We start from the raw sequence: 64,264 nt of genomic DNA on the forward strand, positions 1-64,264 counted from the left end.
TTTGTGGTAAATTATATGGCTAAACCAACGAGAAACCTTCTGAGATAATAATACAGGAAAAAGGAGGAAGTGTTATTATTTGTTGGTATGCCTCGAACTGAATTTTTATCTAAATAATTTTCATTCTGATATGTTATCAACACGTACAATAATGAATTATGTTACTTCAGCGAGTGCAAGGAATTTTGCAAAATAAAATATAAAATAGGAAAACTTTATATGAAAATGTTTATACCTAGGTAGCTTTAACCGTATAATAAAAGATATTATATAAATTATACATCATTAGATATTTCGCTTTAAAAAAGCATTATATAAATTATCTAATTTCTCCCGAACGATATTGAAAGTTTTTATTCAACTACAGAAATAGACTCATTATATGAACTTGGCACTTTTCAGGTTCTATTTCAAATATTTCCAATTATATTTTCAAGTTTCCCACGGATACCTACGCCTTTGAGTTTGTTTCAGCTGCCCAGATTCAGGATATACGTAAATAAAAGCTTTGAGTTTATTTTCATCATCATCAAAGAGTTTTTTGTTTAAAATTTTAATATTTGAAAGCAGTTACTGCCGCCATTACTAATTTGAACAATTTTCTTTTAAGATTTGTAAATGTATGATTTTGTATTTAATATAAATTTGCAAAAAGAAAATAGAAAATTCGTCATATTTTATTGGTTATATTGCAGGTCCAAAAAATTGTGCCGAGTTGTGGAAATGACTAAATTATAACTGTTTTTTAATTATACATTTCCTTATAAGAAAATTTGACTTCACTTTAAAATGTTCTGAAGATCTTCCAAAAAAACCGCCTCCTTAAGTAACTGTCTAGATTAACCAATTCTAAATAAGACTGAAACATTAAAAATGTGATAAAGTCAAAAGTCAATACCCCGGCGAACGAGGTAACTGGTTTATATTTTTTGCTTACTATATCCCACGTTCAATGAGGTGGAGTCTTCATGACATTAACAATACCGGTGTCAGTTAACCATGTAATTTTAAACGTTTATTGTCTTATTTTGTTACAGTACCGTAATTAACCTGGAACCATTAAAAACACATGTGAATTAAAAAAGGCCCCATTACATTCACCTTTCACTCGGGCGATGCCATTCTTTATATCGAAACCAGTAGAGATTGACACTTCGGTGGTTAAATAAAACGTAGAGGAAGTGGGGGCCCCAATAAAATTGTTTTTTAAGCGGTTTTATTGGGTTGAAAAGAAATCTACTTTTAAAGCGGCCGTACAGTCATTTTATTATAAGATCTAATTTGTCTGTACTAATGTCTGTAACATTTCAATGCATTTATCCAGTAATGGACAATTTCGATTATTTTGGAGGAATATGTATATCTAATGGGCTCGAAACCGTTGATTGTATCGTTATATGCATCACGTGAGAACGAAAAATAATGGTAATATAGTCTTCGCCGAAAAAAGAAAATGTCGATAACTGTAGCAAGTAGGTAAATATAATTAAATGGGGCTTATTTTAACAAGCATTCTAATGTTTGATAAAGCAAAATATCTAAAACTTTTCACAGATAATAATATTATGTGAAGAAGGTCACTAACGAAACTATTTTGATTGATTAATAAATCACATTTCACTTGCAACAAAATGAGACAACGGTAAATTTATTTTAATATACTTAAATTACTTTTAAGTTCATAGTGATGCCACTGACTTCACAGAGAAATGTAAAACTAATAAAATTAGTTATTAATAATAAAAATACCCGGTACGGCAACTGTAAGAATCGATTTCGTTGATATATTTGACTTTCAGTGAGTCTTTTAGACTAAAATAAGAAACGCCCAGCATTTAAGACACGAAATTTATTGTGAAACATTTTAAAATTTTTATATCGAAGACAAACTTTCGTTATACCAAAGTTATAATTTTGCTATTAAATTGTTGAAGCCTTTGCAAAAACCAGCCTTTCATGAGAATAACGCTTTTAATGTAATGACTAAACATATAGGTATATAAAAAACTGGACTATATGACGGATATATGTTTCTTTTGCTGATTTCCATAGCTGTCTTGAAGAGTTCACATATAAGGACGGTCTGGACTATCATTCACAGCAACGTCCGTAATCTGTAGTGCGGCATTTCGTGATAGATTGTTTATTGTTTGCAAATTTAACATTTTTATGGTTAAACAACTGCGCATCGTTGCTTTTATCGAGCCCGGAACAGCTTTCCAGTACATGCGCCGAAATACTCCCATCCACGATAGTTCGAGCCGTTTTTCACCCGGAGCGGAAAATTATCTGACAATATTGCCCTACCATGGCGTTAAATAACTAGCGCTTCGTATCGTTCTCGTTTATTTTGTTGCTATGGAATTCAAAAACATTTAACTTTGTGAGTTCTTAAAATAAAATGACAAATAGCAAGTCGTTTATTCTAATTTGGTAAATCCGTAATCCGAATTAATAGGTAGAGCTTTCGAAATAAATTTTGTGTGCATATTGATTACACAGCCCCACAAAAAAAAAGGATCGGATCTGGTATTCAGACCCATGTATTGCTATGTATTTTTTTCCGCTGAATCCGAATCTGCCTTCAGATTTGGCCCAACGGGTCTGAATTTTTAGGAAAATCAAAAAACAGGTCAAAATTCACAAAAAACGTCATTTACGATCGACGAAAGTTATGAAAAATAAAATTATTCTACCAACTCACTAGATTTTTCACTTGTTTAATTCCAATTTATCATCATAGAGTCAGACAAGCTGGTCCAATTTCGTTCAATAACAGAAAATAGATCAAAATGCTTAAAAACGCCATTTTCATGGCATAATTCGTGTTGTAGAGTTCTGGATCCATCTTTTTAACCACCCACCCATTTATGAATTCATACATCTTTCTATCCAGTCGTTCATGCATGAATACGCATATTTATTCATCCACTTGTACCACCTATAAAACCCACCCATCTACCCATCTATCCATCTACTTTTTGTACTGAGAGATGAGATAACAGCCTAGAAGATTGAGAATGCAATAAAACTTGTAGAATACTCTACTTTCTAAACAAAAGAAAACGATATCTACAAATCACTCTTATTTTTGTTATAACGTGTTCTCTTTTCTTCAAAGGATCTATGCAAAGGGTTACGCTTTCGTTTAGTCCCTCTATTTTTCGTTTCTCCTTTTAACAACCAACAAAAATCGGCCATCATGTTGTGATTCCATCTTCCTTGAAATCGCTGTTCTGTAAACCTTCATATCCTGATGAAATCGTTCGCCTTGTTCTTGGCTATAATCTCCAAGATTTTCAGGAAACCAATCCAGATGTGAATGAAGGAAGTGCAACTTGTAGTTCATCAAACATCCCAGATCTTGGAAGTTTTTTTATCATTTTTGATACAATTTCTTCATAGTTAGGACTGCTGTTGTTTCCTAACAAATTTGTCGCTATAGCTTTGAATCTAGTCCAAGCATTCTTCTCAACGCTACTCATTGTAGTGATGAATGTTGCGTCCTTGAACAATGTCCGAATCGAAGGTCCATCGAATACACCTTTCAATTTTGCCTCAGAAATATTCGGAAATTTTCGCATTTTCAATCTTCTAAGCTGTTATCTCATTTCTCAGTACAAAAAGTAGATGGATAGATGGGTAGATGGGTGGGTTTTATAGGTAGTACAGGTGGATGAATAAATATGCGTATTCATGCATGAACGACTGGATAGAAAGATGTATGAATTCATAAAAGAGTGGACGGATAAAAGATGGATCCAGAACTCTGCAACACGAATTATGCCATGAAAATGGCGTTTTTAAACATTTTGATCTATTTTCTGTTTTTGAATGAAATTGGACTAGCTTGTCTGACTCTATGATGATAAATTGGAATTAAACGAGTGAAAAATCATACGTCTAGTGAGCTGGTAGAATAATTTGATCTTTTATAACTTTCGTCGATCATAAATGACGTTTTTTGTGAATTTTAGCCTGTTTTTTAATTTTCCCGAGAACTCAGACCCGTTGGACCAAATCTGAAAGCAGATTCGGATTCAGCGGAAAAAATACATGGAAATACATGGATCTGAATTTCAGATCCGATCCTTTTTTTGTGGGGCTGTGTTATTGGGAAAACATATACAACATATACATTAAATATAATAAATAAAATACAAGTGAATTTCAAATGAATATGTTTTATTAAATAAACCATATGAACTGAGCTTATGCCAATTTTGAAAAAATTGCGTTTGCAACTTTTTTGTCTAATTATAAGACATTATTCTATGCACCTTAAATCATTTTTTTAGTATTGAATATTAATGGTACGAGAAAAAGCATAAATTGTTCATATAAAACTCCAAATTGACCTTTTCTCTAATAAAAAAATTGCCGATATAATATTTTTAACATTGAAAACTAAAATAATTGAAATTAATTTGGAATTTGCAATTTTATTTTTTTCCCCTGTTCTTACAATCTATTTAATAAAACATATTTGTCCATCATTTGTTTTTTTTTTACTTATTACGTCAATAGCCTGTACACCTTTATGATATCCTTGATGAAAAATAATCTAATAAACCTTTCGCCAAAAGGATCACCCAAGGATTATTTTGATTTAACTATTTTTGCCTAAAACTATTGAACTTTTTATTAAAAAAGAGAGACACTCCCAGTTTTGATAAGGAAAATGAACCCTTGACTGATCCTTTTGGCACATGAATTTATTTAATTTTCAATTTTTTACATAGACAACAAAATATCCAAGCAAACATAAAAGAAACTAAAACTATGCCACAAATAACTTTAGACAGTAGGATATTTCGTATACCTAAGATCTTTTAAATAATAATGTTGATGTACAAAATGATACGAGGTTCTATTACAAAAAAAAAAGTTGTAATTAGTTAAAACAAATAAATGCACTTAAGAATAGTTGTAATCTCTAACATAAATATAAATCTTTATTCCAATATGCAAATTCAGTTATAGGTACCTCTAAACATTTGAAGAAATACATATACTTCCTGTTCCTGTATCTTAAAAATATTACTTATATAGGTAAATGTCAAGTTGATTCTAACAAATAACAGAAAACGGTTGTAATTCATTTGCATGACTTATTTTTCAGTAATTTAAAATTTGGATGTAATTAGTACTTAGAAAAAAACACATCGCTTGTTTAAAAAATGCCTGCTTTTGTTTTCAAACTGAACGAACCTCTTTTTTTAGTAAATGATATTGAGTTTTTAGCAATTTCGAATTTTTACAAGAAAAATTGATTTTTTACATGTTATGAAACAAATTTTGATTTAAACAAAAACGAAAACAATGATACTAGGAACATAAAAATGTATGTATTGTTCAACGTACCAAACTACCAGTTTTATAGAAAGCTGATATGTACCTAAGTAGGGAGATATGAATCTACTAAATATATTTACGTATAAATAAAAGTAAATTAGGAAACCCCCTGTATATTTTGTAATCTAAACAAGTTTTCCATATTTCTATCTCATTTGGGTACCTAGCTCCTATCTGAAAAATACGTAGGTACGTATGAGAGAACGTTTTGCAGTCTACGAATTTATTGATTTTCGTTAAAACAGTGACTAATACGTTTTCCGAAACTCATGGTCTTGTCTGCCGTTCAATCCTTTCGAGATCATTAAACCTAAACAAACAAAACATCATGTACGTAATATCTGATCAGTATACGATGCCGACGTCTTCTATCTTCGTAGTGTGTCATTGATTTCCCCAAAACTATGCCGTTGGTGAGTGGAACGCTTCCCTGTGCCGCCTCCTTTGCTTGGTTGCGCCTGAAACTGCTGAAACTGAAGGCGCCAGATCATCTCTACTTTCAGTAGACCGCACTATGTGAAAGGTGTAGCGTACTGAAGCGTCGCGGGAATAGGAGCGATGAATTTAACGCTAATAAATGTGATTTCTAGTGCCTCGGAAGCCTAAATAAATACAACTAAATATATTATTGTTAGCTTTTAAATTACGAGTAAATGTAAATATTTTTATGGAACAAATAACTAGACTAAACCCCATTAAAGAGAAAATCATGTCTCCATGAAATCTATTATTACTGTTAATACCGGTGCCTTCCAATAAACCATGAAGAATGGTGCAATAATTAGAACCAACAAAACCACCGAACTACGATACAAAAGATCTCCGTCTATTGCTAGGAAATTCGAGGCTAGTCAAGCGATCGAATCTACAAGTGTTAAAAACCCATCACCTGCTCCACCTGCCAGGGATTTAAGGGCAAATTCGTGGTATGTTATTTTTGTATAATTACGTTCCGTTCCGAAAATAAAAATGTCATGAAAGTATACCTACCTCCTTTGTAGGTATTTTAACGTCATGTAAATTACTTTTTTTTATTAATTATATAATGATTACTAAAGTGTGGTCAGGTAAATTAGTTTTTTTTTATTGATTTACTACAAGTTTGGTCAATAATTTCTAAAAAAGACTGTTACATTGAAAGTAACCGAAGATATTTATGCCTGACCCATTTAAAACATAATCATATTCATTCATGTTTGTTGGGAGAGTTTAATTTCGTTTTGGAAAAAGTAGCCAAATGAATAAATTTCGTCATAAGCATGGTAATTGAATAATTGCATTAAATTGCACACAATACTATTCACTTTCTACAATGCTGTACGATTAAAATAGTAACTAGGTATACTGCAAATTGTTTGATAAACATTAATCATATCTGGTAATTTGATCAATGAATGTTCTTTCAAACGTTGACCTACTCTATTCAGAATTCTACAAACAAAAGACTTGTAACTTATCTTACCCTTATTTACTCGTGTATTAGACTAGAAATATTCAAATATATCTAATTAATGCAGTCCATTCAGAAAAAAAAAATAGACGTGTGAATATAAATATATTATGAATAATTTGCAAAATAAAATGCAACTGATGAAAAATTTCCAGTTTTCCTTAAATTACATAGTTTTAACATTAGGTGTACTATTGTAAAAACCAGTTTTAAATTGTGACAACTATAAAATGGATTCCTTAATGATATTTACGTATACAAACAGGGCAGTCATGTTTGAAAAGCAAAACCATAATTCAGATCAATTTCCTTCGTGAAGAAATTTTGTACAAAATAATCCTAATAGATTCTTCATTACAAATGTCATGTAAACTGTAGAAAATTTAAAATGTAATAAAATGTATAAATTCGCTAAAGTAGCAAGTTATTTTTAGACAATAACTTTTAGGATAATTTCAATGTTTCTTTTTTAAACACCAAAAAAGTGTTCAACCTTTCTCTTTATTAATTCTGTTTAATGGACTGGATAATTACATTAAACATGTATGAGTAGTAAATTTTTCGCACAATCGATAAATGATGGTACTGTTTTTTAAAGTTTTTGTTCGTCACAAGGTTTATGCTTTCATCAATTTCTTATATAATAGTTTTCCATTTTAAAAAACAAAATATCGACAATTTACGCTGACAGTTTTACAGGAAATAGGTGCAATCACGTTTAATTAATTACAAAGTGTATGTAAATGAAAGATGGAATCAGTTAACAATTCTTTAGAAATAGTTATGATAATCTTAATTGATTACAACGAACTTAAGTTAATTTAAATGTTTCAGTTGCCATTGAGTCGGAAATTATTAATCTTATCTATCTTAAATATTTAATTAAAATTTCCTTCTTTTACCCATTTAGATCCTCTTTTTATGCTCTATTAACTTAGGTAAGGCATGTTGATTCAAAATCTCATTATGGATTAATGCTAATATCATGGAATAGAACAGAATAATTATGTTTTGGCCGTTTTCAAAAATGAAGCTCGTAAACGCTAAATATCTAAAGCCACCAGAAAAATATAAAACATATACAGAAAGACCTCCCGTAAATTCAGGGGGTGATAGTACGACAAATTATAAGAATTTTTTGTCTTATGAACTACATGTCTATCTCCTCTTGTTTTCGAGGTACGGAGCGATAAAATAAATTTTTTTAAATAAAATTTCCAAACGGTACGAAATATTTTTATGAAATTTGGTATTCCGGGGTTTTTAAGGATGCCAAATACGCTGGTCTAATCATATTTCATAGAGGGCGCTAGTTATGCTACATTCCTATTACATTTTAGGTTCTAATTTTTTTAAGGTTAGGTTTTTTACCATTCGGGTTCCAATATAATAATAATAATATACGGACGGTTTTTGAGAAAAAAGGCTTTTAATTGAACTCTTACAATATTACGGTGAAGAAAATAAGTGACTTTTCTCAAGGTAGGCTAATGTTAAAACTTATTGATGGATGTCTCATAAACAACGCATACATTCTTAGTAATATTTTAAACTCTAATTTAACTTTATATCAAAATTTTAGTGATTGTTAGTGACTGTAGTTAGTAGTGACTAATTACAGTCACTAAAATTTTGATATACTGAATTTACGGAAGGTCTTTCTGAAACACCCTGTATAAACATTTGTTTTAATACATTCTTCCCAGAATCTGCTATTAATTACTTTTATATTTTTTTATAATTCATATATCGACACTAGATTATGTTTTTCTAAAGATTATGAAAGCGCAATCAATTGTTTTCAATGAAATTCCCATTATTTGGTGTTATTGTAATAATACATTGACATAACATAGATACATAAATTGAAGAAAAGTGTTTATTTGTTTAGCATCAACTACAATATTTTAAAGATGTATGGATGTATGGATTTAAGAAAATATCATTTTTCCTTATATGGAAAAAAAACAAAATATAAATTTCCTCAGAACTCATTCGGACGCCTTTAATATAAGAAGCTATTTATAGGTACTGTTAATTATATTGAATATTGTTGTTGTCAACAACATTTCAACAAATAATAAATATGTATGTATTTTAAAGTTAACCACAGAAATGTAGCTCTAAATCTCAAAAAAGTAATAAACAATAACAATGCAAATAGGATGTATGATAAAAAAGTCAGCAATATTTTTATATAATAAAATAATCGTTTCTGTTTCACAAATTTATAAAAAATGTAGGTATTCTTCGTACAAAATTTAAATTGAGGAGCAATTCATTTATTTTCGCAATGCGCATTGCGAGTATATAAATTTTGGTGTTTTAGGATTTTCTTACAGAACTGACTAAAGAATTAAAATCACAAGTTAATAATGCATGCAGAAATGTCAACGGTCTTGGTTAGTGGTCTTTACACGCAGATTGGACATGTTTTCGCAGTCATCTGTATAGTATATTTTGTGAGTTTCAGTAATTTTATGATGTAATTGTGGATTTCACATTGTTATTACATGTTCTGTAGTGATACAAATTATTTTATAATTACATATTACATATGATGTTTATAGTATCATTGTATTCAGTATTTTTCTTCATGTATAGTTATGTTTCTTACTAAGTATATTTGCTTTTTTTCAGCGTACAGAAAATCTGAATAAAAAAATTTTGCAAATATTTTACTATTTTGACTTGATATTGATATTTAATATTCCAAGAGTGCGTGATTCTTAAAAATATTCATATTTAATTAAATCCAACTCCAAATATATGCCAAGGTTTCCGCGAATTAAAATGTAGAACTATGTAAATATTTACATATTTATTTCGAACAACTGGGCTAATAGAATAATCAGTCATTTTAAATTGTTTCTTTATGTTCTTATTAAATATTCCGTTTGTACATATTTATATTCGGTATTAGAAAATTTAAAAACTTAACTTTCTAAAGAATGCAATAGGTACAAAAAAAATTAACAACTGTAAAAATGTTAAATTTTATGTACGAAGTTGCTACTATAAGAACTAAAATCAAAACCAAATATCCACCACAACGATATTGCTCTGACATCTTGCAAAAATAAAAAATATTACCTATGTAGTACTTTATTGTACTATACTGTTTTTAAAACTATTTCTGCTATACCTGCTTAATAATAATTTGACATTTCCCATAATTTGCAAAGTAAAACGAAGCCACATTTGTTTAAAATTCGTTAAGTTTTGATTGTTCTTTGTTTATACCTTATATAAAATACAATTACATTATGTTGATTTACCTGTAGCTATTAAATGAAAAATTTAAAGAATTTCAATGTGACATTGAACATGTACCCTATATTTAGAAATTTAATTTCATTTGGAATGTGTAAGGTTCTTAGGTATGTGTCTTACACATTCCAAATAAAACTGGAACTGAGAGCCCTACACACATAGCACTATACAAGATATTAAGTTGAGAAACATACATTCTGTAATGCGTCTTTTACACAGACAAAATATATAAATATATTTAAAAAATTGTAGCTACCATGTAGTTTAGCTAATCTAAAATATATTTGATTTGAAAGACTAAACCCTAAAACATTATATTTTATGTATACCCACAATTTCTGAAGTATTACGAAGTAAAGAAAATTATGTACTGGTATGTAATTGAACATACGTCAGCTTAATCGTCTTCATAAAAAGAAAGTATTCTATTCCAAGAAATAGAAATTGCGACCTTATTTCCTCTTTAAATTCTAATAAATTAAAAACAATAATTATGTAGTGATGATATTGATTATAACCACATACATCACATTTCCATTTTAGTTTCTCCTTAAATGCAAAATAAATGCGTGTAATAATTACTAACTATAAACCTAACAGTTTCAGTGATTATTATATTCTCATTAGAATCATATGATATATAGAGTGTCTCACTTTTATGTTAGTAGTGTTTTAAATTGGTCCAGTTAACCACTTTTACTACTACTATTTGTTTACGTATATTCTCAATTTTGTTATCCACTAATTAATTATGAAGCAATGTGTTTTTTTAATATTCTTCCACATTTATTATAGCATTAATAAAAATACTGTATAACAATCGTGAAAACGATTTTTAGAATAAGAATTTTAGAATTTGGATCCTTTGAATCTAATTTGAAGCTTAGAAACGTTACACTATTTGTTAAAAACCGAGTGACGAGAAGAATGAAAATTACTGTACAAAAAGTATATTGTGCGAAACTATTAACTTCAATTAAACAAAAGGGATCAAACTCGTGAACCAAAGTGATGGACAGAAAATACAGGTAGTATATAATATATAACGCACTGAAAGCTAAATTAACTAATGTTTGCTGAAGGTACACTCTATACATGCTTATTTAAAGTTCTGTTCAAATGTAGAAAGGTAAATTCAGCGAATGACTCACGCCAACCGAATCCGGTGTAACCACAAATAGAACTGTGCGGTAAATTTCTAGTCTAACGAACGAAATTGGTCTTTTTAATGACTTAATTACCAACGTGACAGTAGATACATATTCTGAAAATATTTTAAAATGTAAAAAGCGGCTCCTGGAACCTAAAATAAAAACATTTGTTGTATTATATAGATATATGTTTATAGAATGATTATTTTAAAAATATTAATGGCTAGAGAAGGTACGAAAATCTGCGTAAAAATATGTCTGTAATGCAAAGGGAAATTTAAATGATGTTTCCAATCCCAACACCCTGAGAAAACTGCTGTTGATGATGAACGTCAGTTAAGACATATGGATTTTCTATAATTGGGAAAGTGCATGTAATTTCATTTTCCTCCGTATGTTAATAAACTTGCTTCCAAACGACGGTCAAAATTATGTCACCAAAAACACCACACCACACCACACGTTCACTGAATAGAAAACCGGAACCGAGATCTCTGTACAATGTGAGGATTTGTGCCACACCAATTGTTTCCTTAGTACACGCCACACGGTGCTGTTAGATACACCCACTTCTCTGCCAATGTCGCGAGTACTGCGCCACGCATCTTCCTCAACGAGGTTTATATTTTCTTCATTGTTGAAAACACGTTGCACCTTTCCTGTCAGGTGGACATTCCCGGTGTCCTGTAACCTCTGAACTGCCTCTTGCACTGTTAGGTTGTTGTCTCTTACGGTAACGCATTCAAACGACAAGTCTCATTTATTCAATTGTACTGACATTCTTCGTACATTAACACCATATCTGCTAGTTCTTGATCAGAAAACATTTTATACGTCGGCTAAGTAATACTGCAACACACAATGCACGTGCACAAGGTGCACAGAGTCGACTTACATTTATGATTAATTTTCTTAAATACAAATCAAGTACTCCATCAGTTGTTTAATAAAAGTAATAAAGCAGTCTGTATAATAAATCAGAAAAACTTGGTTTTACTTTATTTACATTTAGACATAAAAGGGTCTTACTAAATTCCAGGCTTCATGCACCAAGGGAAACCTGGGTCACTTTTTGCTACCTCGCACTTTTAAGACCAGAAAGGAACTTCTCAGCCCTCCTTATATCTTGAGCCTCGAACCCTCTCACAACGATTTTGCTGTGTCTGCAGTATTTCCCTTATAAGGTGACCTGGCTCAAACATTGTTTTAATAATCAGCAACTCAGTAACAGTATGCACAGGAAATTACTGTTTGTTTAATTTTAATATTAATGAAACGATTTTATTAACTAATTATATCTCGTTCTAGGAATATTACATATTTAATTGTAATGAGATATCAAAAATAGATACTGAAGTAATTATTTTCAAAATTTTTAATTGTTGAAAGATTTCCATTCTTGACATCATTATTTCTTATATATTTATTTGTGTTGTTTTATGTTATTATTTTAATATTAATTTACTTATTTTTATTTGTTTTTTTTTTCAGTAACACTTCTAGACCCCGCTTACTCCGTTCCAGAACAGGCACACCGAATTCCGTTCCAGACTCGCCCAGATCGCTCGATGGTCGCACAGCCCGCCTTTCTCGACCATCCGCGGCTAGCAGCCCCATAAAACCCAGGATAAATCACTTATCGTCCACCGGCTATGATTCTGACGATTCCATCCGGCTGGACAGGGCCAACCACACGGCGATGAAGCAGGACATCATTAGCATCAAGACGATGCTGTTGAAACTTAGAAGAGTTCTAAATGAGGTAAGGAACGTTTATCTTTATTAAGAACGTGCATGTTGAAGGAATTCACACAGGGCAATCAGGGCATTTCATTGAATGAGACTGTGCTTTATTATTCCTAGTGAAACACCCTATATAAACCGATTTTTGAGAATAGTGAATAAAAACTAAACCTAGAAATCATAATTTTCCATAATTACTTTTGCTTTTTTTTTAAACAAAAGATTAGGTGTTAGACTCACAGTTATGAAGAAGAAACCGATTTTGTTGTTTATTTTTATTTTAAAACTGTTTCTCTTGAAGGAATTGTTTGTCTCATCAAAATAAACTAAAATGAAAACATATTCCCTAAAAGAATTCTAAGAGACCTATTATTCTTTAAAGGGTAAAGAAATACGAAACTTTTTTTTTTGTAAAAGCCAGTTTATTTATTTCATATACAGGGTGTCCGCAAATTTCACCGACAACGTTTGACTGCATATTCAGGACGATAAATACAAAATTTTGTTTTTTTGAGTTACAAGCCTTCAAAGTTGTCAAAAATAAAACTAGTTTAATTAATAACTTTATAACCCTTTTGCCGATCGCGGCACATTTATTTGACCTATTATGGCGTATTACTTCTTAAAGCTTTAGTCAAATCGATATACTGGGTGGTAGTTTTCTCCTTTTTAGAGGTCAAAACTTTTACAGTCGTTGTATTTTTTTTTAAACGGGCAGCAACATTGAAAAGGACGTTTTATTTATAAAAAAAAATGTCTCTTGAGAAAATCATCTTCAAAAAGCCATTCTTGAGAAAAATGGCATTATTTGCAGATCGGTATTTTGGGTTTGCTAGTAGTAGTGTCACGGATTTAAAACTTTTAGTTCAGTAAACAAACCAGATGTTGATTACCGTGGCTATCAGGTAATGTCATTATTGTGTCGCGTTTCTTTACGATTCTCATCACTCCACACATGCAAATTATCAAGTGTCCGCAGTGTATCAAGACAATTAAATGTATGTAAAACTAATGTTTACAAAACTAAAAAAGCAACTTCATCGATTTAACTAAACCTTTAAGAAATAATACACCATAATAGTCCAAATAAATGTGCCAAATTTTAACGCGATCGGTAAAAGGGTTATGAAGTTATTAATTAAATTAGTTTTATTTTTGACAACTTTCGAGGCCTATAACTCAAAACCAAAAAGTTTTTAACTAACTTTTTTCCGTAGATCGTTTTTATTTATCGTCGTGAATATGCAGTCAAACGTTATGCAGTTATTAATTAAATTAGTTTTATTTTTGACAACTTTCGAGGCCTATAACTCAAAACCAAAAAGTTTTTAACTAACTTTTTTTTCGTAGATCGTTTTTATTTATCGTCGTGAGTATGCAGTCAAACGTTGTCGGTAAAATTTGCGGACACCCTGTATAAAATAAATAAATGACATACTTCCTAATTAAATGGGAAATTTCTGAACTAAATATAACAACATCGTCATGCATAGGGACTGCCTTTTCTTAGGTCATTTAATTTTCAAGCATTTTTATAGATCTGGTGAAGACAATAAAGATAACATATTCAAAATTTTTGTTGCATATAGTCTGTCCAAGTTTAAAAAAGAAAATATTTTTTAATTGAATCGATTGGTTCCTACGAGACTGGATAAGTTTCTTCAATTTTACGTATGTACCTACATACACTGTAGGAAAGTACCGATGGTCTATCAGAAGTTACGTGAGAGCGATAAAGTAAGCCATAGAAATCCATGTGATAGACAAGGATGGCTATAATGAAGGCGTCTAATAGTCAACGCCCATTTCGCCCTTCCACAAATAAGAAATGGATCTTATTTGTCCTAAGTTCCAAATTTGTATATTCAACTGTTCTTGAGTTAATTGTGCTTCATATCCAATGTATCCAATGCATTGTTGTGCTTTTACGAATCGTTTAGGAAGTAACATTACTCTTATTTTATCTCTTTCGAATATAAACCAAATACCAGTCAATAGAGAAATTAAAGTTAAATGATATAAAATCAAATCATATATCACTAAAGATTTGTATTTAGAATTATTTTATTTATTTTTATTAACAATCTTCCATCCTACCTAACTTTTTAATGTCTTAACGTTATCAAATAAAATTATGTAATACAAAAAATATAGGTAGTACATCTTTTTGCTTTAATTGAAACTACTGTCATAACAATAACATAATTTTATTAATCATATTTAATTGTATCTTCTAACAGCAATGGATGTAACTGTATTAGAAGAATTTGTGTAAACAAAATAAAATTCGGATGACGATCAGTTTTATTTTCTATTACTTCAGCTTCTAGCATTGGCAAATTGTTCTGTTGTTTGGATTTGTTTATGTATATTGATATAAATAAGTTTTAGTCGTTGGTCTCGGTATTTGGTAGGAAACTACATGGAAAATCTATTGAAAATAAGTAGATGCAAATGTCGATGTTGAACCTAGCATGTGTTGGAAACAGCATTTATATATTTTCATACCAAATATACTGACGTGACGCACAGCGCACACAGGAGACGCACAACGTAAATTTTTCAAAATTTTGATTATTAATAATTTAACTACACACAAATAATTATTGATTAAAACATATAACATATAATATTTTATCCCATTTCTATTAAGTTTTTTCTCTCAGATCTAATAATTATTATAAATACATAAGAATTATTTATGTTTTCAGTGTATGTAATGTATATACATAGTTATTTTCTTAAATGTTGCATGCAAATATATTTTTAATTTCCGTATACTTTTACATTTGCTTTGTTTGTTCATTTGTTTTATTTCCTTTTTGCATGTTCTGTTCATTATCATTCAGCAGACAGACGAAGAAATATTGATGAGGGTAAGTTATTATTATTCTTATTATTTATTTAATTTTCCTACTTCCACTTTAGTCTTTAAAATTCCTTGTTATTTAGCTAGTTTTTCACTAATATTTCTTCCATTCCAGTCGGAAACTCACAACCCATTCGAAAGTCAGGCTGCTCTGACGAATGGGCTCTTCAATAGTCTCTGCCCCTCGGACACGGAGGCCACGCAAAACGATGACAACGAGAGCGAGGCAAGGCTGGAACTTGCCGAATTAAGGCGGCAGGTGCTGTTCCTTCAAGGGCAACTAGAAGACAAGGAGAAGACCGTACAGTCTCTCCAAGAACAGATGATTAAATTGGCCAATGATAACTATCATTCAAATTCTGCACCAGCTTCTACTATATCTCATGAAAGCCAAATGTGCAACGCAGCTACACAAACTGAAAGGGTATGTGGATTTTTGTTATTTGAGTATATGAATAGGATATTTCTAAAATTTCATATTTAACTGATTTAAAACTGCATGAAATTCTCATGAGTTTTTTTTTTGTTACTTGGATTTGGGTTGCTTGGTTCTTGCTCTTGTTTTTTGCACTTATTTAGAAATTTTATTTTTAAAGATTCGACCAATTTCGGCGGGTCCCTCCCTGTTAAACGGTTCATCGGTTGATGGGAGTGCTGGGTCTCTAGTCAGGTAAAAAGAAATTTTGCACTTCTCCATTATCACACCACTTTGAACCTACACTAGTGACCACATCATTTTTTATAGTGAAACTTGTTATTTCCGAAAGTGAAGCATAAATTGATAGGTACTTTAAATTCACAGTAAAATATAATTTTGTATGTAGTATTTACAGGGTAAACCAAATAACTCCTGTACTCATTATCTTGCTTATTTGAAGAGATGGAAAAAAATTAAAATTACGTCAATAATAATTTACTTCTTTTAACACAAATTTCATTATTTTCTCAGAAAAAAAAAACATAAATGAGAAAAACGTTATTCGACCTTTTTTCTTATATGGTGATATTTAATTTAAAAATAGATGAATTGCCATATACGTGATTACGCTTAAAAAGTACTAAACTGATGTATTTTTTTTAATTTCCTCATTCACTCCAAATGAACAAGATAACTACAATGGAGAAATTATTTGTACAAGGAAAAATTATCAAAATTCAATTACTTACTAAGCAATGTTTTACTACTAACAATATCCTTCACTTTTATGGCTATGTTAACCCACTAACAATATTAACACTTTAATTCTGTAATGTTTTCTTTATGCTGCTCCTTATAATTGCGTTCATTGGCTGGGATTACAGCTTTAGGATTGGGAAGGTAGTGTTAGCTGATCTACTGTTTGGTGTGATTATTTTATGTGCTATTAACCTCTTATGCTTCGTGAATCTGATTTATTCTTGTTCCTCGTACTGCTTGAATTTGACAGACCCATTTTGAATGTCAAATTATGTCGGTGATATAAAGAACTTTTTGATGTTGCCATTAAATGAGAGCTTTTTTTATAAGGGATAATGTGAGATTTTATGGTTAAAAGTACATATGATGCTTATATAATTAAGTGCCTAGAATTTAGTTCTGCTTTTGTTTGGTGGACCTTCAAGAGATATCAAAATGATTTAACAAGTTGTTTAACGGTGCTATACTATTTAATTTTATAATTGTTATAGTTTTACTTAATTATAGATTATAGCAAGAAGTGCTTTGTTAAATTTTTTAATTAAAGTATGTCACAGGCAATGATTTTATGGTTACATTAACTTAAGGACTGTATTTTACAAAAACTTGTTTATTTACTTGTGACATTTCCAAATGAATAATTTTAATCCTAATATATCTATAGTCATATATAACTAGTATACATGGTCGATAGAAATTTATTATCATTTATCAGAAATAGTTACCTACTCTACAATACAGGGTGTCCCACCACGAACTCCATCGATGGATATCTGGGAAACCGCTCGAAGGATTTTTTTGAAATTGTGATGGTGTGATACAGATCGTGGGGCCTACTAAACTAAAATATTTTCAAGGTCATCCTACTTACTAACTTTTTTATTTTAAATGGAACCCCCTGTATATTATTGCATTTTTGGAAAGAGCATCTATTTTTAAGTTGAAAACATATAACACACTCCATACTTAGGATTGACCTTTACCAAAATATTTTGATTTTTAGGCAAAAATTGACAGATGCACTGTCAGCAAAATTTAGTTTTCCCATAAACATAGGTTTATTTTTTGTGCAAATTGGACATGTTATAGAAGAAGACCTAATTTATCGAATTTGACAAAAATTTTAGTTTTTATACAAGGTGGTCAAAAAAAATTATCGAATATGAAGTTCAGAAAATGTGAAAAACTCGAAATTTTTAAATGGTAACCCCTAATTTTTTTTTAACGTATTCGCATTCTGCACTAAAATTAAATGTAACTTTGTTAAAGTTTCTCTATAGCTAACCCCAGTGGTTTTCATTTTATTTACAAATAAACATTTCCCTTTTCTTATGATGTATCCATTTGTTTTACACATTTCAGGTTTGCCGTGACAGGTAAGTAACAATCAACATGACAAGTGTCACAGGTTTTTAATTGTCAAAATTATTTTAATAAATGTTCAAAATGTCTTCCTTCAACTTCTCAACTTCTAAACATTTTTCACACCTTCAAATTAGTTCCTTGTGGGTCGCTGTTCTAATAGAATCTGGTGATAGATGCTCAAATGCTTACCTTACTCTATGCATACAATTTTCCTTTGTTGTTACTGGAGTATTATACATACTATTTTTTAGTGTCCCACATAAAATAGCATATATCACCGGATTCTATTAGAGCAGCGACCCACAAGGAACTAAATAAATTTGACAAATAAAAACCTGTGACAGTTATCATGTTGATTGTTACTTACCTGTCACGGCCAACCTAAAATGTGCGAAACAAATGGAAAATTCATATTAAGAAAAGGGAAATGTTTATTCGTAATTAAAATGAAAACCACTGGGTTTAGGTATAGGGAAACTTTAACAAAGTTACACTTAATTTTAGTGCAGAATGCGAATGCGTTAAAAAAATTTGGGATTTCCATTTAAAAATTTCGAGTTTTCCACATTTTCTGAACTTGTCTATAAAAAAATTTTGACCACCCTGTATAAACACTTTTCATGTCAAATTCGATAAATTAGGTCTCCCTCTAGAAAATGTCCAATTTGCACAAATAAATAAACCTGTGTTTCTGGGAATACTAAATTTTGCTGACAATCTGCATCTGTCAATTTTTGCTTAAAAATCAAAATATCTCGGAAACGGTCAATCCTAAGTGTGGAGTGTGTTATATGTTTTCAACTTAGAAATAGATGCTCTTTTCAAAAATGCAATAATATACAGAGGGTTCCATTTAAAATAAGAATGTTACTTCCGCTATAACCGGAAGTACGATGACCTTGAAAATATTTTAGCTTGGTAGGCCCCACGGTCTGTATCACACCTTCACAATTTCAAAAAATCCTTTGAGTGGTTTCCCAGATATCCATCGATGGAGTTCGTTGTGGGACACCCTGTATTTCTACCTCAAATAACCATAATAGTGTACACCTACTTATTTCCAAAATTTCCACTCATTCAAGTAGTTAAATAAAAAAAAATATTAGATGTTTAACATAAATTTTATATACCTTGAAAGCCACATCTTTTGAATGTCAAGTATTATGTAGAGTTGTAGAAGATTTTATTAACAAAACATAATTTATAAATTTCCACTAAATTGTAGTAGTAGTAATAATGTAAATTTAGTCAACCTAACGTGACAATAAATATATTAAACTAAAATATTTGAGTGAGTGGATATAGTGTGTACATATTTGATCCCGAAAACCAGTGTAGAATTTTAAAGGGTGGGATGATTTTAATGTCAATTTTTTTCAGAGTAAAGAGTTCATAGACACACGTATGGGACATATTGCTAAGGAGATAATGTTATCTCGTGGCTTACTATGATTTTTTTGATAACGATGTTTTTGGAAAAACATACTAGGGATTTTTTTATTAGAAATTTGACAACACACTACGTTATTCAGCTTCATTTAAAATCCAAATACATACCCAAAATTTAATTAATTTATGTCGTTGCATGTTATTTTTATAGAGCCTCAAAGTCCCAAACACTGAAAATTATTATTTTAATTTGAAAATATAGGGGGCCTTTAGAAATGAGTAAAAACAATAAAATTCAATTTAAAAGGGTTGAAATATTATGTTAAGAAAGAAAAAACAATACAAACTACCATTAACAAGTTAACAGTGCTTGCACAAATTAATACGAGTCAAGGAAAACAAAATTGGAAAGAAACACCAAAATATCTAAATAAGTATTCAAATTCAAAATTATGCTATTAAAAATTCAAATATTTCCTTTTTCAGCTAAACCACCATGTAGTTCTATACATTTTTCAATTCTTTTTTATTTTGTTTAGATACATTTAACAACGTTTCTTCGTTAATCTGATTACAAGCTTCCGTAATTCAAGCACAGTTCTTGAAGATTACATGATCGACTCTTATACACAATGTTTTTCAAATGTCCCCATAGAAAAAAATCTGCTGTTGTAAGGTCAGGTGTTCTTGGTGGCCAGTTAATTAAATTAAAGCATCTACCTATCCATCTGTTAGGAAAGTGTGTTTGAAGCCTTTCTATCACAGGTCTGGTGCAGTGGATAGGGGCACGTTCAAGCAAAGGATCATCATCAAATGAATCATAAAATTCAGTTCGCAAAAATATGTGAAAAATATTTCCATTTAAATTTCCATGGAAAAAGAATGGGCCGTATAATCTTTGACCAGAAATGCCACAAAAAACAATAATTTTCTGTGAGTACTGACACTTGCAGTTAATTACATAATGGGGGTTTTCAGACGACCATTAACGAGTATTTTGTGAACTTACTATCCCGTTAGTAGAAAATGTAGCTTTGTCCGTGTAAATGATGTTTTTTAAAAACTTTGGATCTTGTGCCCAGAGACAGAACTCGAACCTCCTCTCTGCATCACCTGCTTATAACGTGTGCAGGTATTTGTATTTAAATAGCCTAATATTTCTTTTCTTTAAATGATTCCAAACTGTCATTGGGTAAATCTCGAACTGCATCAGATAAACTATTTGTAGGATTATTTCGAAAATATTCAATTATAGTGTCCCCCTTTCATTTGCTCGATGTCCTGAACCACTTTTTACCATAGATGAAATATTACGTAAAGAAAATTTGAACTGGTTAAAAAATACTACAAATTAGAACTTACATTTACCACTGAGATCAAACATACGATTTATTCGTGATACAGTAGAAATTTATATTCGTCGGTTTGGATGTTCAGCATTAAAAATTCTAACTACTCTAATTTCAATCATTTCTGCCTGTTAGTCAAATTATTTGCACTTTTTCGTTAATACAAAATATTTCTCACAAAACAAAGCCGTAATTAAAGCGTTCTAATCATAGATTTAGTAGTATATGGATGGAGTCAAAGCCCACATTTTGCACATTTTAGCTGTTCCAACATGAACAGCGAAAACGGCTGGGATTTGCCCTAAGTCACGTCACCTAGGATAAAATCGCGCTACATTGATTTAAAAAGCAACTCTATTTCTGATTAGGAAATTATTATTTTTTTTATAGTATCACGACAATATTTATGTGTCAAATTCGTAATAACACAATACCACGTAATGTATATAACAAATCGCCCGTGATAAGTCACGTGACCCTAGAGTAGTTTCATCCCACTTTACATTCCATTCATAGTATACTACATTCCATCCATAGTATACTATATTAGATCTATGGTTCTAACAGATGTCATGATTTGACATTTCACAATATTATTTATTTTTTACAGCAACCCTGATGAAACAAGAAAAAATTAATTTCTTTCCGAGTTATAAAACTTATGTCTTTAGAGAAATTACCAAATTTTCAAATGTATTAATAGTACTCATATTGTTTTTTTTTCTTAACATGATATTTCAACCTTTTTAAATTCTATTTTACTGTTTTTACTCATTTCTAAAAGCCTCCTATATTTTCAAACTAACATAAAAATTTTCAGTTTTTGGGACTTTGAGGCTCTATAAAAAAAACATGCAACGACATAAATTAATGAAATTTTGAGTATTTGGATTTTAAATGGTGCTGAATATCACAGTCAAATTTGTCAGATTTCTAATAAAAAAGTCCCTAATACGATTTTTCAAAAACATCATTATTAAAAAAGTCATAGCATGCCATGAGATAACATTATCTCCTTAGTAATATGTCCCATATGTGTGTCTATGCACTCCCTTCTCTGAAAAAAATTGGCATTAAAATCGCCCTTCCCTGTAAAGTTCTACACTGGTGTTCTGGATCAAATCTGACACACTGTATATGTATGTGCTAAATTAAAAAATTCGTAGTAGGTACTTTCAATTTTAAAAAATATTCTTTTTTTATTAAGTGCCATGGAAGTGCCTTTTCGTTTTAATAAATAACAATTATGTGAAGTGTCTGTAAATCCAGTACTTGTAATAGTTTTTCTTTATATTTTTCATGCTGCATTTCAGCAATTTCGGGTAAGATACTAATAGATGTTGTGGCTTTTTGTATGACCTTCCTTTTATCATTGATGAGGCTTGAAACGTGACATTTTAGCATTCTTTGTACTTTATGAACCAAGTTGAAGAAAATTTTTAAGTCCAAGGTGGTTACCCAAGTTATTATTTTTTCTTTACATACAATTTAATCAATGAAAGTTGGACCTGAATATAACTTTTTTAGTATAAATTGTAGGGTAATATTATTCACTCTAACAACTATTTTAAACCTTTTAAATAGGAAGACAGACAAATGCTAAGTAGGTCTTTTTCTAAATTCCTTTGAGCATAATGAATTCAAATAGAAAATTTTTGAGAATGGGCGGTACCTGAGGACAACTATGTTCACAAATAGTAACGATCATAGAAATTCTTAAGTGGTATTTAAAAATAAATTGTTTGTGTGTCAAAAATGACGTTTGCTTATAAAAATTACATAAAATGCATTTGTTGTTTCAGTGCGAGTGAAACTCCAACACCTCGCAAATCCCGCCAGCCAGTTCAATCTGATCCTCCCGCTTCAAAAAGGACGCCCTCGCGACTGTGGCGGCAGCCCGGGGAACCCCCCTCACCACAGCGCTACAGCATTAATTCATCTTCGATACCGAGGCGGGCTAACAGCCGCAATAGAATGCCTGCTTCCACTCCATCGTGATAATTATTTTATTATGGTAGGCTTATTACTTTATGAAAGAAGTACATTCATTGAAAATGAAATAAAAATGAGGAATTTTCAACTTATTCAATAAACATAAGCAAAATTGATGATTTTTTTAATTGTAAGGGAAACAAACTTCAATCAAATGTCCACAATTGAATTGAATGCAATATGAAATCAAAGTGATCGTGTAGTAATCTGAAAAATTCTGACATGAGTTTCTGTTATGTAATTACATATTATTTTTGCACACCACCTTAATATCATATTACAATGTACTGATATTCAGGAAGATGCTGAAACTTCCTGCATCTCAAATACAGTAAAATGATGTAAACTATGCCTGAAACAGACATAAGTATTTCCAGAATAATTTTACTGGCACTCCGAGACAAAAAATATTTTTGTAAATGAATTTTTTATAGAATATAGGTGCATTATGATACGATTTTGCCTTTATTAGTTTTCATAAAATAATATTTTTGTCATGCAAATATAAATCTTATCCTTGAAAAGAAGCGCTTACCGTAAGATTTGATACATCATCAAATTCAACTAATATAACAATTTATCACATATTGTTAAAAGTTTTAATTTGTATTACCTAAAAATGGTAATTTATTAAGATATGAAACAAATAGATGGCCCAAACAAGCAGTATACAGAGCCTTCATAAATGATTACAAGCCACATGATCAGTAATTTTCAGAGATGGGCATTTTTCGGAAAAGTGTGTTACGGACATGTCTGTTGGACATGTCGATGAAATGTCCGGGCGTGTCGGGAAAAGTACTTTTGACCTTGAATCTAATAAGGCACCTATTAGTGACGTCATGTTTTCACAGGTCACTGCTTGAGGGTACATAAAGCAAAGTATTACTTTTATTCTAATGAATAATGTGTCGATATATATTTAACTTACCTTAAAGGTAGGTAACCTTTAGACTTTTTATAAACTGATTTCTAATTTTTTCCGGACAGCCAATACACTTACTTAAATGTTTTTCCATCCTACTGGAATTCTTAAAAATTGTTTTTGAGCAGAAGTTACATTTATTGTGATTTTTACTCAATTCAGAAAAATATTACCAAACTGTTGATTTTGGCGTCATACTTCATTTATAAACTATTTGTGTATTAAATATTAAATTAAGAATCAGCTGATTACTATTTACTAATCGTTAACTTTGCCAAAAATAATAAAATATGGACATACAAAAGAGGTTATATTTTTAAAATGTTAGTTTCAGTTAAACAGTTACTTACCAACAAAATGATAAGAAAATGGCTAAATATCTTTAATTTTCTATGTACCAACCTCGAAAATTTTTTGGGGGAATTATGAATGCAACAAATAATTCCGCGCATGCGCATACAACTTTTAAACCTTGAAGTGTCCTCAGGACATGTCCACTTTTCACATGTCCTATGGACATGTCCAGCTAACATGTCCACGGCACATCTCTAGTAATTTTATTTCCTTCACGCTGGCAATTAAATTTTGGTAAAATTAAAACAATATGATCAAGACCACATTAAAACGCAACATTCTGTTTCACTGGCTGGTGATTGTTGTAATTTTTTACGAGATCCTATTCAACCAATCAGCATTATCTCGAGCGTAGATGTAACGGTTGGACGTTGTTTTTTGTGAAGAAATCATTAATATTGGCAACCAACTCTGCATTGTTGGTTGCCTAAGCTCGGCTGTCAAATGGCTTGTAAACATTTATGAAGACATAATGTAAAAAACATACACGATTTAATAATTCATACAAAATATTATGATTTCATGGAAAGTTTTATGCTTGCATTTTTATTTACAAATTAACGTTCCTCCTCTCCTAGTCTAAAGATTATATTCATATTTTTCTAATGTACTTTCAAGGTTGGACTATTTTTGAGGATGCGTATGCAACTTATAGAAATTAGATAAAAGTTTCTATAAGAAACGGTTCATATTTCTTATAAATTTTTTGCAGGCTAAAGGGTAAAACGTAGAAAACATTAACCATAGGGAGGTATTTATATAATCAAACATCATTTAAAACTATTTAACGGCCCATAAACGAAAGAGCTGAATTTGCTTAAACCATTTTGTTTTTGTGTACTTCTTTTATAAGATTCCAAAATATTTTTGTACATAATTAATTAAGGGTAATACTTTTGACTGTGATTTATTTTACTGTTAATTATACTACCCAGCTTTCACAGGATATTCTCTTAAAAGTCGTTGTGGAAGTTTGGTAATAATAGAAAGATTTAATTAAATCTAATTGATATATACATATATTTTTTAATTTTTGCTTATGTAAAACATAACGTACAATGTAAAATTTCATTTGGTATACTATTTTTGTTTATTTATACTCATTACTTTTATTTATTAAAATTGTGCAATATTTTATTGTTGCCCCTTCCTAAGTATTACTAGAATTAGATTGTATCATTCATGAAACATGAAAATAAACATATACGGTTCATAGAATACTGTTTTTTTTTTAATTAAGTTACAATTTTCCATATTCTGTCTCTGTTACAATAAATCATGTACACAGCTATACACAGGGTGATTCAAAAAACCGCTGACAGACTTCTAGGGTAGGTAATATATGAAAAATTAAGACGAAGTCTTAATAAACATATGGTAGCAAATGCCTCCTTAACGAGATACAGGGCGTCAAAGTTTTTGTAAAATTAAACATTGTCTGCAATAATTCCAAAATGCTTGAAAATTTCTATTTCAAATTTTCTATGCGTGCCTAAGACCAACGTTTGATGTACTGCTCAAAATTTTATGAGCAACAGTGTCGTAGAGATAGGGTGCCTGCCAAGCAGCCATCCTAACCACTCTAGCCTTGGTGGGTAATCTTGAGGTAGTAAATGTTGAACACATTGAAAGTGATAAGGGTGCAATTGTGGTTCGCGAAGTGTTCTCCAAACAAATGAGTGATATATTTAAATTTCTAGAAATTTGTTGGGTACTTAACATTATCATTTTCTATTGCTGTCAGGACCATTTCCTCAGATTCCGAAGTTCTAGCATAAAGCTGTCGTCCAGAATTAATTTTTGTTGCTTCTAATTTACCCGTTTCTCTTAATCTTCTATCGATATTATCAAACATTTGCTGACTCGGTGTTCTTCATGTAGGAAACATTTCTCTGTACCGCCTAACTGCGTCAAATGAATATTCGTAATTCATACAGTTATTGAAAATAGTGAAGTAGCTGAAGTAATTTGTAATATATAATATATAATATTCTAATTTTTTCGCTGACTGCGTGATAATATAGTATATGGGAGCAAACATTTTTTTGACCCTTTAAATTTTACTTTTTTTTTAGTAAAAGAATTTTTGCCATTTTTAGATGCAATTCTTTTATAAAATGAAATTTAAAAAAAATATGCTCAGAATACCAAAAACTACTGTGCAACTATCGAAAAATTACTGCGCAGCCACGCACCGTGCAGCTTACAGGAAACTTTACTGAAACAAACTGAAACTATGAAACATTTGTTGTAGAGCCATTAATAGTTGATGATCGAGCACAAATAATGTTCTTAAAAAACTTTGCCAAATTGAATAACAACAATAAGTTTTGCAAATGAGTGTTCAATAAAATAATATTTTAAAATTAAGGGATTCACTTCTTAATGCCAACTGGAATTTTCTTGGGAATTCGCAAAACAATATAGTATTTGCAGATTTTTTCGCATTACAAAAATTCAGTATACCTAACTACAAATATAGCACCTGTGCTAAGGTACAATGATTTGAAAAAAATGAGGGACTATCAGGCCTCAAAGTTATACCAGATGCGTCCAAATGAAACAGGACTTTTTAAAAATAAGAACAAAAAGTATTTATGGCAAAACTGATTTATTCTATTCAAAACAGTCCTCTTCCGGCTCAATACAGCGATTTACAAGGTCTAAAAGCATGTCGAATGAGTGTTTTAGATCGTCGGCATGGATGTATATCAGGTGAATCAAATTTGCCCATGTTTCCGATACCCCCAGCAATCCAGTCAAAATAAGCATTAATGACGTGATTTCAGCCACAGCAGGTAGAGAAAAGAGAATTTGTAATTGAAAAAATCACGGATCTTTTGAGAATTTCACGCAAAGCTCTGCAGATGGCACGATCGACATGCAATCACTCCGGAGCGAGACCACTACATCGATGTAGGCAAGCACGCAAACAACCGCTCATCGTCTCTGACATCGCTAAGAAGTAATAAAAAAGATATTTCCAAATTGCCCAAATTTGGAAAAAGCAAGTGCCAGTGCTTCCGCGATCTTTTAGGTCACACCAGTCATTCAATTAGATCGTATACTTTCCACCTGAGCATATCTAGAGCCACAATGGCAAAGGATCGTACATTTTATTTTCCCTCATTGGAGACCTCAAAGTCTCACGTTAAGAATCACATGAGGTACCGGGTAACCGCTTCACGAGCGAGTATGCGTCTGACGATCTAGTACCGAAGGTGAAATCTCATTGTGAGGGTCTACGACTCGCTCATGATGCTTAGAAGAGAAGCAAATAGGTCATCGCCACCAAGAGCTGGCGGAACTGAGCAAAATGTGCGTCAGAGCGCCAAACATGGGGCAACAACCGAGGACTGACAACGGACCTATTTGATACCAAGTCGATATGATCTATACAGTTGCTCTTCCTCTGACAGTGCACACAAAGGCAATGAAATAGGGATGAAAGATAAAAAGCTTTGGTCCTAAAGCAATCCAAAACAGTTTCCAACAGATCGCATACTACTTAAGGATTAAATTTCATTTATTCAAATCAAATGCACATGCTTTTGACTATTGGAACTGTTTCTGATGCACCAAACCAAATCGAGAGTATTCTGATACCACATTCGAGGAACATCTCAAAAAGTACACTACAAAACTAGTGAAAGGAAATCCTCCGTAACTGTATCAAAATTTGTTTTAATGGCATTTTAGATATAACGACCTTTGTACACAACGTCACCTTCAATAAGTTTAAATATTTGTACAAAGTTGTTAAAAAATTACAAATAGCCAACTTCAATATTTAAAAAAAAACATAGCATCCTTAATTATTAAAATTGAATATTAATACTAATGATATTGTATTTAAAATAAAATGAATTGATGATAATTGCTGAAAAACAATCGTTTTGAAAATTTGCTTTGCCCCAGTTTAACAAAATTTCAAAAGTTTGACGTATCCGTTTCCGATATAAGGTTCAAAATTCATTGATTCAAATCAAATGCGATTGTTTCTGTTCTGACATACTGGAAACTGATTTTTAATGCACTAGGAACAAAGCTATATACTCGTATACCTATACGACGTATAAATAACATACATACATAAATACCAATACATTGTATTGTATAACTATTGTATATTTGGTTGCCTGTAGAAGCCAAATAATAATATGTTAAACAATTATGGCAACCCTGCTACACTAAAGAATTTCTTTTTAATCCGAATGTTGGCTGTTCTGAAAATACTAAATTTGACATTTCCAGTTTTTAAAAGATTTTAAATAGCTAACGGTTTTCCTAAAAAGTTGTGTTGTGTTATGTGAGTATTAGTATTAATCGTGTATTAATCTACAAAATGGCTCAAAAGCAGAAAAAAGCCGAGGAATTAGCTGAAGCTCACTTGACGAAAATAACGGTACCAAGGGGATTGGAACAAAGAACAAAATCTCTGGTTCAAAACATGATTTCCCACGAATGTTTTGGTAATCCAGAGTTAGTTAAAATTAATGAAACGTAAATAAAAAATATTAAATTAATTTCTTTTAGATACAAATGGTCATTAGACGATTTTGAGTTGGGTAAACGATTAGGCCGAGGTAAATTTGGAAGAGTATATTTGGCTCGTGAAAGGCAGACTGGATTTATTGTTGCATTGAAAACCCTGTTTAAAAAGGAAATCGTGAAGGGACGTGTAGAAAGGCAAACGTTAAGAGAAATTGAAATCCAAAGTCATTTAAAGTAAGTACATATTTAATAATTTAAAGCATAATTTTCATAAATTTATTTTAGACATCCAAATATATTACAACTTCTTGCATGGTTTCATGACTCTCATCGAATATATTTAATATTGGAATATGCTGGTAAAGGTGAATTGTATAAGCATCTGAAGTCTAGTCCTGGAGGTTGTTTTAACGAACATTTGTAAGATTACTGTATTTAGAGGTGTACAAATGTGTCATAAAGAAACTATTTTAGATCGGCCAAATATGTTTATCAAGTAGCAGATGCTTTGAATTATTGCCATCAGAATGAAGTTATCCACAGAGATATCAAGCCGGAAAATTTATTGCTAACTATAACGGGTGACATAAAGTTGGCTGATTTCGGATGGTCTGTGCATGCACCATCGTTGAATCGAAATACAATGTGTGGAACTTTGGATTACTTACCACCTGAAATGGTTGAGGGACGCGACTATAAACATTATGTGGATCATTGGTGCTTAGGTAGTCAAAATGCATTTATGGAGTATGAGTAGACATCCTTTTACATTTAATTGGTTCTGTATGTAGGTTATTTCCATTTTAATGTAAACTAATTTGCAGGTGTATTATGTTTTGAATTTCTAACTGGCAACCCTCCGTTTGAAAGTAAAAGTTCTGAAGAAACTTATAAGAAAATTAGATGTGTGGATGTTGTATTTCCTGAATACATGTCTGTTGGTGCCAAGGATCTCATTTCAAAGGTATTTAATATTTTTATAAGACAATTTATGATCGTTGTTAAGTAGTATAATTAAAAATTATTGTAGAAGATTTTTTCTAATGTAATAGTGACATCAATTGTTATTTTAATTTCAAAATGACATTTTTTTGAGTTTAACAACAGGATTCATGAAAGAGGCGTAAGGCGTTAGTCCGACTAAGGAATTTTGTGCCTGTGTAAACCTATTCACAAAAAAATGTGCTATCCTTGCACTAATAGTTATGCCAAAACTTAGACCTACATAACATGCATAAAAATCATGCAACTTAAGTTGCAGTTTATTAAGTTTATTGCATTTTATTTTTTTATAAGTAATCCCAGTGCTTAATAATAGTTGAATCACAAGACAAGATTTTTATGCATGTTATGTAGGTCTAAATCTTGGCGTAACTATTAGCGCAAGGATAGCGCATTTTTTTGTGAATAGGTTTACACGGTCGCAAAATTTCTTAGTCCGACTAACGCCTTACGCCTCTTTCATGAATCCGGTTGTGTGTTTAAAAGTGACTAATTTTTATAGAAACAATCTTGAAAATAACAATATGATTAATCACAGAATACTATTCAGGGTTCGTAGCAGTCGGGAATACTGGGAAAAGTCAGGGAATTTGTTATTCTTCATAAAAAACAGGGAATAGTCGGGGAATTTTAAAAATATTCATGAAAGTCTGGGAATTTGATGTTTGCAACTGGAGATTTTGTGAAAACCGGCCCTGGGTTCTTGAAAGAGAAAACTATTTTTGATTTTGGAACCTTTATAAGAGGTTGTTAGGGTATAAAAAAGATTATGGAGTCCAGTCGAGAAAAAAATTTCTGCATAAACACCAATTAGTATGTAAAAATGAACTACAACTGACCTGTTTTTTTTTTATGTCAGGGAAAACCTGGAAAAGTCATGGAATTATTTATTACTTTTGAACTATGTATGAACCATGTTATTACTATAAGGGCATTCCACGCTAGATAGACCCCTTTTAACCCTGACCCCTTTCGATTTGGCTGAAACTTTTTTATTGTTTTCTACGCTATTGAAAACCTCTGAGAATTTTTTTAAATGTTTTCACCCAACTCAAAAAAAGATGAATTTTTGAAAAAAATTGCTTCTTTTTTTAAATAACCATAACTTTTTCAAAAATTGAGTCATCAGGACGTTTTTTTTTCAAAATTTTTGTTTTTAAATGTACTTTTTGAAAAAAAAATAGATCAAAATTATATGGACCTATCTTCACTGTTTTTTTTTTTCAATTTTCGAAAAAAAACGAAAATTTCTCGATTATCGTTTTTGAAAATTCTTCGCTGTCTTGATGTACCTACTGTATACTTCTATATTAATTTATTCTGTAACTAAAAAGAGAAACAATTCCCTCTATACAAAGGGTGTTACAATATTCCATGCACTTGGAGCTACCACAATTTCCTGCAATCAAAATGAGCACATTTAACTAAACCTACCTCTATTTACCTAATTTGCTTCGTTTAGCCACTAGGGCTGTTTTTTAAAATTTGTGTAAAAGATGAAAAAAAAAATTTTTTTCCAAAAGTTGAAGTAGCTTTTCGAAAAGGGTCCTTTTCAATTAAAAGTCCGGTATTTCGAAGAAAAATGGTCGTATCGAAATTTAAAAGAAAGGAAATTGAATCTGAATAAACAAGCTATCTGGTCAATGCAATGGCTTTGCTAAAAAAAATTTCCTGTGGACTGAAAAAAAAAGAAAATTTGCAAAATTGTTTTGTTGCGCTATTTCTTAGAATTGCATGATAACCGTAGCTCCTAAAAAATTTCTACAGAAAGTTCTAAAAACTAGAATCATAGAGCTTCAAAACGTTTTTTTTAATTCCGATACGACCATTTTTTATCTAAATCTGTCAAAAATCACGGAAAAATTTCGGAAATAATTTGACCCTTTAATTGTTTGCATTAGTTTATGAAAAATTACTGAAGTATTATCAAGATTAATTTTCAAAACTTACGGAAACATTTTGTATATATTCTTAAATTTTTATTTTGCTTGTAAAATATAATTAATATTTAATGATTTACTTACCTATATTTTTTCAGCTCCTGGTACATAGAAGTGAAGCAAGACTTAGTCTGCCTGGTGTAATGAAACATCCTTGGATTACAGCAAACAAATAGCTTTTCATCGTTTAATAAATTTGATTTTTAGCAGTTTTTAAAATTGAATTTTATTTGTTTTTTTTTTAATTCAACATATTTTACAGTGTTTGCTGTATCTTTTCTTCAGTAACCTCTATAACGAAATGTTGAGACAATAAGGCCCACTTTCTGTGAATTTTTCTAAACAACTTTCAGTTGTAATGTGAACCCGTATTTTGATAATAATGATTAAATTAGACGGGCCTTATTTGTTATAGATACCTTATATTTATTTACTGTGAGAAATTCAACTTCATAACTAAAAATAATGTTCACACTAAATAATTAAATCATTTATATTATTGTTCCTAGTTTCATTTTTAAATCAAACACCAATAAACAATTTTGTAATCATCACATTAAGGATTTTGGGTATATCTGCAAGGTGTTTCCAAAAAAAATAGCACAAATGGTACCAGTGAATTTACAATTAAAAAGAACACGTTTTGCATAAAAATGACCTTAATAAAATCCTCACCCTTTAGGAGGAACTTGAAAATCAAAAAAGGCATAATAGTCAAATTTTAAACAAGTTTTCTACTAATGCATGTGCAACTTCTTAATAACTTCAAAAATTTCTGCCCCTTAAAGGGGGTTGAAATAAGCATCTCCCAAGTTATTTTTGGCTACAACTTTTTGGTTGACAAAAATTATATATTCAAAAATATGTATCAGATAGCGTGGTTTATTTTAAAAATTTCACATCTATTACTTTTTTGCTTTAAAACTAACTGTTTACGAATGATAGAATGATATATGATGATAATTTAATTCACCTTTTTCACCCTACAATTTTTGTATGAAACATTTTTGAAAAAAAAAGTGATCCCAACAAGGTACTCCGTTGTCTCAAGATTCTAGTTTTTTTGTTTTTTATGGGCATTTATGGCGAAAATCGTTAATCGTAGTTAAATCGAAAAAATAAATGAAATTTTTATTTTTTTTTCAATCGAAGTCCTTAGTAAAATATGGGCGTTTCCATTAAAAAAAATCTTCCGGTCTAAAAACACCACTTCCGGTCTAGACCGGAAGTGGTGTTTTGAATTGAACTTTCAATGGCCCTCTCGGTGCCCTACAATTTTTGTCTGAAACTTGTTTCGAAATAATCGAGTCCAACCGAGATATTATTTTGTCTCAATATAAATGCCCCACCCGGTATTTATGTATTAGTGATGTAACGAATGCCAGTTTTTAAGCATTCGCGAATGCGAATGCGAACATCTGTTGTTGACATTCGCGAATACGAATACGAATATTCAGTTTTTAAATCTAGGGCCGTTTATCTATGATTCAAAATATGCCGCGCGCGACGCACATAATAATATTTACCTACGACCACTAAATACTTAAAAACACACCGTCTGCGATCAATGTAAGATTCCTATTACGTACGGTAAAAAAATCGCAGTTTTCCTAGCGACCGCTTAGCAACGGTCAATACAATACTGTTTGTATTGACCGTTGCTAGGCGGTTGCTAGGAAAACTGTACGATTTTTTTACCAAGCTGTGCGATTTTTTTACCGTACGACGTAATAGGAATCTTGCATTGATCGCAGACGGTGTGTTTTTAAGTATTTAAAGTAGTGGTCGTAGGTAAAGTATAGTACGTAATACGTGGTGTAATGCAATTACGCACTCATAGAATTACGCACTCGCCGCTACGCGGCGTCGTGCGTAACTTTTCCATTCGTGCGTAAAATGCTTTTTACAACACTTATTACGTAATATACTATTCCGGTGACAGCGGCGCTAGAGGCTAAAGAAATTAGCGTTGTTAAGTTGGTAGAACGGTATTTTTGTATGGTATGAATGGTATGATTGGAATTTTGTTTTATTTTCGCTACCGGCGCTACCGCTCAGGCTCAGATGAGTTTGTGTTTGTGAATTTTGAGGTTAGAGTGTTAGTTATTTCTTAAGATGAGTAAATCAACTTTTTGATTATAGAAAGATGTAATTGTTTTAAGTGTTTTGTAATTAAAAAGAAAAGAAATAAATACATTTTTGTTTAATTTAAGCTAATATTGTATACATTCTGTATTTTTTCTTTCACGTTCATATTCGCAAAATATTCAAAGGTATTTGCGAATGCGAATATCATAAATCAAACGAATATTCGCGAATGCGAATGCGGATATTCGTTACATCACTAATATGTATATACAGAATGTTTCGTTCACGTTTCAAAAAAACTTGTGTGCACCACTTCACGTGTAGTTGATACTTTCGGAAATACAGGATGTTGAAAGTTAAAATTTTAAATTGTTTTTTTGTGATTATTCTGAAAATATGACCCCCCATGACTTTTTTATTGACATGCTGCCAAACTACGAAGAAAATTTTATTTATTTCTTTACTTTTATAATTCATAAAGCCATGGCCAACTATGAACTACGCCCATTTTTATTGGAGGATTTTTTTTAAATAATTCAAGTGGATTATTACTTATTAGGGTGGTCTGAAACACAAATATATCAATTTTTATAGTAAGGTACCTACATGTGTTCACTTTTAAGATGGATGATTGTGTAGCTCTGTTCGAGTAAGTATTGTATGTAATAAAAATGGTCTCATATAAAGTTGCACCAAGTCAATTTCTTCACTTTTGAACATTATTTTGAATTACTATAAACAGAGTATAACATTTCCTGTGGTCCCTACTTTTTCAAATGAATCTCCCTGTATATTATATTTTCTAATTTTTCATTGAATTCTACTGCTTTAATGTACAAATATTGAGTCGTACTATTTCGGTGTTATTTAATGCTTTTTATTTAATTGACGATTTTAGTATTCTGGAAAAAATCAATCTAAAACTAAATATAATAACATAAGCAGTTAGTTTTCACCATTCGTTTAAACATGAAAAAGCTTCCACGTTAACAACTTTATAATTCTTACATTTCAAATAGACAATATACAAGGTGTCCGCAAATTTCACCGACAACGTTTAACTGACTGCATATTCAGGGCGATAAAAAAATACGATCTACGAAAAAAAAGTTAAATAAAAACTTTTTGGTTTTTTTATTACAGGCCTTCAAAAGTTGTCAAAAATAAAACTAATTTAATTAATAACTTCATAGCTCTTTTACCGATCGCGTTAATATTTGGCTCATTTATTTACACTATTGTGGCATATTATTTCTTAAAGCTTTAGTCAAATCGATATACTGGGTGATAGTTTTCTCCGGTTACCTCTTCGTTTTAGTTGTCAAAACTTTTACAGTGGTTGTATTTTTTTAAAACGGGCAGCAACTTTGAAAAGGTCGTTTTATTAAAAAAAATATATTGTCTTGAGAAAATCGCCTACAGAAAGCTAGAAGGGAGAGGTAACCGGAGAAAACTATCACCTAGTATAACGAATAGCACCTGTAATTTAAAAACCAAAAAGGTTTACATAAATTTTCTACTAATGTACGTGCAACTTCTCAACAACTTTTCCAAAATTTCTTCCCCTTGTAGGAGATCGAAATAAGCATCCTTTAAATTATTTTTTGCTACAACTTGGGTAAACTCCCAAAAAACAATGTTTGTGTGCTATACAGATTTTATCATTTTTTGAGTGATTTATGCCATATTCTGAAGGAACATAACTACGTGTGCTATTGTGTAAAAGTAGGTCATTGATAAGTCACAGTATTCAAATGCGTACAATTCAACTGCATGGTATATTCGTTTTAATTGCATGGTACAATGTCAAGTTTATTTACATACCCGTTATCTCCCAGAACTAACAACTGCAACTTTCCCTTACTAAGAGCAAGTATTAATGTATTCTTAAACTTTCATTTAATAGGCGATCTTTTTGGAAATAAAATATTACGTCCTCATTTGGATTTATTATGACGTTATAATTTCCCTCTGTACGAACTTACTTTCTTCTGAAGGTTACGGAGAAAGAATTTCTTAATTCTTAGTCCCTCGAAGACGGTGAAAGCACCCAAGCAGGTGCAAACGCTCGATTTTTAGTGTTAAGATAACCTAACTTCTTTTATTGTTTATTCGGATAATACCATTTTATTAAATATTTATTAGTTTCACTTAGTGGCAAAACGTGATGTTATTTGGTTTAAAGTATTTTGGGATAAAAAATGAAAGTAAAATTTGAATCCACCAAATTTGTCAGGATAATTCTTTTCTGGTTTTTGTTTACTTTCGATGTGGGCAACTGCTATTCAATTAAAGTAAGTATGAACACACAAATTTTAAAAAATCATCCTTCTCATAATGTTAATGTTACATTTGCAAATGCCCCTGCTTAATAGACTAAAATGGAACACAAAATAATTGATATAAGATACTCATTAATTCCTAAATTTTAACTAAAGTCGGATACATTTAAAATAAATGCTTTAATATACTTATTTTATACATATTTAATTAGATGATCTAAAATTTACCTAAATACAGTTTTAAATTATTCTTTTTTAATAAAAAATATAAAAAATTGTTCGTGCTTGTTAAACATTTATCTGCCTATTTTATTTATTAATTGTATTCAGGGCGCTACATTGTCACGAATTTCATATCTCAGAGTATCTCAGAAATAAGGCCAAATATCTAAAAAAAATAAGAGACGAAAAAGTTTCAAAATTAATGAGGCAAAGGTGATGTGCAGCTGTTTTATTGAAATTAATACATTTTTTAAAAGTTTTGAAAAATAGTAACATTATTTTAACCTGTTCTATCGATTCCTGAAGTCATCCAAATTAAACCTGAATCACCCTGTATAACCATAAGCGTTGGAACTGCGAAATTGTAGTGGATGCTCAAATTAAAAAAAAAACGGGGTGTCTGAAAACTTTGAGTAAAAAGTATAGAAGTAAGCAGATTCTAGTCGCGAAATTAATAGTACAGGTTCTTATGAAACTATTTAAAAAATTCAGTATTAACGAAGTTAAAGAACCTAAAATTATTATTTTTTATTCATATTTTGCTGTTACCTTTTCCATGTAAGAGATATTTTCAAATCTGGAACACTTGTTAACTGGAAAATTATAATAATTTTTTTTTGTGGTTTTTTCGAAATATTAAACTAAATATTAATGATCATTAATTATAGAATATTACAAAAGTACTATGTCGATAACATTAACCGTTTTAATAAAAAAAATTGGATTTATATAATATTTCATGACAATATATTGCCAATTCCAGTAAATTTTACAATACATTGCAACTGATCAGTTTTTATTACGCGCTAAATAATGTAATTAAAGATGATTTGGAAGATTTTAATGCTTTACAATATAATACAACACAACTTTCTTTTATAATCAAATCCAACTTCGTTCAAATTGGAAAATGGGTAAATTTTAACTATTTTTAAAATTCTTATGTTTTTTCTCGGAAATTGTTTAGGTATGTTATCAGCTTGGTACTAGAGGATTTTTTTAAGATTTTTGAATGATTTTTAAGCCAGTTTTCTAATCCATTTAAGACTTTCAATGTTTCAGGCATTGTGCCAAATTTGAAACTAAGTTATGGAAAAAGTTTTCAAAAAAGTGTTCTTTTATGACTAGCGCCACCAAATTCTTACCTCAAAGTTTTAGATGTTTTACATAATTCAGTGCAATTTATTTTTAACAATAAGTAAACACCAAAAGAAATTTTTCAAAAATAAGGGAAAAACATGTTTCCGTGTGTATTTTTATTTTAAATTTAATGCAAATATATCTAATCTATGTTACACAATATATTTTCTATAAAATAAAGATGCCGCCCTTAAATTGAAACATCTGAAAGAAAAATCACAGCAAATCCTTATTGGGTGTTTAGGACACCTCTGGGTTTCGTTCATAAACGATATAGGTACCTACCCATAGAAATTTAGAGCTTTAATATATTTAGATAATACTATTAAATACCTAGGTGTGTACAGATGGAAAAGAAATATAAATACATATTAGCTTTGTAAATATTATCTATTATAGTGAGTAAAAGTGACAGTGTATCTACAATTTATTATTCAAAATCATAATCAAAATTTAATAATAATGTATAGGTACACACAATTCTAAAATAATAGTGATTAAAAAACTATTTAATACGATTTTTACTAATATATGAGATGACTGCTCAGAAAAAATCAACAAACAAAATTTGTAAAATATATTTTTTACACGTTCAGGTAATTTGACACCTTTACTGAATTTGTTGCATTAAATTTAAAAATCATTTTTTATTAAAACAAAATTGAAATTTCAATTTGAACAGTTAGTAAAATTTATTGGAGTAATAGAATTCGAGTTTAAAACAACGCTCTCTTCTGATGATTTCCTCGAAAATTTCCATGTAAAATCTTGTTTGAAAATTGATTTTTATTTTCCACAAAGTCTTCGATATATCCTCCAGCTACAGAGGACGAACGCCACCCACCGTGCCTTTTAAGGCCTAAAATATCTATTACTTGGTTTCCAGAATATTCCAGAATATATTCCAGAATAGTGGCAGAACTCCTTCGGATGCGTGTCCGATATAAGTTGAGGGATCCGCACCTTTACCTTTAATGTTATTTATGTTATATGTATATTTCCTTCTGCACACCCCTGCTATTCCAAATATCATTCCTACTTTTATATTTAAATAGACTTCATTAGAAAAATTGATCTTTTGTGGCTTTGTATAAAGTATTCAGCCCGTAAGCTTCCTGGAGACTTTAGGGTTTCATTTCTTGAAACAAAATAACCTAGCATTACCTTTTCTGTGATACCTTCAAAATTTGTCTTGTTATACCACGCTGCAAACAGCTTGAAGATTTTCTCATATCTCTCGTTAGACTTCTAGGGAATTATGGCTGAGCATCTATTTGTCACGGATTTTCTGAAGTCTGAATCGTCACATTCTTGAATCATATCATAACTTACAAGAAGCTTAAGCAAAGCAAAAATATTATCTTGGACAAATTTCTAATGACAGCAGATGACACTTGACAATAAATATTCGGTGTCATAGTAATCAAAGCGTAAACTTTTTCATGTACGACTTGTTTGTTTTCTATATTTTTGAGATAATACAATTTTTAGTTTTTATTTATTCAATATTTGACCTCGCAAAAATCGCCATAAACACTGCGGTTATTAAATGTTTTACTGGTTTCGAACATTTTGGAGATCTTCGTCTCAATCTCCAAACATATCCTCAATCAGTAAAGAACACTTTTAGTCCTTGATACTTAATATACTTACTATAGCTTGATATTATAAAAGTCACGGATAAGTACACTTCATACAATATTACTTAATTTAAATAGAGTTAGGAGCAAATGATATTTCTTGTAAAGAAATGAGAATTTTCCTAATTGTTTGCTTGTTTTCCTCGAATGACCGTATATTTCCTCATACTCCGTCGTATTGTTGTATATTCCTTGTTATTTTCTGCATATTTTCTTTGCAATTTGTTGAAATGAAACACTTTGTAACATATATTTAGCATTACGTATAACTGTTTCACAAAATACATGATGCTGGTTCTGAGAATTTGTCACTCGTACATATTTTTTTTGCAGAGAAAGTAGTCTCTTACTGTTTTGGGAAAGTAATTACCATTTCAGTCACATGCATATCACTTTTAAATGTTATAGCAGTATTGCATAAATTTCTTTATTTTCAAACAGTAGAAACTAGGTTAGTTCTCTGCTTCTGTAGAAATGGTGGAGAAGATTTAGCGAAGATTTATTATTTAAATTAAAAGACACGCTATTTCAAAACTATTCTTTATTTTGGAAAAAATTTCTGACAGATACATACATGATTTAGGTATATTCATATTAACTATTAATTTAATTGTTTATAATAAAATTAGGTACTAGATCGAAAGGGATAAACGTTTTAGATGAGAAAAACCTAATCAAGTCTGATAAAATATAACAGTTGTATAAAATTTGTTTAAAGTCAGTCACTGGTATTTTATGATGAATGCATTTTGTAGTAATAAATTGCCAATTATATTAAAGTTTTGTGAAATTGTTCACATAAGCATTTTTGCAGAGAAAGTAGATTTTGTGCCCAATTTCAATTTTGATAATAAGTTGTCACCATTATTATAGCAATATTGTATAAATTTCTACCAAACGACATCAATTAAAGAAATTGGGTTAATTTTACTTTCTTTTTTTTTATAATTTTCTGTAAAATTAAATATCTTAAACATAAATTAAAATACGCAATTCAAAAGTAGGATACGCCTACACATATCTATATAAAAAAGTAATTTATGCATTCTGAATATTCTCATGCAAATTATTTAAAATTTCTCATATCGTATACCTAAATACGATTTGCGAATATTACATTTTTTCCTTTTAATTTACTAAACAAAGATTCTATGTATCAACAACAATTATTAAATTTCTACTAAATCGAACTGCAGCTAGAAATTGGGTTAACAGAAAGAAACCTTATCGCATTGCAGATTTACCGTAGTGTTTTGTCTACTCGTTTTAATTGGTTTAATTAATTTTAATGAAATGTAATTTCACAATAACCGTAGCTTATTACATTTAATAGATCACTTTTTCTTAAATTCCCTTAGGAGAAAGCATTTCTCCCTAAAGTGTATCATAGAAATTGCTAAGCATACGTTTTCAATGAAAGAAATTACATAGCTTCAACTGGAGATATTGTAGTCATTTTAGTGTTTATGGTGTAGAGCAAATTACAACAGAATAGAGTATTTAATCGATAATTAAATCATCGATAGGAATTGAAACTTACTTTTTTATTTGTCCATTTCAATATTACTGTTTTGAATTATACAGTGTGTCCCACTTAAGCATTAGCCATGCACCCATGTAAAATTGTTATTTGTTAACCGATTTGTTTCAACTTTTTTTTTGTTTGATAGAACTCAGAAAAAGGAGTAGAATGTATAATTTCGGTATTTTCGCGATCTAAGCCATGGCCAACTGAGACGCGTTTTATAGGAAGAAAAAAGGAGAAGTAGTATTAGCGATTTTTGGCAGCATTAATTTAGATATATCTAGAAATCAAATTTGGAGATGTGTTTAAGAGACATAAGAAAGAATGGAATTTTGTTTCTGTTGAAAAATATTTTGTACACTGATGAAGCTACAAACGGTATTATTTCTTCGCAAAATATTATAATGTGGTGTGAAGAAAATCCGCATTGGGTTATACAATGCGGTATTCCGCTAAGGTGAATATTTGGTATGGCATTTTAAATCTAAAACTCATTGGGCCTTAACTATTTTGAAGGAAATTTAAATGCGGATGGTTTTTGGAGATTCCTACAAAATGAATTTATGGACAAAACCGATCACTTGCCTCTAAATGATCGCCTTCATTTACATGTACAGCTAGATGGAGCACCTGTCTATAATTCGATCATAGTGAGAAACTATCTGAATAAACATTTTCCCAATCAATGGATTAGACGTAACAGTCCTTTAATTCATTGGCCACTGCGGTCTCCAGATCTCAAACCTCTCGATTTTTTTTGTGGGGAGCTGTTAAAAATAAAGTTTATGTTACGAGGCTCCAAACGCGAGAAGAACTTTGTGAACGTATTACAGACGCATGCCGTAACATTACTAGGCAACAGTTATGAAAAGTAACAATTAATAGTCGTCGACGTATTGAAAAGTGTTAAATAATAATAATAATAAGTTTCCTTTATTACTAATTTGAATAATACTGATACTCAATATTCAAACAATGCATGTGTTTCGTAAATAAATCTTCAGTTGATTTAAAAAATTAAGGTTTACTTTTGTGCAACACCCTGTATTCTATCACAACAAAAATTGGTATAATAGGGTTTTAGATAGTCCCGAATAAGAATCCGTTGCAGTTTTTGTTGAAAAAAATCGCTAATATTACTTCTCGTTTTTTCCTCCTATAAAACGCGTCTCAGTTGGCCATGGCTTTGACCACAAAAATACCGAAATTATACATTCTACTCCTTCTTCTGTGATCTATCAAACAAAAAAAAGTTGAAACAAATCGGTCAATAAATAACAATTTTACATGGGTGGCTAATGTTTAAGTGGGACACACTGTATATAACTAAAGACTCGTAAACTCGTGTAAACAGCGTAACAGGAAGCGTAATGTTCACGCAAAGTATTAATGTTCTATAGACTTTTTAGCTTCGGGAAACATGTTGTAAATGTACTGTTCAACAGTATTAGTTAATCACAAATAAGAGTAAACGAAAAATGACTTGTTGGATATGTTTTCCTTTCTGAAGAGAATTCATGGTGAAGAAACGAATGTTCATTTGTCCACTGTGTCATATTTGCTTGCTAGGTAGAAGAAACATATTTGTAGAATCGACATAATCAATCAAACACTTATATCGACATACAGCAACTTTATTTCTGAAAACCAGTCGCTAATGACAAATCTTGCTGTCAATCCATTAAATTGCTACGTCATATGGGATCAGTGGAAACCCTGGATCCTACTTGGATCCTTTTGCTTTCTGCTTTATCAACTTATATGATACAATTCTGGTATATTTTTTAAGAAAATAATTTGAAATCATTTTCTTTTATATATGTATAATTTAGATAATTGTCAGAATTTGCCACCTTGAACATCCTGGTGTTTAAAAAAAAATAGATTTTATATACCTCTAGATTTTTCTCAGTTTTCGAAAAAAAAATAGTCGCTGCGTCAGTTTATATATAATGTTGATAACAATAATCTGTCCTGCTGTAATTCTTACTCAAATTTTGACGTGTTGTGTTGTTTGATTAAAAATTAACTCTTACTGGATATGATTTAGAAAAAAAACTATAGAAGCATTCTATGATTTTTTTGTCAATAAAAATTGTAGGAAATTGGAGTTATGAAGACGTTATATTATACTTATGTTCATTAGTATTCAGAAATGGTGAATCGAGAATAAATGTTTTCAAAGTCTTTATAAAGTTGATGGAATATAATAGGAAATATCAAAATTACAATATTATCAAGTACCTAGTTCAGATTTGCGAAGAATAGGTATGTCGCTGGGTTTCTCATACAAATGCATCTCTAATTGCCTAAAATATTGTAGATTCTTAATGTTTGCTGATGACCTAAAATTATTTTTTTATGCTGAGCATACTGATGACTGCAATCGAGTTCAAAGTGACTTAAATTCATTAGCGAAATGGTGTAAGTCAAACGACATGTCATTAAATTATGGTAAATGTAAAGTTATTACGTTTACCCGTAAAAAGAATGTATTTTTTTCAAATTACCACTTAGATAATATTACGCTTCAAAGAGTAAACGCGGTAACTGACTTAGGAGTATAATTTGACAGCTGTTTGAGGTTCGATGTCCATATTGAAGATATGTTGCGCAAATGTTTCAGATTATGCAGTTTTATTAAGAGGCAAACTCGTGAGTTTACTAATATCTTATCAGTTATTTTATTACATAATTCTCTTCTACGCTCTTTCCTGGAATACTGCTGCATAATTTGAAACCCTCAATATTTTATTTACATTAATAGATTAGAATCTGTTCAGCGTAAACTTTGCAATTATATTCTATTCAAACTTAACATAGACCAAAACAATTATATGTATGAAGATAGACTTAATTTAATTGGCATGAAATCCCTGCAGCATCGAAGACAATGTGTTTATTTAAAATTTGCATATAAACTTTTTAATGGTAAGATAGACTGCAATGAGTTATTGTCTTTATTTAGCTTAGTTCCAAACTATGCTACTAGATCGACAGAACTACTTCAATCAAGTCATCAACGCACAAATATCGGGCTGCACTCTTCCGTGAGTGACATTATAAAAACTGTAAATTCACTGCCATTTAACATCGAAATTTTAAATAATTCTATGCATCAATTAATTAATTTTATTAAGCAGTTGAACTAAACCTACTTTTATCCTTTATGTTTTATAATCGATTATAATATTTTTATTACGTGTTTTACAGTTTTTGTTTTATGTGTTTCAGTTTTTATGCATTTGTTATCTTTACCTACGTACCTTACATTATTGTATTATTCTATTAATGGTATCATTTAGGTTATACCTGTAGATACAAAAAATGTTTAATATATAAATAATATCAGAAAGTGTTTACAAAATTTGCTCTTCTAAATATTTTTGTAACATAAACAAAAATAATTATATGTATGAAGATAGACTTAATCTAATTGGCATGAAATCCCGGCATCGAAGACAATGTGCTTATTTAAAATTTGAATATAAACTTTTTATTGGTAAGATAGACTGCATTGAGTTATTGTCTTTACTTAGCTTAAGATTTCCAAACTATGCAACTAGATCGACGGAACTACTTCAATCAAGTCATCAACGCACAAATATCGGGCTGCACTCTTCCGTGAGTGACATTATAAAAGCTGTAAATTCACTGCCATTTAACATCGACATTTTAAATATTTCTATGCATCAATTAATTAATTTTATTAAGCAGTTGAACTAAACCTACCTTTATCCTTTATGTTTTATAATCGATTATAATATTGTTTATTACGTGTTTTACAATTTTTGTTTTACGTGTTTCAGTTTTTATACATTTGTTATATTTACCTACGTACCTTACATTATTGTATTCTTCTATTAATTGTATCATTTAGATTATACCTGTAGATACAAAAAATGTTTAATAAAGTGTTTACAAAATTTGCTATTCTAAATATTTTTGTAACATAAACAAAAATAATTATATGTATGAAGATAGACTTAATCTAATTGGCATGAAATCCCTGCAGCATCGAAGACAATGTGTTTATTTAAAATTTGCATATAAACTTTTTAATGGTAAGATAGACTGCAATGAGTTATTGTCTTTATTTAGGGCTTAAGAGTTCCAAACTATGCAACTCTGTCTGTTTGGAAATGAAAGAGAGTAATAAAACTCCGAGATAAGAACCGGCCATAGGCGTGGTAATATTTCGTTTCAGGTAATTATCGGGTAACACTAATGCTAACAGGTAATGGGTGTACATTAGTATATTTTACTGGATACATCATAGGGCAGGAGCCAGTGTATTGTGACAGATCAATCCAGTCTTAGAGCTGAATATACGAAGACGTGCTAGTGCAGTAGAGTAAAATTCGACTTGTGTTTAGTGACTATTGTGCCAGTGGATATAATATTGTTTGGGTAAAATGTCGAGCTTATCAGATTACGTACCTGCTAAACGCGTGAAAAGATGTGCGCTGTCTCAGAATGAGAAGATTATTATATTAAATGTATTTAATGCATTGAAACACCAAAATCCTACCAACAGTGTTGACGACATCGTGGAAAAGTGTTCCAAAATGACAGGGATTGGAAAATCGACTATCTACAGACTTTTAAAGGAAACAAAAAATGAACAAGATACTGTAAATCCCCCAAAATCATCTACAGGGAGGTCAAAAGTCGTTATAGATGATTTCTTCAAAAATGTCATTCGCAGAAAAGTACACTCATTTTATTTTAAAAAAGAAATACCAACGCTAAACAAAATTTTAAGTGAACTTTCAGAGGACAACGATTTGCCAAAAATCAGTAGAAGCAAATTATGGGCCGTCTTACGAGAGTTGAATTTTTGCTGGGAAAAGCAGAACAGGAAGTCAGTTCTTATCGATAAAGATGAAATTATTTGTTGGCGAAGATCCTACTTAAGATCAATTAGAAAATTCCGTGACGAAGGGAGGAATATTTATTATCTAGACGAAACTTGGGTCAACGAGGGATATACTGTAACAAAAGTATGGCAAGATAAAAATGTAAAAAGTTTTCGACAAGCATTTTTGGATGGACTTTCAACAGGGTTCAAGGCACCTTCAGGTAAAGGGCGAAGATTAATAGTGACACATATAGGTAGTGCCAGTGGTTTTGTAGATGGCGGTTTACTTTTATTTGAATCTAAAAATACAGGTGACTATCACGAAGACATGAACGCAGATGTTTTCGAAGAGTATTTTACACAGATGTTGGATCTTATTCCTCCGGGGTCTGTAATTGTCATGGATAATGCCAGTTACCATTCACGGCAGACCGAGCGGACGCCTACGACTGCTTGGAGGAAAGCCGATATAATTCAATGGTTATCCGGAAAAAACATTTCTTTTGAAACAAATATGGTGAAAAAGGAACTTTTGACACTTGTCAATCTTAATAAAGATCAGAAAAAATATGTTATCGATGAAATGGCAACAAATCGCCAAATAACGGTACTACGGTTACCACCTTATCACTGTGAACTTAACCCAATCGAATTAGTCTGGGCGCAGGTAAAAGGAGATGTAGCGCGAAATAATACGACGTTTAAATTAAGTGACGTGAAAATTTTGTTAAAAAATTCCTTGGAACGAGTAACTGCAGATAACTGGCAAAGATGTATACATCATGTACAAAAAGAAGAGGAGAAAATGTGGGAACTCGATAATTTAATTGACGTTACTGTGGAACCTATCGTTATCAATCTAGGAGACGAAGATAATTCATCAGAATATTCAGAGGATGAATTTTAATATACCTACTTTTTTATTTTCTTTATTGTACATTTATACAACACTACATTTACTCACCATAATTTGAATTTTCAAAATACATATATTTTTGTGTGGAATAAAAGTCTATTCATTAAATTTAAATAAATATTTTGATAATAATATTGAATAATTTTATTTGAATTACTAAAAACCCTCTTAACCCGGTTATGATGCTTAAAGTAGCCTCATGTTTTGAAATGCTGTTTTTATATTGTTTACTTATAAGAGAAATGGACCGAGAAATTGAAGCGGCATAGACAAAGACGGATTGTCGGGGATTAAATTTTAGCTACCTGCTACAATTTAGTACAGTCCGATCGCACAAAGTTTTTTTAAAAGTACACCTCATCTATACCGATAATACATAATATAAAAATATTGAATGTAAGCACATTTATTTACGATTTGCATACATAATAAGCTTTTATTACTCTCTTTCAGTTCTAAACAGACTATATTAGATCAACGGAACTACTTCAATAAAGTCATCATCGTACAAATGTCGGGCTGCACTCTTCCGTGAGCGAAATTATAAAAGCTGTGAATTCACTGCCATTTAACATCGACATATTCAATATTTCTATGCATCAATTAATTAATTTTATTACATTATTGTATTGTTTCATTAATTGTATCATTTAGGTTATACCTGTATATACAAAAAATGTTTAATAAATAAATAAGTTTATAAAAATAATATTACCATTAATACCGCTGATTGTACTAATTTGCTTAATGTTACTCGTGTTATCTTTTCTGCACCAAGAGAAGAAAAAGTCACCGGTTTATGTCACGTGCAACAATTTTAATCGACTGTGCAATTCATGTAACATATTCTTTTGTCCTTTATATACTTTATTGAATGATGTACGGTTTGATTATTTTGTTTATTACAAAGTGGTTGAAGGGGATAGAGGAAGCAAGAACAGATTAAACTTGTGGTTTAAATGAACTGAACAACTGAGCTGTTAAGCAATAAAATATCGTAGTAGTGGTGCGAAAAGTGGGAAACTGTCCAGAGACTCTTGACAATAAAGCAACTGACATACGTGTCGTATTTAACGTGGGAATTAAACTAAATGCAAATATTTGTGTGCAATATTAACCACAGTTTTGAGTCACATTTCCTTCGAAGTACCGCCACCAGTGCAAATACGGTGCAACAGTTTGGCAACACACACAATGCTTCGCGCATTGTGAGTTATCCAATTGTTGTACACTATTGTTTGCTCGTTCTGTACCCACTTTTACGGCATAGCTAGATTTCAGTACATTTGTACTTAAATAACTTTTTTACATATCGTTAAAATAACAAAAGTCGTTTAACAGGATTTTCAAAATGCGAACCTTATTTAAACAGTTTACTGTTTTTTAGAAAAACGTTACTCTCATTCCCCTGCAGAATAGAACAGTGCTTTCCCAAGGGTCCTCACGTGGAGGGAAGTTTCTTTTTAATCAGATATTTGGCTTGACTAACCTTTTTACTGGAAATACTGATCTATTTGAGAGTGATGATGATAACGACGATAATGACACTGGGAGTGATGGCGAGAAAGCTAAAAACTGCACATGCGGTAAGTTGTAAAATCCATTATTATTAAGTTTTATCTTACACCTAATACTAAAAATAAAATCAACACTTTAAAACCCAGAAAGTGACCTCGAACCTCTTTGATTTATTAATACTTCCAGGTCTAATATAATCAATAGAACAATATAACTTCCCCAAGTTATGACATAAACTTAGCGAATGTAAAATATTCTGTTTCATTCGTTATATTTATATGTTATGATAACCCTGATACAGCTTTTGTACATATGAGTTTTTAAAACAACCTGTTCTGTATACGATTATTTACAGAATGTGGAGTTTCCAATCAAGAAAACCGCATAGTTGGTGGCAAGCCCACTGGAATTAATCGCTATCCTTGGATAGCAAGAATTATATATGATGGGCATTACCATTGCGGAGCATCGTTGTTAACAGAGGATTACGTTATAACGGCTGCACATTGCGTTAGAAGGTAAGTACTACACAAATTTTAAAATATAAGTATAATACAATACATCTAAGTTAATTTTTTTTAATAAAATTTTGCTAATACCCCCAGATTAAACAAAAATTACTAAATTCTTCCTATAGTTTTGATATGACATATTATACAGAGTGTAACAAGACGTTGCATTGAATTTTCAATGCCGAGTCCTTATCATAATGAACAAAGGGGGGAATAATATTTTTTCTAATACAGTAGGCAGCAGTTATCTTCATCATCATGTTTAATTTGAACTAAACCTAACCTCGATATTATAAGGAGTATGAGGAGATTCAACTTAAAAAAAATAGTTATTTACAGGATTTGGATATGCCATTTTCGATAAAAACTCTTTTGCCTCTTTAGATTATTTTTTCTAGAATTGAACACAGTTCGTGGTTAAAAATGCAGAAACAATAACAATTGTTTGAATATTATGAACATTGGAAATAGTCACTCCGAATCTGCAAACGAAGATACTCTTCATCGACAAACATTTTTGAACATTTGACATCCCTTAAACCTACCTAATTCTTACGCCACTAGTTGTCAAATGTTACAAGAACTTCTCTATACCAAATGGGAAGTCTACTTATAACGTATTTTATATTGTCTTATTTTTATACTTTTCCAATAACTGATCAAATGTAGGATTTTAGAGCCTTTCCAAACACAAAAAAAATGTTACTTTTGTCTTCTTTTTTTGTAAATATTTGTTTCAAATTTTAACATTGCTCACATTGGAAACAGAACAGAACAAACAATAAAGATAACTTGTGATAGGGATAAATTTTGACACTTAATTTCCCCTAGAATTTATAATACGTCAATTTTTCTGTACAATACGTTATACAAAGTTGCAAGTCTATAACGTGAAGCACAAATTTTCGAAAAAAAAAATGTTTATCTGGAACGCTTTAACTAAGTGTTATTGACCATAACTTCAAGGTCATTGAGCTATTGTAAGATGATAATTAGGGGATACCCACACTTAACTCCATCCGGATTTTTTTTGTCCTCATATCATAGAGGTAAATTTCATATACTTTTGCTAAACTTTGATAAACCTTATGCCGCTTGCACGAAAAATTGAGATTGTTTGAGGAGTCAATGACATTGAACTTATGGTCAATTTATAACCCTTAATGTATTTAAATTATATACCAGATTTAGTAGGTATTTCTATGTTAAGGCGTTGCAGATTTTTTTTTCGAAATTTGAAAGCCTGTAATTTCCACTATGTAAAACTTTGTATATAGATATGTTCGATTAAATTATAATATTTAGGTATGCACCTGTCACTTCTTAAACGGAACACCCTGTACTTTGTGGCATTTTAACACTCAATGGGACGTAGTTTCCTTTCTTCAATATTAAAGTACTACTTCAGTCAGATCTCATTATTAATCTGCAACATGTAAATGTAGCTGCAAAACCTTATTAGTACAGTACGGATAAGTAAACGTTTTATTTTATCCAATTATATTTCAAATAATGCTTTATTGTCAGGGACAGAAACTTTCCCATGAAAGTAGATGGTATATATTTTGCAGAATTAATTAAAGTACAATAAGTTTTCTTCCGGCAATAATTAAATCATGAAATAGGTATAATTGCTCTCTTCAAAAGAAGCGTTAGTTTTACCTCTTATTACATATGTATAAAATTGTGAGTAGTTAACATTAATTACTTGAGCAAAAATATAGAATTAAACTCTACTAACTAAACGTCTTTGTCACATTTTATACATACGGTGTCCCAGAAAACGATGACCATACATCAGCCATACATTCTTGAGGTAGTAAAAACAAATTAAGTCAACTTACCTTAATATAGAACTCCGAGAGTAAGATACAGTACATCTTGTTCTTTACCAATCTCTTTTGTTTTATTAAAAAATCTCCATACATTTTGAGAGAAATGTGTAGGAACTCTGTCGTACATAAAGAACTTTTCTCCACTGCGGTTTAGTTTAGATAAATAGTTATTAATTATACATGTCTATACCGTCATCGTCATTTTGAATTCATGTTGAAAATGTCTTTCATGAATAGCCTTGGGATTTCCGCAAAAAGGATCGAGTTAGGAATTCAACCTCCAATAAACGCCGTCCAAAATTATTTGTTTCTAGTTTCAGTTACCTAGTTTCTAGAAGGGTTCTCTCAATATCAAAAGCTAAACTTTAACATAGTGTAAGTTTTAAACGAAGCATTTTTGAACTGAGGTATAAGTTGACATAAACGGAATTGTCTTTATATCAGGAATCTGTGATTGCTGAATGACAACTGTTTTCTGGGACGCTCTTTACACTCAGAATATGAACTGAAATCGAAAATGGCACTACATTAAGTAAAACCTACCATTCTGTTGACGTAAAATAGTAATAGGTATTACTAATGATGGCATTGAACTTTTAGGCTGAAAAAATCGAAAATAAGGGTAATATTAGGCGACCATGACGCGTCTACTACAAATGATGTCCCCGCGAAGATGAGGGCAGTACTTCAGATAATCAAGCACAGAAATTTTGATCCTGACACATTCAACCACGACATCGCACTGTTAAGGTTAAGGAAACCTGTTGAGTTTACGAAGCAAATAAGACCAATTTGTTTACCTAAAAGTAAGTGTAACTATTTGTCTTTTACCTAACAGTCACGTCCTCTTATAATGAGAGTGCTGGAGCAAGGGAACATTGTTCGCTATATGAAAACGTTTGGTAGTGTAGCGTAGCTTTCCACATATTTTCCTGCACTTTGCATCATTGATAGTTCACCTTAAGCAGGAATATGAAATGAGAAGTTAACTTTAAAAATCACTTGGTAAAATGCTGGCTATCATGTCAGCTCTCGTTACAAATAGATCCAACTGAACCTATATCGCAAATATTTTGTAATTCTAAGACAAAGTCGTTTATCTACGATCGTTTCAAAAATGATATTTTTTTACATAATTTCCGGTGTAAAAAATTGGCTTTTATAAGAGTCTGTGCAATAAAATGATTTCAGTTTAAAAAACTGTTAGTAAGAATATAGAAATATACTTAATTTACTTTGCAATGAACACAATTTTTAATAAGAATTCTAGTCAACTCAAAACTCCTTAATGTAGTAGACAATATATCCGAAGCGGCAGAACGACATTATTTGAGATTGCTTTCTGATCTGAGTCTCTGCGCAAAAATTTGGTTGCACAAGTTTGCTTTCAAATGATTTTTCTACGTAAGACATTGCCAACGGCTACCATGTCTCTTCATCTTTAAAATGTCTCCTACATCTGCAAGCATGGTTATAGATGATCATCTAACACTAAGACTCGCATACTCCTGTGGATTGAGCAACTCAAGATATCTTGCAATTTCGCTTGATATTTTCTCTGTTGGTGACCTAAGAATGGCGGTATCTCTATAAATTTCAACAATATTTTTCAAATCTGTCGTTTCGCCAACAATAACAATATTTTGAAATTGAAATTTTCACTCTCAACATATTACCAAAACTGATATTATGTAAGAAGAGATTATGAAAAAGAGGTAACTGTTCTCAGTTTTCACTAACTCAGAAAGATGCTCGCCATAAATCTGGTGACTTTATATTTTCGATAAATTCCTTTACATTGTTATTTCAAACAAATAATTCTATTTCAGATATTTCGAAATAGTATATTATGCAACGATCATGTAATGATGGTTATTAATACAGGAGCATTAACCGGGATACGAAACGAGCTGAAGGCGAGTTTCGTATGGTTTATGGGAGTGTATTAATAACCATTACATGAGAGTTGCATACGCTATTTTTTCTACACCCGATAAATAATCAAAAACCATAAATTTTATATTTTTATTGAACACAATAGGTAACAGTAATTATTCGTATTTCTATAAAAAAAATCTACAAAATTGTAATTAATACCTCGGGTATTGGTATTGCCATAGATACAAGAAAACTATAAACATTTTATTTGTATTTATATTCAACATATAATAATTGTAATTAATCCGATTTCTTAAAAATATTAAGATTATTTATTGTGCAGTTTGAAAAGTTTATTCCAGGTCCCACTGATCTGGAAGTGGAAGGAATATTTACATTTATTTCATTATTGCTAGTCTCAATAGAGTTCAATATTGTATTGGAAATGCTGATTTTATTCTGAACCGAATTTTCAATGTAGCCTTCTGCCACTGAATTGGANACGTCAAATGCACAGCATGCTTGATTGAAAAATTATGGGTTTCTATTGATTAAAAATCTGTATCGTAATGAAAAATCTGTATCGTAATGGGTATCATTATGAAACGGGTTATGGGCATATAAGTGCATTGTTATAATACGGGTGTAGAAAAAAGTTAATTATAATTTTATTAATAACAACCACACACAAAAAAAGTTACCTGTACTTTTCATGCGACATATGTTATCCGTAGTATTTTTGTTTCCTGATCACGAATGTCAGTGTCAGAACTGAGCTATCACAACACAGGAATTTCCTAACCTTAAAAAACAAGGCAAAAATAGCAAAAATTCATGAAAAAGTGCTAGGAAAAATACAAAAATTTTTTAAAAATTATCATTCCACTAGAAATCCATTAAATTTAGAGACTTTTTGTCTCTTTTATACTTTTTTCGTAAAACGCAATTTTTTCGAGAAAAATGTCAAAATGTGATCGAATGCATATCGTGATTCGCTATTTTCTTCAAAAACATTGCATTTTACGAAACAAATATCAAGAGACAAAAAAGTTTCTAAATTCAATGGCTTTCTAGCTAACTAATAATTAAAAAAAATCAAATTTGCGAAATTTGCCTTTTGTTACCTAACTCAACGCATTCACTTATGTTTTCAGCACAGCAAATTTTTCATGTATGCAGTTGATGCGAGTACAAAAATATTTTCTGAGTATAGTCAATCGTTTTCTAGTTCAAACCGATCTTGATAGATTCTTCGAGTATTGTTTAATGAACTTAAAACACTTGAAGTTGTACTTTGCGTACGTTCAGAATAAATCAAGTATCGTTTCTGTGGTTTGGTCCACACAATATAACATTTACATTTCTTGAATCGAGTCAATTTAAAAGAAATTTATAAAAATTTTTAGATTTTAAAGTGTAATACCTACTAATTCTATAGCAATTGCTAGAAAACAATTTAATAACATTTCCTTATGAGATAGTTAAGAACAGACTGATGCTACGTTCTTTACTTTTATCTGATATAAATATAATCAATTCTCTGTAAAATTTTCTAGAACTCTGTTAGGGTGGAATTGTCCAAATTGTGTAAAGCATTTAAATTCGCGTAGGTCATACATATTTTCAAACATGGTGATCCTTTATGAAAGTTATTTAAGTTCGCATATGTTTCCTACAAAAAAGTAAAGTTAAAAAAATGATTTTCAGCCCAGGAGCTAGCTGGAAAAACGGGAACCGTCGTAGGTTGGGGTCGAACTTCGGAGGGAGGAATGCTTCCAAACATAGTCCAGGAAGTTGATGTTCCTATTCTTACTTTAGGCCAATGCAGGGCGATGAAATATCGGGCGTCCAGGATAACAACGTACATGCTGTGCGCCGGCAAGGGGTCCCAGGATTCCTGCCAAGGCGATAGTGGCGGTCCCCTTCTGTTTCACAGCGGGGATAAATATGAAATCGTCGGTAAGTAATTGCGGGTTCAGTCAGATTTATATATTTCATGTAATTGTATATGAATACGTTGACGCGTGATACTGATAAAAATAAATTAATCTTCAGAAACTTATTCCTCCATAGTGTGAGGAATTAAACTTGTTTTACATTCACCAGTTCTTAATTTAACATATTAACTAACTGGTTAACCAAAATAAATTGGTCAAATTATATTGGTGTATGTAATACAAACCCTATGGTATGTGAAAAAAATTCAGTAGTAAAAATTCACTTGCCTCAGCGAAAAAGTTGCATCTAAAACAAGATTCCTGATAATCAGACATTGGTCACAAATACAACCAGATCATTTAACTGTACTCATAAACTCACAAACACTATACTAAGATTTCTTGCTGTAGTAACTAAAAAATGTTGCTGCAGTTACTAAAACTTTAAGTTAAATGTAATTACAAGCGAGTGAACTATGCATTGAAGGTAAAATCAGTAAACTATGCGACCAATTTAAACTTTTTTGACAAAAACAGATGATTTAACAAGGTGAGGCTTATTTTCATAAAGAACACACTAAAAGCATGGCGAATTGTCACATCACACATCAGCACAATAACTTATTATGCCGATTTTAAATTGTGCCTACGATATACACCATGGGGCCATCGGGGCACTTTGTGACGCAAAAGAGCGAGTTCACTTATCGCAGCAACAAGTTTAGCTTTAGTAGCTATTTGTACCACCATATATACAAGGTTATCCAAAAGTCCCGGTACGGCAGAAAAACTTTCGCAGAATGCATTATGGGAAAAAATGTTTCATACAAAAGTGTAAGGATTTTTCCTGCTATTTCCAAATCCACAATAAAAAATAGGGGTTCCTATTTGAAAACTTAACTTGACCTTCAAATTACCTTGAAGGTCAAAGTCAAAGTCAAATCCAAGATCACCATCAGATAGCCAGGGAAAAATCCTTACACTTTTGTCTGAAAATTTTTTTCCCAAAATGCATTTTTCGAAAGTTCTGCCGTACCTTGACTTTTGGAAGTCGACCCACATTTGACCTTAAAGATCATTGGCAAAGTCATGGTCAAGACCATCTTTGGGCGTAAAATTTCCTGCTCTTTCCAAATCCGCAATAAAAAAATAGAGGTTACCATTTAAAAAACTTAACTTGACCTTCAAATGACCTTGAAGGTCAAAGTCAAGGTCAAATCCAAGGTCGCCATCAGATAGCCAGGGAAAAATCCTTACACGTTTGTCTGAAACATATTTTCCCAAAATGCTAAAGTTTTTCTGCCGTACCGGGACTTTTGGATAACCCTGTATAGTAGGTAATATATTTTTGTGCAGTATGTTACAATAATATTTTACTTTATTTGAAAGATACTAAGCTAATTCAAATGAATTAGAATAAAAAACATTTCCTAAACATCCTGTCTAATAAACAAATATAACTAATCTCATAGACAATATTCTTAATTAATGATATTGCTTAAAACAACTAGGTATTCTGTATGCTACTTGCACAAACATACTAAATTATATCAGCAATATCTATAAGTAATTAGCTATCTAAAATAAAAATTAAAAATTATATTTGTAAGTTTATTAATTAAAAAATCACATAGCTGACATTTAAATGACTAAATAACGTATACAAAGGCATAGGTATATTTTATAATCTCGTTTCTGGTGTCAAAGAACACGGCATTTTTGGGAACATTTTTTTAATCCATCTGAATTAGCATAATATCTTTAAAATAAATTTAAAATACAAGAGTTTATAACAAAATACATGTTTTTGAAAATTTCAATAAGCTTTTTTACCAACTAATGGGTTGGGGAATAAGTAATGTCCGTTAGTTAATATAATATAAAGATAATTTTTTTTTAGTAAGTTTAATTAGAAGATTTTTCTCATTATTTCACCAATAAATTGGCAATCTATTGTAGTGTGTAAAAAGCAAAATGAAAAATGCTCGGATAAATCAATTTTTTATTGATCAAAGCACGCTGTGATGTAACAATTTTTTCCCTAATGTCAGCGGTCTTTGCGTGAAAGGGTTTTAACAAGAACATTTTGGATAATATTATTTTAAATAAGAATAAATAATTGTACGTATGTCAAGGTACAACACAAATGCTAAAAATCTCTTGTTCATCTATTGCATTATTTGCAGGAATTGTGTCATGGGGCGTAGGATGTGGCAGGCCAGGATATCCAGGAGTATACACGAGGGTCTCCAAATATTTGAACTGGCTAAAATATAACTTAGAAGACACCTGCTTGTGTAGCTAATATAAAAGTATTTTGTTAATTTATTTATTTATTGTTAAATAAAATTATTTGTAAAAAAATTTGTATTTTAATACTAGGAATATATTTATTAAAAAGTAATTAATATGCGCGATCTGAAACTGTCAAGAATTTTAAAGAAACCCCTCTTCTTTATTATGAATTAAGTTAGCGAGAAATATCAGTGTTACAAGAAATAAATTAAATTTGTTCTGTAACAAAAACCAAGTAATGTTATAAAACAGATCTTTTGTGTTATAGTTATAGTAAATACAAAATTATTTATTAGCTAACATATAATGGAATAAACATTATAGGCGTACTTGTCACCATATAGGTTAAAAAATCTTAAATATTATATTCACCAAAATTTCGAATATTAATACTACACGTCAACTTTATTTACAAAACAACAAATTTGTAACTTCAGATTTTTATTTAAAAGAAAATTTGAAAATTATTAAACTAAACTTTTGCATCATTACAATGATTGGGGGGGAATTTATATTTTATCAAACTGATTGTGGAAAAGTGTTATTCTTTACCATCAATAAATTAAATTATATTAAAAGTTCTATCGCAATTTAATTCGGCCATGAAAAAATAACAAAACCATTCAAATGAACACACAACAATTTCCAAATTTTGCATAAGAATTATGATATGAACAAAAAAAAACAAATAGCAAGGTACCGGTTACTTAGAATTTAACGGGTCCTATAAATAACAGATGTAACCTATTTTCATAAGAACATGAAGTGAACCATGAAATAATTTATAAAAAATAGTGTAACAAATAAAATCTTAACGTTTTGTGGTTAGTTCTTAATAGTAATGACCTACATTGACATCCGAATAAATTGTTGCAATATATGATATGTCTTACTGTTACTAATAGCTAGAGAAACATGGACTAAACCACTAAGACGCGTCAATCTCTTTGGGGAAAAGTTGGCAGTAAGCACAACAACAGCGCCCTTTGGTGGATGGTACTACGAGAACTGTTAGTGGCGGTATTTTTAAATTTATATTCACAATTTGCAACCAGCGGCTTTACTAGCAAGATGTACCTATAATATGTAGAGTTCTGGGATTTCGTCGGCTAGTCATAGGCGTATTCGTCGTAAACAAATAAATAAACAGGTAGGTATAAATAAAAATAAATAAATTTAAGTATTTTATCAGCGAAAGGTCGTTTTTTTATCACTTGGCGCATTCGACATTATTAGAATATTAAAACATGTATACATGAGGCATACGCGAAACCAATAACTGCCGTTATTACCGGTTTCGTTTGGTGCGCTGCAGCAGAAGGCCGACGCGACGACTATGATTATCCGACCGAGTCCCGAACTATAATAATAAACTCGCTATCCTGCTTGATTCTAGCTTTCAATCTTATTGACACCCCTTTCCTTAGAACCTTTTATTTTCAGGAAAGTTTTATAAATCTTCAACTGAATTATTCTTACATGTGAAATGAAATAAAATATCTAATCATGAAATTAGTAATTCTATACAATTTTACAGTAAAAAAAGTTTTCTAGTATGAGTTTGGTTTGATATGAGTAAAATTGATTTAAAAATCTTATTACATGCTTATCCCAAATTATTAACTATTAGAATTGATGATTAAAAGATGTTAGAAAGAGTAGCAATTGCTTTGAAATTTTCTGTGAAAATTTGTTAAATTTGCAATCATAGTTTTGTATAAAATAAGTTATGATATTAGTGCTAGTATAATGCAATAAAAAAATATGCTAAAAACCTAGAAAGACCTATGGCGCTATTGATTGTATAATCACAAATTTTTGTTCGCACGTTTTTGGCACTTAAGAAACATTGAAACCTACATAAATGATACTAGAATATATTTGTTCACAGTTCTTCCAGATTGAGACGTGCCTGATTAAAATTTAAAAATAATTTATTTAACTAGAATCCCAACGTAGTAGTAGTACTCGGCTCCAGATTGTATTATTTGATCTCGAACGGTTTTAGAGATATCCGAAGAAAACAACTTTTAGGTGCTCATCTTCAAGCATTTTTCTATGTTCATATACAGGGCGAGTCATTAATAATGGTAAACAGCTTAATGGCAGATTGTTCACGTCAAAATATAGCAATTGAGCCAAACATGCCTTGATCAATTGTTGCTCCTTTTCGTTCTACAGGGTGTTAAAGTTGAAAAAATATTTTCGATTGTTTGCTATATTTTAAGTATACCTATATGGACCGATTGTTTTGAAAATTTGTATAGTTTTACGTTTTTTGAGGTGACAAATACGAATATGCAAACAGTGTTGGGGTCACGTCTAGAGGGCACTATAGTTATACTGTCCTATCAATGTAAAAATATATCTAACTTTTTGTATTTTACAATTTTAAATTTTTTTTCTAGAAATTTTTGAACTACATTCAATTCTAAATAAAAAATGTTGTTACAAATCGATAAACTCAACCGTTTCCGGGATATCTACAGACGTTTTAAGTTTTTGAGATTCAGCGGGAAGTAAATTAGAAATTGAGCAGGTGCAAAGATACTAAGCCTGAATTAGGAATTAAGACAAACATTACAGCAACTGAAAATTTTATTATGCATATCTTAACAAATCATTAATAAAAAAAGATTCTCAAAACAACCACCAGCGATTTCAATTCACTGTTATTTAAATTTTGTGTGACGTTAAATAAAGTTCTATGTGGTTTGATAACATGAATTGATTCATAACTATTTGTCCACAGTTGTTCTTGACTATTAATAATGTCTTTGTAAACTAGAGATTTGAAATTGCCACAAAAGTAAAAATCCAGTGGATTTAAATCAGGGCTATGTGCAGGCCAAGGTACTTCTCTATCGCTAATAAAAGGCTAAGAACGTGTATTGAAGTCGCTGGTGGTTGCTTTGAAAATCTTTTATGATTAATAATTTATTAAGATATGCATAATAAAATTTTGTAATATTTGTCTTAATTCTTAATTCAGGCTTGGTATGTTAAGAACTGCTACTTTTTTAATTTAATTCCCGCCGAATTTCAAAAACATAAAACGTCTGTATCTCGAAAGCAAGTTGAGTTTATCGACTTGTAACAAGTATACCTTTTTTATTTAGTACTGAACATAGTTAAATAATTTCTAGATAAAAAATTTAAATTTGGAAAATATAAAAAGTTAGACATATTTTTACACTGATAGGACAGTATAACTAGCGCCCCCTAGACTTGACCCAAACGCTGGTTGCATATTCGTATTTGCCACCTCAAAAAACGTAAAACTACAAATTTTCAAAATAATCTTCATACATACATAAGATATAGCAAAAAATCGAAAATATTTTTTCAACTTTTCGACACCCTGTAGAACGAAAAGGAGTAACAATTGATTAAGGCATGTTTGCCTCAATCGCTATATTTTGACGTTAACAATCTGCCATTAAGCTGTGTACCATTATTAATGACTCACCCTATATAAACTTTTTCTCTTATCGTAGTGTGTTGGTAAAATATTACAGGCCTATTCCGAAACACCCTGTATAGCTACAGAATTTTATTTCATACATATTCTTTGAGTAGGTACCCATTCAGAAGGCGGTTGAAATTGAAAATAGTTCCTGATGGCACAGCAGCGATAATAATTGTACATTGTGAAGATAACAATACATATGACGCTGGATTGTTAAAAACTTGTCATGTATTTATTTGATTATTTAAGTTAACATCAAACGAAAGAGGCACATTTAGGTGCAAGTTTGGACCGGCTAGTCGAAACGAGTTAAACTCTTCAGAGGTGAGAATTTGCATCAATTATTTATGTTTGTATAATTCTGACTGTTGCGAACAACCTTTTGAGTGTGAGGAATTTTATAAGAAAATCGTGATTTTTCTTAACGACAAAATTGTAAAACATCTCCGGCCGTTGACATCAACCTGTACTAATTAGCATATCATTGTACGACCAAAGCCAATGAATGTTTTCAATACCGGTTTGTTGGACTGTTGATCATTGTTACCATCATTCCTTATAGAAGACAGCTACATCATTTTGCAAAACATCATAAATTGGTTTCAAGAGTCGTCAGGTATGGCGATTTGTTTTTATGGGTTTCATCTCAAATCAGGTTTATCTTTTTATATTTTTTTCATTTTGTTGAAAAATATTTCTTCTACGCAGTTTGCTTCCAGGACAGGTGTAAATACTTGATTTTTTTAAATTAATTAATGCAATTTATGGATTATGATTGTATTGTACAGGGTGGTAACGCGAAAATTCCTTTTTTTTTTTTCCTTTTCTTTTTTGGGTTCGGAAAAAGGTTAAACATTAAAGTTGTATGGATGTTTACAAATTTTGGACGCATATCACAAAAACAATTGAACGTCTGATGTAGACCTTTACACTATTGAAAAGCAAACCAAAAGCAAAATGATTAAAAAATAAAAAACTAAGAACGAAGATGGCGAATTAAAAAATAAAATACTTTATTTGTTAAAAATTATATTCTCATTTAAATTTCACATTTAATATTTTATTACTTTTTTCCTATATCCACAGAAAAATTATTTTTTCACAAAATACCACACTTCATATTTTACTAGGACGATATTACATGTTAAAAATAATAAAACTACGTTACTCGCATATTGTACCTCGCAATGCCTAATACTAATTTATTATTGTCATTACCAATTTATGTCATATGTGAAAATTGCAACAGCCTCCAACATAATATTGACATTTTTTCTTGTAACATAAAATCAATAACGAATCTATTTTAGTTGACTTTTGTTATTCATTTTATGTTGTGTCTTTATGGGCATTTTTCATTTTAGCTTGTGTATACGCATAATGTTTATCGTATTTTTTTCCTAAAGCTGTTTTATACTACTGTTATTTTAATGAATGTAAAATACTCTATTAAATTTTATTATTTTTGAATTTATTTATATTTTTTTTCGAATTATTTTACCAATTGTTACTATAATTTTTCTTTTTATATTCTTTAATAAAGATTTAATAATTTTTTTTTAAGCAGCGCCTCAGTATTTTAAGGAAAAAATATACATTTAAGTATACTTTAATATATGAATAATATTGATTTGGTTAATTTTTGTACGAATGAGTCTGCCGCATACACCTTAAAAGAAAAAAAAACTACGTTTTGCGAAGGAAAATAAGTTTTTTTATAGAAAAGTCAGTTATTTATAGTTACAATGTACCATTCTAATCGATTATATTTAATAAAATACTTTTTCGAATAATAAGTGGAATTTGGAATTAGATAATTTTGAAACAACCAAGGATAGTTATTTCATTAAATTTTACTGTAAAACGTTTAATAAAGAAAGCTCAGTAGTCAAATCACAAATATAAAATCATTTAAAAAAAACCGAGCCATCTTTGAGCTGTTGCTGTTGAAAAGTATCACACCAAGAACTTTCCAAAACGTTTAAAATAAACGATAAAGATACAATTTTATTACATTTGCATACTGGGGAAGCAATGAAAACGAACAAATGGGTTTCGCGTATTAAAAATTATAAGAGAAGATAACAAATTCCAACTTCTTTCTTTTCTTTTTACATTGTATGAACAATGCATACGATACAATTTTTATCACATTTTCTCTGGAAGTATATCCATAAAAATTCTTTAGAGCGGATTACTCGTTGTGACTTTATATACTTATTCTGTAAAAAACGTAGATTTAGGTATACACATTTTCTACTTAAAATCTGGGAATTTTGTAATTAAAAAAGTTAAAAACATGAACGGTCATAAAATAGTTATTTATGTACCAAGGGAGATACAGGGATGACTATGCCCGCAGGACAGGTTCCTGCAAATCGCCTAAGGACATAATCATCCTAGTATCTCCCGTGGTGCATATAACGATTTATTTTTTATTTAGACATCCGATTTTATATTTATTTTAAATTTAATGATTAAATGTAAATGATAATGAAAACAGTTTTTCAATGTACAAACGATGTATTCAAGATGTATCTATGATATTGATATTGAAAAGGCAGAACAGATAATAATTTCAGCGATAGTTGCTGCTAGAGCCAATAAAGCCAATGAAGAATTACTGCCTAAGAAATCTAAATTACTTTATGATAAAGAATATAAACGTTGAGACTTGGACAAGCAGAAATTCAGTGACAGCTGTTAGTGAAACTATATTAATAGGATGATATTTCCAAGAACTGGTGTGTATTACCTTTAATCACTTTAATGAAATATTTGTAATTTTTGATCATTTATGTTTTTTATATATCTTTTAGTCAGAATTATTCAGTCTTAACACATTGTGGACAAAGTATTCAATGTTGAAGACCACATTATTAGTGCGCAGAAAAGTAAATATAGGAGAATATAATCGATTAGAGACTTATTTGAAGCAAATATCGAAAGGATATATTCCAAAAAAATTGACAAGAGACGATATTTTGAAATTTATTAAGGAAGCATTTGGAAGAGGTAATATAGGAAATTATTGACTATATTATTACGTGTGCTTAATAGGTTTTTGTTATTCTAGGTTGTTCTAGTAATGGGTGTTTTTGGAGAATTGAGAAGAGATGAGTCAGTAAGGCTCTCAACAGATGACAAAGGAATCGTCGTTGTAGTAAAAATTAACGATACAAAAACTGAACTGGAGTACCCAAACCTTTTACTATTGTGGGAGAAAATGAAATGCACGCTCTCCAATTGTATCGACAGTATATAATCTTTGCGACGAAAAGAAATTAAAGAACGGCGGTTTTTCTGACATATCGGAATAGTCGATGTAGTGAGCAACCAGTAGACAAAAATACCTTCGGTAGCATACCGTCCTGGATAGCAAAATATATCGGCTATGCAGGTATTAAATTGTACACAGGTCATTGTTTGCGTCGTACATCGGCAACTCTTCTCCTAGATGCAGGTGCAGATATGATAACATTGAAAAGACATGGACAACGGAAGAGTGGTACTGTAGCATCAGGATATGTAGAAGATAGCATAACGTCCAAGAACAAAATATCTCGTTTGATAGCAGAAGTCCAAATACCTACTGATGACAATTTTTTTGAATTGATTGTTAGGGAAAATGAACAACATTTAACAACAACTTAACAAAGAACATTTAGGTTGTTTTTCTGGTGTTACTGTTAAAGGTTCCTTCTCAAATTGTAGGTACTTTCGTTTTTAAAAACGGTTGTAAATTATTTTTGTTATTAATTTAAAACAAATTATTGTTATATATCAAATATATGTTAATATACTTTGTACTTTCATTTGTCTGCTTTATTTATACAAGGCACATTTACTATTCTACTTTTACAGAAAAGAAGGGTACATCAATAGGATTTAGGTCCGCTTATTTCGCCCTACTTAGAGTGATATGACGTTGTTTTCCTATTCCGTCTCCTAGTAATAAACAAGGCTAAGTGAAAAATAAACTAATTTAGAATCAGTTCTTGAATCAGTTATAATAACCCAAAGACATTGATAATAGACGACATAATTGACCTTTATCAATGCTCAGGTTTATTCACTGATTTTTTTTTTGAAAAATAAGAATATTCAAATGCATTTATAGTCCAGACGGTATCTGTTTCAAAAAGCCATATTTGGGTGAATCGTATATCTACGGAGATTTTTGGCTTTTTTACTTTCAAATATCACTAGAAATGAAAATTTTTCTATGCGCATAAAAAAAACGTGGGCTTAACTTTTGGCGGCACAATATGTTAAAAAAATTCGAAAAATGTCATATTTTTCGAATTTTTTTAACATA

General features: G+C 30.7%; 3 protein-coding genes across 9 annotated transcripts in view; all 3 read left to right on the plus strand.

Annotated features, from left to right (window-relative positions):
- LOC108917117 overlaps window positions 1-23,229 on the plus strand; it is a 171,499-nt gene extending 148,270 nt beyond the window's left edge. For 4 of the 7 annotated variants that reach the window (XM_018723568.1, XM_018723569.1, XM_018723573.1 and 1 more), the window contains 5 exons: window positions 12,721-12,991; window positions 15,822-15,848; window positions 15,957-16,265; window positions 16,438-16,511; window positions 22,924-23,229. In XM_018723568.1, the coding sequence (XP_018579084.1) occupies window positions 12,721-12,991; window positions 15,822-15,848; window positions 15,957-16,265; window positions 16,438-16,511; window positions 22,924-23,119 (877 nt within the window). In that variant the 3' untranslated portion in view covers window positions 23,120-23,229. The remainder of the gene's footprint in view (window positions 1-12,720; window positions 12,992-15,821; window positions 15,849-15,956; window positions 16,266-16,437; window positions 16,512-22,923) is intronic. The other 3 variants (XM_018723570.1, XM_018723571.1, XM_018723574.1) reach the window with 3 other exon arrangements.
- A 5,425-nt stretch (window positions 23,230-28,654) lies between these two features.
- LOC108917092 (aurora kinase B-like) lies at window positions 28,655-32,063 on the plus strand. The gene is made up of 6 exons (XM_023454557.1): window positions 28,655-28,874; window positions 28,929-29,120; window positions 29,172-29,306; window positions 29,361-29,611; window positions 29,711-29,850; window positions 31,927-32,063. The coding sequence occupies exons 1-6, from the start codon at window positions 28,738-28,740 to the stop codon at window positions 32,002-32,004; spliced, it is 933 nt and encodes a 310-aa protein (XP_023310325.1). The 5' UTR covers window positions 28,655-28,737; the 3' UTR covers window positions 32,005-32,063.
- Window positions 32,064-41,164: 9,101 nt separating this feature from the next.
- Window positions 41,165-56,487, plus strand: LOC111691536 (serine proteinase stubble). The gene is made up of 6 exons (XM_023454554.1): window positions 41,165-41,182; window positions 47,890-48,088; window positions 48,376-48,538; window positions 50,968-51,173; window positions 53,953-54,204; window positions 56,369-56,487. Exons 1-6 carry the CDS (start codon window positions 41,165-41,167, stop codon window positions 56,485-56,487), a joined length of 957 nt encoding a protein of 318 aa, XP_023310322.1.
- Window positions 56,488-64,264: the final 7,777 nt, after the last annotated feature.

This window comes from Anoplophora glabripennis, unplaced genomic scaffold (assembly GCF_000390285.2).
Source record: "Anoplophora glabripennis isolate ALB-LARVAE unplaced genomic scaffold, Agla_2.0 scaffold45, whole genome shotgun sequence".
In the NCBI taxonomy this organism is placed as follows: domain Eukaryota; kingdom Metazoa; phylum Arthropoda; class Insecta; order Coleoptera; family Cerambycidae; genus Anoplophora; species Anoplophora glabripennis.

Bases quoted from the DNA above. Each gene is read 5' to 3' on its own strand.
- LOC108917092 (XM_023454557.1), top strand. From the start codon at position 28,738: ATGGCTCAAAAGCAGAAAAAAGCCGAGGAATTAGCTGAAGCTCACTTG. The intron at 28,875-28,928 runs GTTAGTTAAAAT...AATTTCTTTTAG, and splicing joins GAATGTTTTGGTAATCCAGA to ATACAAATGGTCATTAGACG. The intron at 29,307-29,360 runs GTAAGATTACTG...AAACTATTTTAG, and splicing joins GGTTGTTTTAACGAACATTT to ATCGGCCAAATATGTTTATC.
- LOC111691536 (XM_023454554.1), top strand. The intron at 51,174-53,952 runs GTAAGTGTAACT...AATGATTTTCAG, and splicing joins ACCAATTTGTTTACCTAAAA to CCCAGGAGCTAGCTGGAAAA. The intron at 54,205-56,368 runs GTAAGTAATTGC...CATTATTTGCAG, and splicing joins GGATAAATATGAAATCGTCG to GAATTGTGTCATGGGGCGTA.